Raw genomic sequence first — 72,089 nt, 5'->3', positions numbered from 1 at the left:
ATTATTTCTGACTCTGGCCGGCATTGATTAAGTTTGGAGTATTAATTTTGTTCAGTTTCACAATGGTATTGTTGAAACGATCCATATTCCGTGCTTGTGCATTTGGATTAATTAAATCCACAAAATAAAAGAGAAAACAAAACTGGCAATTGGTTTCAGAGAGTGTATATATATATATATATATATATATATATATATATATATATATATATATATATATATATATATATATAAGTGTTTGACATTATTAAAATTTTAATTTTACTGAATCGAATACTTTCATAGAATGGATACAGTAAAAGATCAAAGAATCATGCAGATTATGGAAGTAAACAAGACACGAAAACATTAGATCAAACGACAAACGAAAAAAAGAACTTGATCCATCTGGCGCAGTAACAACTTTTCATCTTTATTTGGTTCTAGGATATCATCTAGCAGATACACTATTTCAAGTGAATCTATGTCGGTTCGAGAGTGCATTTTGTCAAAGGGACGACTGGTGCAAATCAATGTAAAATGCGTCGTTTTCATCTGACCAAAAGCCAATATTAAACATTTAGTTTTATCAGATTTTATCAATATACTATGCAAATGAATAGGGCTCAATTTGCCAAAGTCGATGGAATCCTACATCAATAATGTTTTTCGTACCTCTTGATATTCATCCATTAATATTTTGATTTCCGCATAATTGCTGAAATAGTTGAATTTCAAGCAAATTTGGAACTATATTGATGCGGCATGAGGTTGATTCCAATCGTTCAAGAGAATCATTTACAGGAATTGTCCACCGAGTGACTGTCTTCCTAAATTTCTATGCTAGAATTATGCTTCTGAAACACGATTTAGCAGGACTGCATTCAAAGATCATATCTTTGTAAATGTGAATAGCAAGTATAGGAGAATTAATTTGGGTTTTCAGAAGCATACTTATACTAACATACGTTTAATTTAAATAAAACCTTATTATGAATTATTCGGTTAATACTAAAAATTGCATGAAACTTTTCTATTATTTCGACCTTGAATGACTTTGATTTTCAGCGTTCCATAAAGTTATTTGCAAGGGTTTGGCCCCCATATGAAAAAAGACGTATACTAAAGGCTGTTTTATTTTAGCTAAATTTAGATATATTGTTTTATATTGATGAGACCGTGGGTGAGTTTGGTTTACAATAGTCCACGCTTTTTATAGGAGTTATTGTCCTTGATTGTTTTTTCTCCTAAGTTTAGTTTATCAATATGCTGTTAACAATAATTTTTGGATTTCCAACAGATTTGGGGAAAAGATTTATATTAACGAAACTTTGAGTGGCTCGAATCTCATAGTTCTACACCGCCATTTGCAGAAATGTTGGTCGTGACAACTTATCTTGCTAAACAATGTTTCTTACACACACAAAAATAAACAAAAACATTTACACGGGATTGTAGGATATCAACCGGTTTCGTCTATGGCTATAAATTGACGAGATCTCTGATTAAGTTAATATGCATATGTATATTCGTTATATATAAATTGTAAGATGATATTATTATTCATGAATGAATGGTCACCTACTTTGTCCATTATTTGTGTACTACATTCATTCAAATTGTCGAGCAAATTTTATATGCAGCTATTTAACTCTTGTTTTAGTTTCATTGTTATCATTTTACATCACGGTTTCATAGAACTAAACCAGGTTATTCTTTTTTATGCCATCCCATCGTTTTTAAACAATTCCTCGGGTTAATGCCTTGTTGAATTAGTTCCTCAGATTAAGGCACTTTTTATTTAGTTCCTCGGTTTAAGGTACTGTTGGATTACTTCCTCAGTTTAAGGCACTTTTGGATTAGTTCCTCGGGTTAAGTCACTGTTGGATTAGTTCCTTGTGTTAATGCACTGTTGGATTATTTCTTCGGCTTAAGGCACTGTTGAATTAGTTCCTCGGGTTAAGGCACTGTTGGATTACTTCGTCGGGTTAAGACACTTGTTGGATCAGTTTCTCTGGTAACTGCACTGTTGGATTAGTTCCTCGGGTTAAGACACTGTTGAATTACTTCCTCGTGTTAAGTCACTGTTGGAATAGTTCGACGGGTTAAGGCACTTTTGGATTAGTTCCTCGGGTTAAGACACTTGTTGGATTAGTTTCTCTGGTAACGGCACTGTTGGATTAGTTCCTCGGGTTAAGACACTGTTGGATTAGTTCCTCGGGTTAAGACACTGTTGGATTAGTTCCTCGTGTCAAGGCTTTGCTGATTTAGTTCATCGGGTTAAGACCCTACCCATTACGTCCTTCAGTGTTATGCCCTGCCGATTAAGTCCTTAGGGTTAAGGCCCTGCCAATCAAGTCCCTCGGGTTAAGGCTCTGCCGATTAAGTCCCCCGGGTTAAGGCCCTGACGATTAAGTCCCTCGGGTTACGACACTGCCTATTAAGTCTCTCTGGTTAAGACCCTGCGAATTAAGTCCCTCTGATGAAAGCATTTTATGGATACGTTCCTCGGGTTAAGGTCCTGCTGAGCAAATCATAATCCGCAGGATTCCCTTTCATTCATTCATCACGTGCAGTTGACTTGTTTTCAAATATATCAGTCGTATCCGTATTTTCAGTACTGGTTGTTGAGTACAAAGAACGACATCCGTCGTGATTCACGATGTTGGTATTATGTAGGACGGTTAGCGGAAATAAAACTCTACAACTGTTATTGAAAACCTAGCCAGTCAGAATGGATCTGCAGGGATGTAAGTTTTTGAAAATAAGAGTTTCAAGGCTTGGTTTATTCTTCACTCTTCAATTTATACTTATGTTCACGGTTATGTATAAAAGAAAGAAAAGAAGCAATTTTTATTTAATCTTTCGTAAAGCATAAGCGCATTTCATATCTTGAGTTTTAAAAGAAATAACATAAAAAAGTGACAGCGACATATTTTCAATGCAAACATTAAATTGATCGATTTATATTGCGTAAGTCTCTCATTGACTCCAGACGCTAATGTATTCCATTTACGGCTTTCATAAGAGCGATGGAGACATAAGTTCATATATATATTTCAGAATGAAACGATATATCACTCAGACTCCAGAAGATGCCTTGAGCTAAGCCCAGATGCCAAAAACATCACATTGAACGAATGTTCAGGTCATGAGCGACAGAAATGGCTGTGGAACAGAGTCCCGGAAGAGGGACCTAGAAGATATGAACATCATGGAACACCTGTTTAAAGTATTAAATGAAATTGTTAATCCTTGTTTATAGCCATTGATGAATGATAAGCGAATTCCTTTACTAACTAAAGGAAGACATCCCAATCCAACGTCCAATCCTACAATTACTATCATTGAACACGATGTTCCTGTGTAAATCTTAATTTTTATTTAGTCTACCATACTAACCCTAATGAGTTGTAATTTAGGGAATATTTTGAAATTTCTCAACATCTTCACAAGTTAATAATCATTTTTTATAGTGTTTTATTAAAGAATTCAAGGCTACAAAAATAGTATAAATATAGTATTAACAGAACCTGATACCGGATATATTTCGTAATTTTTCATTATTTACCAAATTGTTCCAGAATCGAAATTTAGAAGATTAAGCTCACTCTTAGGTACAGCACTACCCCACTCATTTCTTCAATTCACATCAATTTTAACTAAATATACAAGACTTAAGAAATCCGTAGGATTGGGTTGACATAATATGTCACACCAAATTACATTTGTCTCATTTTGTAAAATATTTACCCTGTCTGAAAATAATTCAATTCCAATTCAGCAACGCATCGCAGCGGGTTTTCGTCGCTGTTCTCCGTAAATAAGGAAAAAAGAACTTCAATGATACTCTAACGGCGTCTGATAGATTTCATTATCAAACATTAATCTCCACCTCAGCAATGTTCTAGTTCACAAGGTACACTTTTTTCGATTGCAGGTAAAACCTTTCTAGGCACACTCAATCCAACGTCGCATGGCATAATAAGAAATCGTATATTATCACTGGTGAAAATATAAGGATATATTGTTCACACCTGAAATGTATAGGGATATATTTTTCATATGTGAAAATGTAGGAATGAAATAAGAAGAAAAATATTTCGCCAATAAGTCTCTCTCTCTCTCTCTCTCTCTCTCTCTCTCTCTGTAGATAGATAGATATGCAGTAAACTGACAACGAACAGTGCGAAACAAGTATCTAACTAGCTGAACGCTTTCGACTCTTTAATGAATCTTTTTCAAATGCAAATACTAAACATTGACAAGAAAAGAAAGAAAAAAACAGACAAACGGTTATGTTTACAAAACTTTACTTGGCAGTTTATACAAGAATTAAACCTTTGAACTTTTAGTATGTTTCAACTTGTTGCTTATACTGGAAAATATTTTAATATATACATATACTTATCTTAACCAATTTCTGAAAAACGTTATCCCTTGCTGGATCCAATGTACTTGAGAGGATTGTTATTGTCCATATAATTTGTATTTTGTATATCAAGACAAAACTGTAATTTGGAGCTCTATTATTATTTGCCATACCACTTGGTGATGCAAAGTATACATATATTTATGTTTCGCATGGCACGTCACAGAGCACATGTCTAATAATGAAACCTTGTGGTGTCGAACATATTTGGAACTCATATAAATGCCGTTTGTTTTGAGATATGTTTAGGTCAAAAAAAGGCATAAGTAATACCGCGGAAAGACATCTCTCAATCCATGGCATCAACATACATAAAGTTTATGCGGATGCAACATTTAGAGATTTTGTTATTTTTATAGTTAATCCATTTGGAATGTTGACTGAGACTAGGATAGGCAATCAATACTGAATATTAAGTATCACTAAGAAATACAGTATTTATTCAAAACATGCAAATTCCTATCCCGTAACTAAAATAATCCAGGGTAATTTATCTTGTAAGGAATACACCAAAAACGGTATCCGGATTAATAATACAAAACATTTTGAAACAGATTTCACAGCACCACATACATAAACTAAAATACTTTAAGCCTCTGTCAAAAATGAAAATAAGAAAGCTTTCAAAACGTACTTAATCTATCTATATAAACAAAAGCCAGCCTTTTATTCTTCTTTCATTCCCGGCAATAGAGAATGTAAACACTAGTTTCCGCTCGCGTCAGAGATTAAAAACAATATTTATCTTAGGAGTCAAAAGAGGGGAAGCAACAGCTACCCCTGGCGTCAGAGAATGCAAACAACAGCTATCCCTGGATTTAGAGAGTTCATCCACATATCCCTTTCGTCAGAGAGTGCAAACAACAGATGAAGTAGTGTATTGCCAACAAGTTCTCCCTGACGTTAGAGAGTGCAAAGTACAATTATCGCCGGCGTTCGAGAATGAAAACAACATTTATCCATGGCGTTATAGAGTGCAGACAACATCTATCTCTGGTATCGGAGAGTGCAAACAACAGCTATCCGTAGTGTTAAAGAGTGCAGACAACGGCAAGCTCTGGCGTTAAAGAGTGCATACAACAGCTATCCATGGTGTTATATAGTGCAGACAACGGCAAGCTCTGGCGCTAAAGAGTGCATACAACAGCTATCCATGGTGTTAGATAGTGCACACAATATATATTCATTGCGTTAGAAAGTGCAAACAATAGATATGCATGGCGTTGTAGAGTACAAACATTAGATGTATATGGAGTTATAGAGTGCATACAACAGCTATCTCTGCCTTTAGAGAGTGCCAATAACAGCTATCTCTACCGTTAGAGAGGGTGTTAGCGATTGCACACAACAGCAAGCCATTGCGCTAGAGAGTGCAAACAACAGATATCCCTGGTGTTAGAATGTGCAAACAACAGATATCCATGGTGCTAGAGAGTACAAACATGATATCCGACCTTGAATGTGGGATGGGCTTCATTTACCTCTAAGTATTTGGAACCACGAATCTACAAATGAAAGGGATAGGAACTATAAGAGTCAATGTCGGACAAATTACGAAAGTTCGCTTTTTTCCATGAAAATGCACCATGCCTTATGTTGTGGAAATTCATTACGATTGTTTTAAAATTAAATCGAAAAATACGTGCCATATGCATTCAAGGATGGGTTCTCCTGACAGCGTTACTTTGTTTCAGTGACGTCATCTGTTCTTATCAATTTACTGCAGGTGATATTTGACAATTATTATATTCGTTTACAATTCACTAAGAAGCCAGTAGTAAAAGTAGCATTTTTGTTCTCTTGTGTTCGTCATGATAACCTTGTGGTATGTATGTATGTATGTATGTTTGTTATGCATGTATGTATATGTATGTATGTATGTATGTATGTATGGATGGATGGATGGATGTAAATACGTATGTGTGTTTGAATGCTTGCATTCATGTACGAGAGATATTTGAAAATTATATTTTATTATAAAAAATGTGTTTAACCTCTCAGTAGGTGTTCGAATGAATGATGAAGAAAGGGAATCATTCTGTTCTCGTTGTCTGCTTACAAGTGCAGTACACTAGTAAACTGTAGCAATGTGAATGTGACGTCATATAGGTAAAATGGTAGGGATGTATAAAATGTTAATGGAGGTACATTGCAGATACTGATCAAAGTGCATACCCTAAAATTCGGCGATTTTATGGTTTTCTCTGACTGATATCAAAGCTGACATTGACAAAGCTTGCAACTGAAATTCGCTGGCATATCTTATAATTTTGAAGTGGATTCATCGTTTTAAAAACGATCGCAAAATCTATTGAAGGTGACCCACGTTCTGGAAGATCGTTGTGTGCCATTATTGAGCTTGGACGTGACTGCCGTTTACACGTCACTTGATGAAGATGCTTGATACACAGTAGAAAATATTAACATTACCACGGACAAACCTTATAACTGTTTGTAATGTATCGAATTATCATTTGAAGCCGAGAAAGGTTTCTATGTAATGCGTTTAACAGTAGTTGATGGCTAATCAAAAACAGACCTTCTTTAGGAAAGTTAGTAATCCAATCTCTTCTGTAGGAAATTTCTAATCATTGTATATGTTGATTGTTATGAATAGTCTAGCATGCTTTCATATTGAATGCGTAAGAAACATGCATGCTTGGTGTTAATGAGCATCTTTGCCATTCGTCGCGAGATGACTAGAGTGGTTGCATCTCTGAAAGTATTCTATTAAGATTAACAACTGAATTAATCTGATTATACATCATAATTAAATTCATTTTGTCTACGTCTTAAACAAACAAAAAATATTCTAAGATTTAAGATTTCTGTTGCGACATGAAGATGAAACCATTATACTTTCTCATCAAAACTTTTTCACGTGCATGCAAAAGTAGATCAGAACGATGATTTATTACTTTCCAGTTTAATTTCGGCGAGTAAATCATAAGGTTTCTTATAGTCATTTGGCTACGTATGCACATCTATTGATCTGAATTTGTACATGTTTCACATGACACGGAGACAATTACGTCTGAGGATTATATATATATATATATATATATATATATATATATATATATATATATAACTAAACAAGGTAACACGTAATAGGTATTAATATCAGTGGCGGATTATGTAAATAGGGATTGCTAATATCGGCGTATCCCCGCAGTCAGAGTTGACTTGGTAGTGATAGGTATAGGCGAGAGCTTTAGACCACACAACCATACTAGGCCACGGCAAGCCAATTGACAAGATACGAGTCTCTTGAGAAAGGAAACCCAAATTCAATGTATGGACAGCTCCATATGACGGCCACGACGCTTCCTCAAAACAAAAAGACATAGCTGCCTACTTTAACTTCAGATGTAAGTTCACAAATTAATATTAGTCAAATAATAATTATGCTTTTTCTTTTTCAGAACTTGTAACGCTAGCATGCAGTCATTTTAAAAATCTCATTCTAGACATTGCCTCTTATCAGCGCAAATCTTTAGCCCATTTTTTCTTTATAAAGAATATAATTAAGTTTTCTAAGATATAGTCTACACTATAATTAGTGTCATATGGATTTATCAAGCCATGATGTTTTGCTTGTTCATTTTGTTTGGGGGGGGGGAATGTTTTTTGTTAGATTTGTTTTCATTTGTTGTATGTTTTGTTTTTGTTTTATAGGGGGTTGGGGGTTCTCTTTGGGGGAAAATGTTTATCTAACTACTTTATAGCACTGGATAAATAATGTCCATAAGCATGGTTAACTAGGATGACATTAGTTCATAAAGAATACGAGTCTTAGTTTACAGACAAACCGGCTGCATAAATACATTTGATAATTTATTGCAGTCGATTGCTAAACTGTTTCTGAAGACTAAGAAATGATGCTGAAATGATATCAATAAATAAGACATATAATAACTCTGTCATGATTTCACATATCAACTAATTCGATAGATAGATAGATAGATGGATGGATGGATGGATGGATGGATGGAATGACTTCACGCTAATCGACGAATAAGACATATGATGACTACATCAATCCACCAAGCAACTAAGAAGATAGTTAATGGTTCCACCAATATATGTGGCATATGTGATATGCAGATTATGAAGGCGAAGATTCCACAAAAGGATCAACATAAAACAAAGCTACCACGAGAACAACCAGCACTAAATGTCTTTTTCGACATGTCCTGCTCTTTTGAGTGTAACTTAAGTTATAAATATTTTAAAACTGCCTTTAAATATTCTAAGTTAATTATCAACACTTGTGAAAAACAGTCCCAGATCAAAACGTAGGAATAGTACCCAATAAAGGAAGAAAACATATGTGGTTCAGTAAATGATTTTATAGTCGAGTAGAGTAGAAAAGACGGTTAAGTCGTTTTTGCGACAGAGAACAATGAAATTGTTTAGATTTATGTTGCTTTCTGGACCAATCTTTAGAAGAAATTACTACAAACCTAAACGATTATAACTTTACAGAAACATTTACAAGTTTTGAGGGAAATAGAGCTGGACCAATTAAGTCTTAATATTTTCGAGAAGGTATTTATTCCTGCGAACCCAAACATTCCTTGAAACGATTAAGTGACACAATATTAACACATATTAAATATGGTATTATAAGCTTGAGTGGATCACGAATTAGTGATTCAGATTACATGTGTGTTAAAGTAGATTAGGAATTATTAAAGAGGATTACCAGTATATTAAATTAGACCAGGAATTAGCGAAGAGGATTATTGGTATTTTATAGTGGCTTGGCTTGTAGTATGTTTTATCGTTGATACAAAAAGCATCAAATGGCTTTCAAGTGGATTTCTTTAAGCTAATCAATAATGCGGTCATCAGAAAACGAATAAAAATGAAGGAAAGAGAAAAAACGTAAACATTTGCATGAATATAAATGTTTGATATTTCAGCAACAAGTAGACTAATTGTTACGGTATTAGATTGTTCACTTCCCAAGATGGAACAAAACTAAGAATTCTTTGGCTAAAAATAAGCGAGCTACTTACGAATGGCTTATCGGCAACAACATAAAACCATTATGGCGATATAATGAATCTTTTAATTTTTAATAGATAATTGATATGTATTAATGTGCAAATAAATTCTTATTCAGCTTTAAAATACAACTAGCTATACAGGTATTAATTTTTGGCTGTTCCTGAGTACGTATAAAAGTTTTGTCTACTTTTTAAATATAGATCAATACAAATATTTTACCGACTTAAAGAGTAGCACAAAATCTGTAATCAGAGGAATCTAAAAACAGACATTTACAACAATTGTTAATTTAGCCAATTTGTGAATCACCAAGAGATTAATTTCGCTACATCATACCAACACGAGATGTGATTATTACGTTCGACAAGGTTGCTTGTTTACTATATGAAGATAAGAGATATTTATGGATAAACAAAAGTCCCTGACTTAAAGTAAAAACGTCAGGGAAACACAAGGGAATTGGCAAGCCACCAACAGATGATTGTCGACATCAAGAGCACTTGCGTTCATGACAATTGCAATGAGAGTAATCATAAATTACCATGCTTATCAGAAAAATAGTAAAATCCAAAAAGGTTCTCTAGAGTTCCCTAAAGCAACACGCAAATCAGTAGCAGATACAAGTGGAATAGCTTCATTAAAATTATTTAAATACTTAATAACAACACTTTTGTCTTTAAATCTTCATTTGTGAAATATATCGACTCTGTTTTCGTTGAATTCATTGGTTATTATTTCTTTCTCTCATTTATTTCTTATTTCGGCGTTTTTGATTCCATTACCTCTATCGTTTTAGTTTACCTTAGTGCTCATATGATGGTCTTGACTAAAGCAAAAAAAAAAAGAAGCTGGAATTATGATTTCATTCAAAGAGTTTTGAAGAATGCCATGTGATAAATCAAGACTGTTGGTACTACATCACATTCAATGCTATTGGTATATCAGCATATTCAGGAGTTCGAATTCATTCGAAATACTCTATTCTATTGATACATCTTTTATGATTATTTTAGATTTAATTCGTTATACTGTAAGTTCCTTTTAAATTGTCATTTCATAACTTAGAGAATTAAATTGTTACGTTTTACAAAACCTGTTGGTTTTGCTTATCTCTGTTGCTTAGTTTAAGACCTTTAGTCGTTACACTATATACTCTTAACTCAATATATATCGAGATATAATTTTTAATCAAGCTCCTGATTATATCTTAAATTTTAGTAATAGATGTTTGCTTTTTATTCAGTTTTGAATGTACCTTTGTCACTTTTTTCTCTGTTTCAACTAAGTCAATTTTTGCAGTAATGCTAAGTCATTGTATATATTTTAGTTTAATTGATTTTATTTTTGATTTCTTTTAATTTAAACTGTTTCAGTTTCTGTTCTTCATAGTTTAACCATATTTTCCAATTTGGCAACACCTTATGGTACAATAGTAATATTACTTGTTAGTTCTCTATCTGAATATTTATTTTCTTTCTGTTAGAGCACGGTCGGGTCTGTCTTTGCTATCTGTTAGTGCTTGGTCTTTTATGTCTTCGTAGCTACGCTTTATATTTATATCGTCTGTAACAGGATAGACCTGAATGGGTGCTTGGATTAAATGACAACACAACACAATGTGATGAAAGATTTAAGTCTATGAAATAAATTTTAAAAAAATATGTATATACTCAACAAATACAATGCGATTCTTTCGCGCTCTAAACATACGACTCATTCAATTACTTTTCACAAACATTCACAAATAGGAAAACAAAAATGATTAATATATTCTCATGTAATGAACGTAAGATTCATGTAATCTCACGTAATGAAAGTAAGATTCATATAAGCAAGTGTAATCTTATGTAATGAAAGCAAGATTCACATAATCTCAAATAATGAAAATGAGATTAAAAAATTCTCATGTAATGAAAGTAGATTCAAATTTCACGTAATCAAAGTTACTCAAATTGTGCTCAATTAAAACAACATAATCAATTAAAACAAACCTACGACTCGGAACTCAGTCATTTATACGTACAGCCCGTATGATTCACAACCACATATGACTCATTAATACATGTAAAAACGTGCTAATTGAAACATTTCGACCTGGTTTGCGTCTCCATTGTCAAACCACACAGTCCTCTTGAATTCTTGGGTTGGCGCACACTTGTATTGACCACGGACACCCTTCATGGATCGACCAGATCAGCGGTTCCGTTCTTGTATAGCCTTGATGGTCACATCTGCTTCCATCCCCATACTGGAATACAGACTGCCACACCAACAACCTGATATACCCGCAAACACATGAGCACAGACAGATACAATAAAAACAAACTGGTCATAATAACAGGCACGGAATAAATATATATAGATACATGCTACTAAATTAAATCCTTATAGCAGATTTTACAATTCAAAAGTTCACAAAGTTTTAAATCCGCGTAATGGTGAAGGCAACATTTCACGCTACAACCTTAATAACTGAATATGTTTCACATATCAAATAAAATAAGACTGTAACACTTACCCCTATGGCTGTAGAACGAAAATGAAGAACGTACCAATTTGACAGATACAAAACACCAGTGTGTTAGTTAGAAAAATAACGCCTTAAATCTCAGCAGAATGAGTATTAGCAAGGGTTAAATACCTACGCATACTGTGCTTTTAATGTCTCTCTCCGCAAGCGATCGACAACGAGATACATGCTCGATCAGTCGCTGAACTAGAAAAACAATTATCCACCCTAGGTAACGTTGTGCGAATGTACGACGAAAAATGATCAAATCGTTCTAAGGCGAAACCAAGTTATTTCCTGTTTTATTCTGTGGCAAATTCGCTTTCCATGTTTGCATTTTTTAACGTTGTTAATTCGTAATCTTTAATATTTTTTAAATTGTTGTTTAAGTCCAATATTGATAAATGGTTGGTCGTTTCCATTGATCTAAACCTTTTCATTCCCATTTAAGTCAAGTATTCAACAGTTGGTCGTTTTCACAGATCAGATCTGGTCTATTTATAAAAGCAACTGTCGAAAGAACAAGGTGTATCAATTGCTACCATGCATACAGTTAAAGGAGGAGGAGGAGGGTGTTTGCAGTGGTGCTTTTAGAAATAATGGTTGCAATTCTATTATTGATAAATGGTTCAGAAAAATATTAACTGTTTCTTTCAGGTACAAATAGCATCAGGTATATTGCCTCATATTACCGACAGTGTATTAAGTTGTCTTTGTTGCGTTAGCTGGAAAGGTAAATATTATATTAGCTGATAAAGTAGTGCTTTATTTGCTATTGCATTACTTAACCTGCTCGTTGCAATTAAAATAAAATGTGTTTGGTAGCAAAGTAAGAGTTCTGAGAAATGTAAAAGAATATAGTATAGAAACTATTCCGTTAGTACATATACAATTCAGTTGGTATATTAACTATTTTGCTTATCTACATTAATATGTAAATTACGCCTGATTCTATTACCCATTTACATTATAATGAATGCCTGTTTATTTGTTTCATGATCTGTATTATGTTCACTCAGAAGTTATAGTAGTTGTGGTTATACATGTTATACGTGTAGGTATTGTCGTAGTGATTACAGGTCTAAATGCTGCTACTTAGTTACTGTAGACGTAGTTTTAGATCATTCTACTGCAAATATAGGTACTGCCATAGTACTTGTGGGTCATATTATTGTGACTGATCGTATTTTCGTAGTAATTTTAGGTCGTATTGTTGTGATTGTAGGTACTGTCGAAGTAATTGTGAGTTTTGTTGTGACTTTGGGTACTCTTGTAGTCACTGTAGGACTTATTTTTGTGAATGTAGGTACTTCCTTGATAAATGCATGTCCCTGTTGCGAGTATAGCTACTTTCATAGTAATTATATGACTTATTGTTGGGACTTTGAGTACTATCGTAGTGATTGGAGGTCTTATTGTAGTGACTGTGTGTACTTTAGTGGTAATTGTATGTCTTATGGTTGTTACTCTAGGTACTGTCGTGGTAAATGTAGGTCTTATTGCTTTGACTTTATGTCCTGTTGAAGTGATTGTGAGTCCTATTGTTGTGACTATAGGTATTGTCGTGGTAATTGTAGGTATTTTGTTGTGACTGTGGTTACTTTTATACAAATTAAAGTTTTAATTGATGTGACTGTATGCAAGGTCATAGTAATTTTAGATCTTGTTATTGTGAGTGTAGGTACCTTATTGTTGGTGTGACTGTATGTACGTTTGTAGTAAACATATGTCTTATTATTGTCATTGTAGGTACTATAACAGTAATTGCAAGTCTTTTGTTGTGATTGTAGGTACTGTCATAGTAATTGTAGGTCTTAATGTTTTAACGGTATGTACTTTTGTAGTAATTAAATGTCGAATTGGCGTGACTATTGGCAGTGTCATAGTAATAGTAGATCTTATTGTCGTGACAGTAGGTACTGTCCTAGTGATTGTAGATCTTAGTGTTATGATTGTTAAGTATTATTGTTGTGATTATAGATACAACTGTCCTGATCCCAATAATTTCACCGTTTTCATCCGTATTAAACTAATTAATTATCGCTAACAGTATCTTCTTTTATACCAGTTACTTCTTAATCTAGGTCATGCCTAACAGTTGCAGAGTGATTATCGGTTAGTATGTACAGAGAGGGTATTTACGGCACTATATATACCTAAATTAAATATATCTGATGAATTGTGCCATTATAACTACAATACTACATACAAAAAGCTCCATATAAATGAATGAAAGAACCATCACCAGCAATTACATAGTTCAATCTCACTTTTGCATTTAAAATACTAACCTAAAACTTCATTTTAATGTTTTAAACTGAATCATAACCTTGTTAGGTTAAAATTAATTTTCAAATGACATATTAGCCGACTGTATGATATATGCTGTATTATGTACATTGGCACATAACATACATAGAATAAACAATATTGTACTATTTTTATAAATTTTATTCAGCAATTTTCTCTAGTATTTGCCTCTTCCAGCTCCGTAATTGTACTTACACATGCAAGCACTTAACGCATCAGCTTGTGTAGGTTCTCCAGTCCTTGAGGTACGGTGTTACGACAAGCAGGGCCATTATCATAATAGAAATCGTTGATATACAGTTTTTATGTTCTTCAGTGCCATTATCAATAATACGAAATCCTTGATATACAGATTTATGTCCTTCAAGACCATTATCGATAATCAAAATCTTTGAAAAACAGTTTTATGTCCTTCAGAGTCATTATCAGTAAACGAAATCCTTGATATACTATTTTTATGTCCTTCAGGATCATTATCAATAAACCAATTCCTTGAAATACAGTTTTATGTCCTTCAAGGTCATTATCAATAATCCAAATCCTTGAAATACAGTGTTATGTCCTTAAAGGTCATTATCAAAAATCCAACTCGTTGCAATACAGTTTTATGTCCTTCAAGGTCATTATCAATAACCCAAATCCGTGAAATACAGTTTTACATCATTCAGGGCCATTATCAATAATCAAAATCCTTGAAATACAGTTTGTATGTCCTTCAGGGTCATTATCAATAGTCCAAATCCTTGAAATACAATTTTATATCCTTCAAGGTCATTATCAAAAATCCAAATCCTTGAAATACAGTTTTGTGTCCTTCCAGTCCATTATCAATAATCCAAATCCTTGAGATACAGTTTATGCCTTTCAAGGCCATTATCAATAATCCAAATCCCTGAAATATAGTTTAAGCCTTTCAAAGCCATTATCAATAATCTAAATCCATGATATACAATGTTATGCCATTCAGAGTCATTATCAATAAGGTATTACTTTTGGGCAATATGATCTCTCCATTGATGTGGGCAAATATTAAAGGAATTACAAATAATGTCAAACAGCCTAATATCTAAGATGTTGTTTTCTGGATTTAAAGGTTGATGATCATGTAGTGCTACTAAGCATCAATTTAACAGTTTTCACATCTAACAGTTTTCTTATCTACATATATATGAAATCTCTCTCTCTCTCTCTCTCTCTCTCTCTCTCTCTATATATATATATATATATATATATATATATATATATATATATATATATATATATATATATATATATATAGTACTACCTCTGGTATACCTTTATGTGATAAATGCCAGAAAGATAACCCGTATGCTGCTGATGTCATCCATAATGCAGTCTCGTTCATTTTGCACGAAACTCACGTCAACGACCACTCTCCGGTTTTTAAGTGGTTAGAGCGCCCGCCTATGAAGTTAGTGTTAGGACTGGTGTCAGGATAATGTAACTGGTTGGGACATGATGCCACATGTCTTCAGCATGATGCTCCAGGGCTAGACATCACTATAAGCTGTCACACTGTATTCATCTTAGCGATATAACGCAACTTGTTAAAATTAGTTTAAAAATCTAAAAGCACACAAGCAACTTTATGTCACACTGTTTTCTATATCTATTGATTGAAACTTCACTATCAAATGTGAAAGTGTTATTTCTATTTTTTTTTTATTTTATGTCAAATATTTGTCATCTGTGTCCATATATTTTTTGTCTCGTTAAATTCATTACCTGTACGAGTTTCTCGAAATCACCAAAGACGACTTAATGTGGTGTTAGGCTGAGTTGCTGTATTAACTTCATTAAAGTGCCATAATGTGTTTAACTGAGTCCTTGTATTACCTTCATGAAGGTGCATATCTAATTTGATGTGTTCAACTAAGTTCCTGCATTAACTTCATGAATGTTCGATAGACAGTTTAATGTGATCAAAGATATTACTATATTGACCTCTTGATCTGTTTAACTGAGTTGCCATATTAACTTCACGACGTGCCTTAACCAATTTAAAGTTTTCAACTGAGTTGCTGCATTAACTTCATGAATGTTCGATAGACAGTTTAATGTGATCAAAGATATTACTGTATTGACCTCTTGAAAGTGCCGCAGCCAATTTGATCTGTTTAACTGAGTTGCCATATTAACTTCACGACGTGCCTTAACCAATTTAAAGTTTTCAATTGAGTTGCTGCATTCACGTCATGAATGCACCATAACCAGTTTAATTTGTTCAGCTGAGTTGCTGTATTAACCTCACCACGGTGAATGAGTCAGTTTAATATTTTCAGTTGAGTTGATACATTGACTTCAAGAAAGTGCTATAGCCAGTTTAACACGTTCGGTTGAGTTGTTTGACAAATGTTAGATTTTTTAAATTAAAAGATCTGAAATCAATTGTTTATTCATCTAAAATGTTTTATGTATAGTGATTATAGTGTTATCATGCTGACGTCAAAACAAGCTTTAATTCTATATCGTCCTATAGTTTTCATCTGAAATTACAGACCCTTTTGGATTAAATTGCTGGAAAACACGGGGGCATTTATTTTTCTGCCTCTATCACGAAGTTCTTCAAATAGATTGGAAAACACAGGGGAATTTATTTGTCTGCCTCTATCAAGAAGTTCTTCAGATAAACTGGAATCTCGTGTATTTATAGAGAAAATGATTAGTTTTTATAGTGGTAGGTTGTTAAAAGCCTGAAAGCCATATGGGTGGGTGGGATGAGATGCAATTGGGAGACTAGTTGTTCTCATTATAAACTTGGAGTGTTGAGTCTATGTTTATTAAAACTGTGGTCTGAAAACAGGTGGTCAAGGCATAGTTTAGCTCGGTGGATAAGTGGGTGGGTGGCCTATATATTGCCTCGTAAAATTTGAAGTGGAGCGGATAGAGAGCTGGTATTTAACAAAACTAAATTGGCTGGAATTTTTGCCATCGGCTTTTTACCATCAATGAAACAATCAAGGATAGATTCTTATGTAGTTTATTAAACGAATATTTCGATGAAGGGAGTGACGATGGCTATTGGTTTTGGAGGATTTGAGAGCCTGGAGTTGAGAGATGTCTTTTTAGCTTAGAAAAATTAACATTTTCTGAGGTATGCTGTATTATTATTGCTACTTTGTTGGGGTTTTGGAGATGTAGTAGTGGTGGAGGTAGCGGAGGTGTTATCTGTGTTTTGTTTTGGGGTTTTTCTTATTATCGTTGATTTTAAAATGATTAAACAAGGGTAGTTTGATGGTCGATGTACAATTTAGAGCTAAGGAAAAATCTTTCGCTAGTTAGATTCATGAATGTATGAGTACATGTATATTAATTGCCACGTGTGAAAATCTGTAGATGACATTGATTGAGATTTAATAACTGTCAAATGCATGAAAATCACTCTTTATACTAAAGCTTATGACAGACTTTTGAATAAAAAGTTTAGACAAATATTATTTAATATTAAAATGTGAAGAAATCTTCCCGATTTATTGATGTCGATACACGTATGTACTTCAAATTGATACATAACTAAGACACGTGTATGACTTTAAGAAACAAATTATCGCAATGGGAATTAAATATGAAAGTGAACTGATAATATTGCGAAATAAAGCACACATGTTTGTCGTGGTAATAAATAAATAAATAAATAAATACCACCAATTCCATAGTGCGGGACAGAAGTAGAATGTTTCTCGTTCTTAAACACATTTATTACTTAATGATTAATGTACAAGAAATAATTATGTGGAGTTTGAACACATGTCCGTTGTTTCTTTGGTTGTTTGGATTCTTTCGAGGGAGGGGAGAGTCTTTCTTCTCATTAATGACAAGCGTGTTATTCGTACGTGTGTTTATAGTCTGTATCTTTCCTTTTCCAAACCAAAGATGCCTCACAACACCATAAGCAAAATAAAAATGCATGACGGTTTCGTTGTCACTTATCGCTAATGTTCCAGGCCAAACATGCCTGATATTACTGTAAGCATAGAACCTGAAATTTTTCAAATAAGATTCCTAACAAAATCTAAAGGTGCCTGATTGCACCCTATAATGTACCAGGAATATTTCATATCATAGATGTCTGATACCACAGTATAGAGTACCAGGAATATTCCAGACCATATCTGTCCGATACGACTGCTTAGTGTACCAGGAATATCCTATACTATATATGCCTGATATCGGTGTATACTGTACCAGGAATATTCCAGACCATATCTGTCCGATACGACTGCTTAGTGTACCAGGAATATCCTATACTATATATGCCTGATACCGGTGTATACTGTACCAGGAATATCCTATACTATATATGCCTGATACCGGTGTATACTGTACCAGGAATATTCCAGACCATAGATGCCTGCATCACCGTATAGAGTACTTGAAATAATATGGACTATATAAGTCTGGTGCCACCATATAGAGTACTAGAAATATTCCAGACCATAGATGCCTGATAACAGACATATATAAAGTACCAGGAATATTGTAAACCATATAGTCTGGCTTCACTCTTAAAATAACTCTAGTAATCTACATCGTCGATACCGAAATAGGCAGAGGACATGGACATGCCAGACCATCGGCACTTCACATCTCGGTGAACATATTAAGGTAACATGAATTATTAAACGTCTTTTGTACCAGCTCACTGGAATAGTTCGTATCAGTTGCATATTTATTGACATGAATAATCGACAAGAAATATTCAACACCAAAGGTACCGGTCACCGAAAACAATACACCGTTAACATTTGATACCATAGAAACAGTGAAACTGTAACCTATAATATTTCAAACCACAGGAACCTCAAATCAGTGATTATTATAGTTTATTTGAAAATTCTTATATATTTAGAACAATATAGTAGGTATATTCCAGTTATAACTCATCATTTGATGTGTATTGTATGAATATATTAGCAGCAAGTGTGAATATACGCCAATATTATTGACAATATGACAAACAAACATTTCGCAATGAAATAATAATGCGAAGTTAAAAACTGCTATGTTATTAGCCATCTTATGTTTCCAGATGTACAATGCAATGTCCGACCTAGATCCGCTGAAATACTGCCATTTCTGAATCGGTTTATGTTAACCATCTGCAAACAGTTTCGTCCTAAAGCACAATGTTGGATTTAATATATGGTTTCTTTACATCTTTCATCTTCTTTGTACTATTATTACACTGTAACCTTCATTCTCCGGGTCACTATATACTTGTTTCATTTTTCTTTTTCTTCATATAATAAATCCAATAACAACTTGTGAACCAGTGCTGCTGTAAATTCCTAAAATGTTGTACATGCATACAGGTACATACATACATACATACATACATACACGCACGCACGCACGCATGCATGCATGCATGCATACATACATACATACATACATACATACATACATACATACATACATGCATGCATGCATACATACATACATACATACATGGTCAATAATGTCGAGTTTATATTTTTGGTATTTACTTTTACTCTCTATTATGCTCTCAACTAAAATTCTTAAATGCATCTTGGTTACCTCATTCGTTTCACATAATTGCTTGTGTCATTTGTCCATACGCCTACATTAAACATAACTTGCTAGGGAAAATAATTGTAATGTTCAAAAGATTGAAATTTGAATGATTTGTCTCAGGGAGAGCAAAATGACACATACAGTTTGTCTACACAACCCATTTAGATTTTGGGAAAAGTAATTCATATATAAGCGATAAGAACTTTAACTGAACTTGTGATTCAATGATTGATTGTTATTAATACGTCATGGAGGCTAATGTATACAATCTTATTAGGCAGAGATTTTACAAAGGCATATCTCTATATCCATGGTAAAATGACATATGCTTGGCATAAATCACTAGTAATAAAATCAGTAACGAATTATTCTTGCTTTTATTGAATTAGATAGCTTGATGTTGCATATCTGTGTTGTCGTGACGAAGTCAAATTCCTTGTCACTTTTACAGCATAGCAATATAGCAATTTAAATATAAAGTAAAATTTGTTACCGTCACCTTACTCGGACAAATTGGTCTTTGCGTACAATAAATAAAATACCCTTTCAGGTCACATTGTCCATCTATCGAGTCCGAAACAATAACAGTCAACGCAATAAGCTGTAGTTTGAACAGTAAGTCTCTCTCTCTCTCTCTCTCTCTCTCTCTCTCTCTCTCTCTCTCTCTCTCTTTAATATGTTCATACATATCGCTTTGAAACTACTACAACCACCATTAATTTAAGGTGGCGGTAAATTAATAATAGCTACAATAGCATTGTTGATGTTGATATGTTGCTGTTGATCGTATTGCTTTGTTGTTGGTGATCGTTATACTGTGTTGTTGTTGATCATAATGCTGCGTTGCTGTTAATCATATTACTCTGTTGCTGTGCTATATAGCTGTGTTCCTGTTGATTGTATTGCTGTGTTGCTGTTGATGTTTTTGCTGTGTTGTTGCTGATCATATTACTTTGTTGTTGTTGATCGTATTGTTGAATTGTTGTTGACCGTATTGCTGTGTTGCTATTAATCGTATTGCTGTTCTTGTTGTTGATCAAATTGATGTGTTGTTGTTGATCTTATTGTTATGTGGCTGTTGTTCGTAGTGATGTTCTTGTTGTCGAACGTATTGCTGTATTGTTATTAATTGTATTAATGTTATTGTTGTTGATCGTATTGCTGTGTTGCTATTGTTCGTAGTGCTGTTCTTGTTGTTGGTGGTATTGCTGTGTTGATGTTGATAGTATTGTTGTATTGTTGTTAATCGTATTGCTGTGTTGCTGTTGATCGTATTGCCATGGTCTTGTTGAGTGTATTGCCGTGTTGCTCTTGATCCTATTAATGTGTTGCTATTGATTGTATTGATGTGTTGTTGTTGGGCGTATTGCTGTGTTGCTGTTGATGCGTCTTGTTAATTTCATCCTTTATTTTATATACATTTTACAGTTTGTATTTTTTTCATGTTCTACTTCATGACTACATTTATTTTATCTACATTTAATAGTTTATATTTTATGCTCTACTTCATGATTACATTTATTTTATATACATTTTACAGTTTGTGTTTTTCATTCTCTACTATTGATTACCTTTATTTTATAGATATTTTACATTTTGTAATTTTTCATGTTCTCCTTGATGATTACATTTATTTCATATACATTTGACAGTTCGTATTTTTTCATTTTCTACTATTGATAACATTTATTTTATGTACATTTAAAAGTTTGTATTTTTTAATGTTCTGCTTCATGATTAAATTTAATTTATATACAGTTTACATTCTGTATTTTTTCATGTTCTACTTCACGATTACATATATTTTATATACGTTTCATAGTTTGTGTTTTTTCATGTCCATGAAGGTTACATATATTTTTCTACATCTTGTAGTTTGTATATTTTCATGTTCTACTTCATGATTACATTTATTTTGCATACATTTTCCAGTTTGTGTTTTTTCATTTTCTATCATTAATTACATATATTTTATATACATTTTACAGTTTGTATTTGTTCCTGTTATACTTCATGGTTACATCTTTTTATATACATTTTATAGTTTGTATTGTTTCATGTTCTACTTCATTATTATAGTTTTATATACATTTTACAGTTTGTGTTTTTCATGTTCTCCTTCATGAATACATTTATTTTATATACAGTTCACATTTTGTATTGTTTCATGTTTTACTTCATAATTGCTTTTATTTTATATACAGTTTAGATTTTGTATTGGTTCATGTTCTACTTCATGGTTATAGATATATTCTATATAAATTTTACAGTTTGTGTTTTTTCATTTTCTATCACTGATTACATATATTTTATATATATTTTACAGTTTGCGTTTTTCATTTTTTATTATTGATTGCATATATTTTATATACATTTTACATTTTGTATTTTTTCATGTTCTACTTGATAATGACATTTATTTCGAAATTATATTTTACCATTAAATATATCATCCAACTAATATCGATACCCCCTTCCCCCATCCAAACACGCACGCACACACACAGATGTGTGTAACGCACTCACAATGGGTGGGTGTGGGTGTGGGTGTGTATGTGGGTGTGGATGTGTGTGGATGTGGGTGTAATGCAAGACTATAAAGTATGCAATATGCAAAACCTAGGATTTGCACTGATTTCATGGCTTTTACCAATGCTAACGATGAGTCACTCTTGCACTCGGTAAGGGATGTAACATATGTTTTGCTTTGGTAAACTGTGAAACAGAGCTTCGCTACCTGTTCATGTCGAAATCATTTATGTACAAAAGGCATGCAAAGGGTAACATATGTATCCTCACGTTGTCATATTTTTGTTAGCTAAAGGGCATTATATATTTGCAAATAACACATGTGCATTCAATATATCTATTTCTGTAAATTTTTGCTGGTCGCTTTGGAACAGTTGGGTGTATATAAATGACAGGTAAAATTAGAAACCTAAACTGGAGTTTTAACGGCATATGTCACAGTTTATGGTAAGTATTTTATATAATCATTCCAAAATTTGTACGTGTAACTAAACCAAATTAATTTCATACAATGGAGAATTCCATGTTTAAATTGTAGAAACATATCTATATTTTCATTTGTTGTATTTCATTGCAGACTCTTTATTTTTCATAGCAATTTGAATATGATAATTTCTAAAAGTTCTTACATACGCTATATAGTTTGGGACTTTGGAAAGTTGGGAAGTTCGTCACTTTTGTGAAACTCTCTCCTCCAGCAGAGCTTTAACTGATATACTTCCTTTTATCCTTTGCAGCCACACACGTCTATGTCTATGAGATTGATGTGTTATTCATGTTGTTGCGGACATTGGAACTCGATTTTCTACATTTCAGTAAAAGTGAAGTCTGAGTTGAATTTTTATTGAAAGTACTTGCTGACGAATTTTGGAAAGTCGCGGATCTCTAAACATAAGTGAAACTTTAATATGACAAATCAAATATTTCTCAAATTAAATCTGCAACAGTTCTCTTTTTTACACACACACGAAATTATTGAATCTGATATGTGCGAAGACACGGTAAATGTATACTTCACAGATTTCTGATATTGCATACAGATTGAATAAAGTAAGTCACTGAGGTCAAGTATTTTAACAAAATAGCATTAAACTGCACAAAGGAACGGCCATATACTTTAGTCATTTCAACATGCTCTTGAACCCGCCCCACCCTATCGAAATATTTAATCTTAAATAGAGGGTAATTATCCATTGTAAATTCATATCCTACCCATTTCCCATACTCTTTGGTGGTGGTGGTGGTAGTGGAGGCAGGGGTTGGAGGTCAAGTATACTGCAGTTTTGAAGCCGAAGAAAGCAATAAACATTTTAAAAAGCTAATACTTGAAGCGAAGCAATTTCATTCGTGTGAATAGGTTCTTTAACTTTTTATATATCTGATAAAATCCCTCGTAGGGTTGGGGGTTGACGTTAACATTGATCCCTTTGAAAAACAGGAATGCTCCACTTACTAGTTTGCATGTTTGTTTCTTTCAAGACAGGGCTGATCGTTTTGAAAAGTTTTCTTTTGATTGAAATATGATTAATACAGATAGTATGAAAACTAAATGAAAAGGGAATGAAAAAAGATTCAATTTACAGAGTTGAATTTACGCATGTTATATAGAAAAGTCTTTTTCGGTCACCCTGTTTTTAAACGGTTCTCATCTCAACTTCAGTCGGCAGTTGAGATATAGCTATATTTTCATATAATAATTTGTTTGTTTTAATGTTCTGTTATATTCAGAACTGCAAAACGTAAATCTGCCAAATATAGTTGGGTATGTATATGTAAAATGTCATATATAAATTGACCCCTACAGTATAGTCATTGGTAAGATGTCATTTATACATTGACCCTTACATTATAGTTAATGGTAAAACGTCATATATATATCGACACCTACATTATAAGTAATGCTAAGACGTCATATATATATTGACCCCTACAGTGTAGGTAATGGTAAAACGTCATATATACATTAACCCCTACAGTATAGTCAACATTAAGATATCATATATACATTGACCCCTACAGTATAGTCAGTGGTAATACGTCATTTATACATTGATCCCTACAGTATAGTCAATGGTAATACGTCATATCCACATTGACTACTACGGTATAGTCAGTGGTAAGACGTCATATATACAATGACCCGTACAATAAAGTTAATGGTAAGCCGTCATATACACATTGACCCCAACAATACAGTCAATGATAAGCCGTCATATATACAGTGACCCCAACAATACAGTCAATGATAAGCCGTCATATATACATTGACCCCAACAATACAGTCAATGATAAGCCGTCATATATACATTGACCCCAACAATACAGTCAATGATAAGCCGTCATATATACATTGACCCCAACAATACAGTCAATGATAAGACGTCATATCTACAGTGAACCCTACAGTTTAGTCAATGGTATGACGTCATATATAACTTGACCCTTACAGTATGGTTAATGCTAAGACGTCATGACCCCTACAGTATAGTCATTGTTGAATATACTGTACAGGTCAATGTATATTAAAATATATGACTATACAATAATGGTAAGACGTCATATATACAATGACCCCTACAATATAGTCAATGGTAATATGTCATATATATATTGACCCCTACAATATAGTCAATAGTAAGACGTCATATCCACATTGAGCCCTACAGTTTAGTCAAAGGTAACACGTCATATATAAATTGCCCCTTAGAGTATAGTTAATGTTAAGACGTTATAAATACAATGACCCCTACAGTATAATTAGTGGTAACACGTCATATATGCATTGACCCCTACAGCATAGTCAATAGTAATACGTCATATATACATTGACCCATACAATACAATTAATGGCAAGACGTAATATATACATTGACCCCTACAGTATAGTAAATAGTAAGACGTCATATATACATTGACTCCTACATTATAGTCAACGGTATGACGACATATATATATATATATATATATATATATATATATATATATATATATACATATACACAACACATATATTAAAAGTAACATGGCATTTAAAGTGTTGGCATAAAACATTGATATGCCAATACTACTGGTATATCAAATTGTGATCCGCCCATGGCGCAACAATACGAATATATAAATATTCTTTCAACCGCAGGCTTATAGATCAATGATGGATTTCTACTCATTCATTAATCATAAATGACATATTAAAATAACGATAAAATGTGATAATGGTCCCTATTTTCTAAATGATATTAAAATGGTAAACAATTTCATTGTAACCCTTTCTTTTTTCCATTCCCCTCTCGTGCGTAAATGACAAACTAAGCACAAATCTGGAGTGAGATAGAAAAACATTGCGCTGGACGAAAACAATAAAACTAAACTTGTAGCAAGTAACCTACATTAATCTGGTTCGTCGTAATGGTATGTTTACGCTTTCCTTGGGATCTGATTACAGTGTTCATAATATGTATGATACATAGTTGCAATAGCCAGTGACACTAGGCCTATATGTTAAATTTGTCGTTTAGACGGTAGATATACTGTATTGTGTTTGAATCCTATGTTGCTGTTTCTTAAACCTATTACAATGTTCTAAAATAGGCTATTAATTATTAAATATAAAAATGTTAAAATAGTTGCTTCCATCCTCTCTCTCTCTCTCTCTCTCTCTCTCCATAATGGTAATGTTAGTCAAGCCATCCAAAGAAGAGAGAGAGAGAGAGAGAGAGAGAGAGAGAGAGAATTGTATAGTCTTTACAAATGTTAATTAAAGCAGAATAATGACTTAGATGAACTGTCAAGATCTTAAAATATTTTAATTACCATTTGTTGGTTCGTCATTTCACGTAGTTTTAATTTCACGCTAATTTCCATTCGTGAATGCCATACAGTATAGGTTCAGTGTACAAGCCGCTAACCGTGTTTACACTGCACTACTCTCTTCATAAAAAACAACAACATATTTCATGTTTAAATCATGAGTGTGTCTTATATTGATTTAATAAATGTAAATAAAAATAGAAACTGAAGAAAAAAAACAATGAACTTATCAATTTGCATATGTCATTGTGAACAAGAAGAAAAATCGTAGAACTAGTTCTACATTTTGTAGCTGACACACTCGCAGGGATGTGAGGAGTTCATTCACTCGGTCAGTACAGTCTCCAGGAGCATATCGTAACGCCATTTAAAGTGCAAATAAGTGTATTTATATGTGATATAAATAAAACATGCATAGTATGTACGCTGTATCAATGATATACCACTCGTTGTATAAATATTTCATTAAAAGGAAACTCGGGCAAGCCTCATTTTCTTTTAATGAAAATACAATATAGTTAATGGTAAGGTGTCCTACATACATACTTACACATTCTACATCGTAAAATCTAAAGAGTTATATATTTATTCATATATTTAAAGGCTTGTTTATGCTGCCTTACTGCTTGTTAAATAATTGGCTTACACGTATAGGTTTTAGTTACTGAATCATGTAAGGGTGAGGTAGATAGTATTGGTTATGGCAATTTGGTTTTATCGAAGCATTTGTATGAACTTTTAAGTTAATTCCTAGGTTTCAGTATTTCAGTCATAAAAAATGTACGTACAGAACATACTTTTATTTTCAGGTTAATAATACCTGCGGCCATTCTCACGTTTTCTACGGTCAATACCAAAACAATGGTTTCTAGGTCAACAAGAAGGATGTTATTTCGCATTGTATGGCTGGCTCCACTGGTGTGGTTTGCTTATGTACTTTTTTCTTCAGTCAATACACATCCCGATGAACATTACAATGAACCTAAAAGTTTCAGTGAAAATAATCAAAGACAATTGCCACTAGAACCACCAAATTCAAAGATTTTGGTTTTTCAAAAACACGAGGATGAGTTAGATATACCGGTAAAAGTTGTTCCAGTTGTAGCTGAGAAGAATGTTGTACCATTTCAAAAAGAAATTGACAATAAAATTGAAAAGGATGCAACGGAAAATGGAGAAAGGAAAGAGACGGCTCCAAGACATGGTGCAGACGAGAGAGACGACACGGATGTGAAAGCCGAAGAGAGGGAGAAGGCTGCACTTATGGCCCCTGTACACCCGGATAAACCTCTGATAGACCCCAATGCTCCAGGCAAGTCGTGTTAACTAGACACAATTATGTTGAAATTAATATTTTTTTAATATAATTCAATGCACGTACAGGTAATATCATTTGATATAATTAATTCAAATAAGGTCAAACATATATATATATATATATATATATATATATATATATATATATATATATATATATGCATGGTAGTCCCAGACTCAACAGATTCTTAAGCATGTGTATTGTACGTGTCATACATACATAATATAAAAAGTTAAATATAGCAATCGCAATCGATCTGGCTGGCTGGGGATATTTTAACTCACTCTTGTGCATCATGTATTCTATGTATCTGTGTGTACATATATTATATTGGCTCTGTATAAGCAGTATGTGTCAACAGTTAACCGTGTATTATAGAAGCATGTATAGGCGTTTGTGTGTGCACACAAAATCGTTTGTTAATTTTATTAAGCATTTCTATATACACAATAAGCCGTGTATTAGCTCTATATTGGCATTTGTGTCTATACAGTCATTAGTGTATTATCTCCATATCGTTATTTGCGTCTTCACACTAATTAGTGTATTATCTCCATATAGGCATTTGCGTCTGTACAGTAATTAGTGTATTATCTCGATTTAGCATTTGTTTCTACACAGTAATTAGTGTATTATATCCATATAGGCATTTGTGTATGCACGGTAATTAGTGTATATCTACACATAGGCAATTGCGTCTGCGCAGTAATTAGTGTATTATCTCCATATATTTATTACTGTGTACAGAGGAAACCAGGTATTTAGACATGTTCGGCTTTAACGCTTTGATTATCAAATCTTTCTACATCCTCTCCGCGTATATCTGTTTTGCTTTGGCACAATGCAGGTCTGAAAGTTGATTTTTGCCACTTGTCTTGGTTAATTCATGTGATTATTCAGATTTAAAAATAGCATAGAGAGATTGTGGTGTTCAAAAGTTGTTGCGTTACCATGAAACGTGTCTTTCGTGTGGTTCCCTGTGACAAAACATATTAAGAAAGATCTTTTGATGTAAAGGCAAATGATTTGGATAATTATTCAATCTGATAAACATATTGCGATTTCCTTAATCTATCCGTCCATCCATCTCTCAGACGGTCATGTGACCCCCTCATCTTTTTAGAAGTACATTTGGGAAACTAAGTACAATAACCTCCCGTGATGTAAAAGTGGGATGACTACTACTCCCCTCGTTCCGCCTCCTTGAGTGCCAAAAAGATTATAATGCCATAAAGTATAAACTTGCAGTTTATCCACACTATATCAATATGAAATTAATAGATGGAATAAACAGCCATGACTATGGAATAAACAGCCAATGGCTATGACTTTAGTAATTGAACATAAAAAGGAGAATTGACATGTGACAAAATCTCGTGGTCACCGCCCCACCACCATCACCACCCCTTCCAAGCTCGAATTCATCCCCTCTGACATAACATGGATGATACTTTGACTCCAATCTTGTAACAGTGTATACACTTATTATACATGCAAATACACCAAGGGGCCATGGATCCTTGATATACACCCATACGACTCATAATTATCAAGATCGAAATACTAAAACGATAAATACATTTGATGGACATAAAATGTCAATACACATGCACAGCTGGCACTAACATCTGGTGTTGATTCTTAATCTGCAAGTACTTTAAGAGACCAATTACTTGTTTTAAAGAAATCTGGAGCGTATTATTTTATGTAGGTCATAATATAGCTCAATGAAGTTACAAAGTCTTTATTATTGCACAACTGTAATTTGTACAATATTAAATATTTGGTCTACTGTTTCGGGCCATGAAAGAACCCAATGTTTGAATCGACTCTGGATGACTGTAATTGTTGATGCATGGGTATGATCATAGTAATCAAATTAATATAAACCTTATTCTTAATACAGAAGGAAAAATTAAATAGCTTTAGATTGTCAACAAGAGAGCCTAGCGCTTGCTGTTAAAGCGCGTTTGTCTGTGTGTGAGAGGGCCAATGCATATAAAATAACTCTAAATAAATTACTATAGTCCAATATGATAGTAAAATCATAGATTATACTCAATGCAAACTTTCATCTACAAGGGGAATAAAGCGAAAAGCTAGGGAAAAGGGCTGCAAATCGTGCAGTTTTTGATGTACTATCTGGTAATAGTAAATATTGAATGATGTAACATAAGTCGACTAATTACACTAAAATACGTTTTGAATTAGTAAAACATTCATCGCTTATCTTGATGAAATTTATTGCTATTTTAGTTCACAGGCTGTTGCTTAGAATGTAAATAGAAACACAAATCGATACACTAAGGTAATGGATAGGGTTCAAAATTTCCATTAGTAGTGGAATGAAAAGCTTTCATGTTTTCTCATTTGACGTGAACAATGATATACCCCGTTTTGTATATATCCTTATCACCCATTACAAACTAGACCCCATTACATGATTGATGTGTAAAGCGCGACTGGGGAGTCATCGTTGTAATACGACTGGTATTACGTTTTTATATGTATTACATTTCACTAAAACATGGTCATTTGTAGAGACTTTGATGGGTGAAAAGGTTGTCCTTAACCATTTAAATTTCATTTGATGGTGTTTGGAATTTTGATTGAGTGACCGAAATGACTGATAGTGTCATACTGATTTATTTTCCACGTCTAACGTTTACATGGCTTGACTCTTGTATCACAATCTGCAGTGTTATTATGCTACTAATGTATACTAGAGCAAATACTAAAAGAACAAAATGCAAAGGGAAAGTTCTTTTTATAAACAAAGACCAAAAAAAAACATATAATTATTTCATATGTATGGTTCAAATAAAGATCCTCCTAATTTTTTAAGAACAGCTTAGATGATCTAAATGACTATCTTGATAACTTGTTAGTTATCAAATTTTAATTTAGTCATGAATCAACAACATCGCACATATCATTTATGTCAATTATAAATCAACAACATCGCACATATATTTATGTCAGTTATGAATCAACAACATCACACATATAATTATCATTAAAGGGTGTGGGCTTCTTCATGTCTGAAGAGAACGTCATGGAGAAAAGAAAATAAACAAATGAGCAAGGATTCAATGTTTATTTTACTGATTTCTGAGAACTTGGGTACAGATATTGAAAAATGTAGATACTGAACCAGGATTTAGAAAAGAACGTTCTCTTTTAACATTAGTGTGTACAGCAGGGTATAACACTGTTCATTTATTTTATAACACTAGTGTAAAAACAGTGCACATTACTGACCAACCTCTCTAACTTTTGTGCACAAAGCAGGGTACAATACTGACTAATCTCTTTATACATTTGTGTACAAAACAGTGGACAATACTGATTCATTTCTTTACACATTTGTGTACAAGGCAGGGTACAATACTGACCAATCTCTCTACACATTTGTGTACAAAACAGTGTACAATACTGACCATCCTCTATCTAACATTAATGTGTAAAGTAGGGTATTGAACTGACTATTCTCTGTAAATATTAATGCGTAAAGCAGGAAGTTTCGAGATAGAAATTGAATTAGTTTTGAGGTTCAACAACTCACTAGTTATGCACAGGATATATATTGAAAATATAAAACAAATTACTAAAGATATTCAGTTACTATATTTATCTGATATTCATGTCAAAAACAATGTCGGTTATCTACCATCCATCACCTAGTTGTCTAATAGTCAACCTTCATGTATATACTATCTACCAACCCAACCACTAACTTACTTTCAACCCCCATATATCTACTATCTACCAACCCAACTTACTATCAAGCCCCAAATATCTACTATCTACCAACCCAACTTACCATCAACCCGCATATATCTACTATATACCAACCCAACGTACTATCAAATTCCATTTATCTACTATCCACCAACCGAACCAGTAACTTACTATCAACCCCCATATATCTACTATCTACCAACCCAACTTACTATCAACCCCCATATATCTACTATTTACCAACCCAACTTACTATCAACCCCCATATATCTAATATCTACCAACCCAACTTATTATCAACCCCCTATATATATATATATATATATATATATATATATATATATATATATATATATATATATATATATATATATATATATATATTTCTTTAATAGTGACAAGTTCCTATATAACCGTATTCAAAATTACATTACCAAGCATTCGCGTGCGTGACCTGGTGACCATGATATTCAGCGCCGTATGCCTATATTGCAAACAAGAGCAACATAACAATATTGACACACTAATTTCTTTTTCCGGTAATTTCGACTTAAAATGTATTGATCGACTTCTAGCTCCGAAATAAAATACAAAGATTATGGAAAATCTAGGCCATATGCAATCCTTTTTTAAAGAAAATTCAGCTAATTGTGTGTATTCCAAAATGAGTGCTCTGTATCATGTTGTATTGATGTTATGCAAATTTCCAGCTACAGTGACTATCTCGTAGCTTTGAATAGTGATGCCTTTAGCAGAATAGGATAAGGCACGCTGGACAATGTGTATATTTTGTTGTTGTTTATATTTATTACGTGATTCCTCATATCTTTGTCAACAGTCAGCAGTTATCACCACATGTTACAAAGTTATCATATTTAAGTGAAACTCCCTTCAATATGTTTTTCCTAGTGTAATTTTTTAGATTTGCTAGGCATTGGGCATATAGATCTTTGCTGAAGGATACACTATTGAATTACTGATGTGGATCATATAACCATTGTAACATTTTCGTTTCAGTCGTACTGGGCCCACTCTAAAATATTTTGTCTAGAGACAATTATTAGTTTTGTTAAGGAATCTGAGTTGTACCGATGGACACAACACAGTAGCCTACGTAATCAGACGCTTCCTAACACAAATCACACCAAACTACCGCGCCTCTCCATCATTACACTTGACATTAGACCTATCCACCAAAGCGTAACAATATAATGATATTCTCCACATTAGACACATCCACCAACCGGTAATTATATAACGCTATGTTCCACATCTGATATATACGCCAATCCGTAACTCTAGCTCTATGCTCTCCCTGACATATATATCAAACCGCAACTATATAATGCAACGCTTCCCTCGACATATCCACCAAACCGTAACTATAAAACGCTACGCATCTCTTACATTTCCACCAAACCGTAACTATACAACGCCACGCTCCTCTTGACATATCCAGCAAAGTGTAACTATATAACGCCACGCCCCCCTCGACATATCCACCCAACCGTATTCTATGTAGCTCTACCATCCAAATTTGACATATGAACCAAACTGTAACTATATAACGCCACGCTCCCCTCGACATATCCACCCAACCATGACTATATATCGCAACGCATGATCTAGTTTTATGCTACCTCAAGAGACACCATAACGAGACAATCGCATTCTTAATACGATCCACACAAGCAAACCAAGTCTTATTTTTGAAATTCAACTTACTACATAATAACTTAGTACGAACAGCTTTAGTGAATGATACAACACAGCTCATTCAAAATTGTATGATTACATTAGCATACCAATATAAATATGACTGATATCGCCATTGAAATATTACCCTTTTCAATGACGTAGCGAGTATCTCCATAATGTTTTACTATGAACACTAATATCTTTCATCTGGATATTCATTCAGTTTGAGAAATATTTTTACGAACAAAGAACCCCGTAAGCAAGCAAATAAAGAGCTATAGCCTCACATTTACAAATAGAGGCAAGATTACGAATAGTTAACACCCTTGAGTGTCACAGACATACACCTGGCGTAATGTGCTTTTATTGTTGAAAGTGGCTTGACGACTTAGGTGATCATCGAGATATAGCAACAAAAAACACGATTTAAAACATGCGAATGAGGCTGTCATAATTTATTTCTTATTATGTTTAGGCATTTTTGTTTCGTTTCAACCGCTGTGCATTCGCATATTAAATAATGAATTGATGACTGTTGTACAAATATAACGTATTTAATTACCTTTTTTTCCAGGAGAGATAGGGAAACCTGTAATTATCGATCGGAATAAATTATCACCGGAGGAACGCAAGAAATATGATGAGGGAATCATGAGAAATTCATTTAATCAGTACGCAAGCGACATGATATCGCTCCACAGAAGTTTACCTGATGTACGGGATCCAGAGTGAGTAAAAATGTATATACTTGTCAAAACAATCTATTTAATGTGTATGTACGTGTGCGTGTGTGTCTGACCTATATATATATATATAGTAAAAGTTTCGGGCATTTAAAGAAATTTTAATGAATCATGAATACATAAAATACCCGATTGAAGCTTTTCGATAGCAAAGCCTCATGAGCAGTTGTTTATCATTTGATACCATTACATTACTGCCGCTATATAGTAAGTGTTGTTACGACTCTTTGTCTTTATGTAAATGCGAAAGCTAAAGATTTATTAAAGACAATAAATAATTAATTTCTCTAAATGACAAGGTGACATTTTAAGAGAAATGTACAGATTGTAAATTAGATCTCAAAAAATGCTTAATGTCTTATTACACTTCCAGTATTATAGAATGTACTGAATGAATTCCAATATTTTTGAATTTCCTGATGAACAAACATGATGCAATCAAGAATGTCTTTCAGTGGATTCTCGATAATCATAAAGTAGTATTTAACTCCATAAAGTCAATGAACACTTTATAATTTCAATGAATAACTGAAATAAATAATTCTTCTCGAATTACATTTGAACATAACTGCAAATTCTAATAACAGATTACCAAACCCTTATATGAAACTGGAATGAATAATTGTTCACCATAACACTTTATATGCAAATACCCACTGGGCCTATGATGAAATAGGTTTTTCCGCACACAAAACATTTCCGATGGAAAATTTCGCAAACTCTTGAACACAAATTCCTGTAAGATCTTGTTTGCTACTTTAAATCAAGACACAAGTCAGGAAAACAAAATCCCCATTCACAATCCTCATTCACAAGCATGACAATAGTCAGATATGCAAAAACACTATCCACAAACCTCAGTTACGGACAAATATCAAGCAAAGAATATAAACTAAATATACATAACAGTTTAATGAGTTATTCAAAAGAAGTGTCTAAAGCAGACAATACTATCATTATCTTAGAGTCATATTTTCACACATGTAACCGCCATAGATGCAACATTACGAAGTTAAACGTAATAACCTGGGGTGCGGACGGGAATGTATCGTCTCGGGCTGGTTGGACAGTAATATAACAATAATTGGATATCATACGGGAATAAGCCATTTCAGTTATATAAGACAATGGATAAACTAATAAATCTGTATGTAATTTCGTTTAGTAATACAATTAATTCAAGAAGAAAGAAAGAATGAGATATTAACTGTAATGCTTTACGATTTCAAGAATTTATGACTCCTCTCTCTCTCTCTCTCTCTCTCTCTCTCTTACACCTCTGGCTACCTTCTAAAAAAAATGAAGAAAGGTGCTTTACTTTCTTAAAGATAAACGTTTATGACGTGTAACCAAATCAAGCAAGGATCCTAATGGTTGGGCCTGACAAAACTTTAAATCTTAATAGTATACTGTCTAAAGCCTTACACATGAAGTTACAACTTGAAGGAACATACATACATACACAGATACATACATTCATACATACATACATACATACATACAGACAGACAGACAGACATGCATACATACACACATACATACATACATTCATACGTGCGTGCGTGCGTACATGCATGAATGCATGCATGCATGCATGTATACATACATACATACATACATACATACATACATACATACATACATACATGCATACATACGTGTACTTTTATATGGAAAAAACAATAACTGAAACCATGTTAGTTGCATGATGCTACATTGACAATTTTAGACACATATTAGCAATTTCGATGGACATTGAGACAATATTTCTCAAGATGCACTGCTGACTGAGAAATACCTATATGCATGCACATGCGTATTTTTATCTTCCTTTTCCGGAACAAGTATATACCCACTATGTAGCTTTCACATTAAAATAAAACGGCTTGGATCCTGTTTAACGATGTGCTTTTTGATATTGTTTATAATTTTTAGGTGCATGCAGATAGAATACTTGAAAGATTTGCCGGACACGAGCGTCATCATTATTTTCCACAACGAAGCGTTGTCTGTACTACTTCGCACAGTACATAGTGTGCTGGACAGATCACCAACACATCTGTTAAAAGAAATAGTCCTAGTTGATGATTTTTCAGATTTTGGTATTCTTTCCATTCTCCTTCTTCTTCTTCTTCTTCTTCTTAGTAGTAGTAATAGTATTACTAGTAGTAGTCGTAGTAGTAGTAGTAGTACTTGTAGTAGTACGAAATGACTCACCCTATCCTTTAAAAAGGTGTATTTAATTTGCACTATCAACGTTTCATGATAAACAAAGAAAGTTTTAAGATTATGCGAACGTACATTTGCGTGTTTTAATGATTCATCCAAACTACTGTACATTTTTTCTGGTTTAATGGTTTATCGAAGCTAGTACGTATATGTATTTTCACCACTGATCCCAACTACCGTACGTATGTGTACTTTAATGATTCATGCAAACTGCCGTACATTTGTGTAAAGCAATTGTTAAATTTATCATACAGAAAAGGATAATTCAGATTGCAGATTAATTCTACATAGTTTATGGTATAAACCATGATGAACAAAAATGTCTAATTTAAATAATTACCGTGAATATTTGTTGGTTTCCAATTAACGGAAAGTAAAGCTCATTTTTATCATTTCTCAAGATAAAAAAAAAATGTTAATTAATGCTTTCATGGATGTATAGACTTTTTTCTAATAATAAAGTCTAAATAAATTTTCACACTTCAAAATTAAATGCGAAGATTAGGTTGATACCTTGGCTTATAAAACCCTGGATTTCCAAAGTAAGATGCTAATGTTAAAAAAAAAAATATTATTTCCCAAAATACAAACAAACGGAAAACTTAGAAACTTAAAAAGCTAACATTGCTACAATGGGCTGCTATTTACTTTTTGTTTTAAAATACAGATCACCTAAACCAGACTCTAGACGAGTATGTTGCGAGACTTCCAAAAGTGTCCCTTATCCGGCTAAAAGAGAGATCCGGATTGATTCGAGCTCGGATAGCAGGTTTTGATGCATCCACTGGACAAGTAGCCATTTTTCTTGACTCTCATTGTGAAGCAACCGAAGGTAAGTTGTCGTGTCACAATATAGCTGTTAATTTTAATTAAAAAATCCTTAATTCAAAAGTTGCTAATTATTAATATTTAGCATCTAAACATTGCTTAAGCTTATGCATCACAGAGGAGGAAATATTTCAGCTGCGTACGATGAGATGTAATTTTTTCTTTATTGTAAAACTATTTATAGATCATTATAGGCATCCAAGATAAAAAAAAAATAATGCTACTGTACTGAACACTAGCAACATATATATATATATATATATATATATATAGACAGATAGATGTGTGTGTGTTTTCTTTTTTTGTAATACCATTTGTTCTTTCTCAAATTTCATTAGTCCTTTCTATTTCTCCAATTTCATTTGTTCTTTCTCTTTCTCCAATTGCAACTGCAACTGCATTTGTTTTTCTTCTTTAACTTATTGAAGTTACAGCTTCGTCAACTCCAATTCCATCTTGTATTTTAATTATAATACCTTTACTTTTATGTCAGAGTCTGATGCAGACTAACTGATCCAAACCAAAGCAATTTTAAACCAAACATTCTTTTCTACCAAGTCCTGAACCACAATATTTTTTATTTCTTGCTTCGTTAAGGAAGCTTTTGCCTCAGAAAGATCATATTTTCTGGCAATCTGAATTAACTCATCTGTTTTTAAATGATCTAATTAGTCCTGGGTAGGACCTTTTGGAGAAAGCTTGCCGATTTCATTTTCGATTGCAAAAACAAGGGGAATTCAAGTTTCAAAAACAAAGGTTTCTGAAATATTTTGACCAAAATTCATAAAACCGAAAACGAGCACCCAATTATTTTGTTACTTGTTTATGGTCGATTAAACAGTAACAAAAGAAGGAATGAAAACAACAAGCATTGAAACATTCAACAAATAATTTATTTCCCTGTAAAAAACACTATAAAAAATGAACAAGTAAGAACTTACGGAGTTTAAGAATCAAATCCCCCCCCCCAAAAAAAATCCAAGAATAATCCACAAATTAAATTTTAGAAGTCCTAGTAATGAAATTATCTAATGAATAATAGTTCGAGTTCTGACAAAAAATCCAAAATAAAAGGCGATCTTGTATACTGTAGTCAGTATCAAGATCATAGGTACATTCCTTTGTGAACTACAGAAAACAATATTTCAGTGTTTGAATTCCGAATACAATTTAAATAAATGTCTTTGTCCAAGAATTCTGTATGAGCATTCAAATATTTCCAGGAAAAAGATTTAATCTTTTAGAATCCAAATAATTCGAATAAAAATTATAATATAGTTCCCAAATTTGTAACAAACACACACATTCCAGTGTAAATAAGCCCCAACTGACAAATATCTCTTTAAACAAGGGTTATACAGTAACTTGAAACGCATAACAGATTCCCGGATGAGGGTCAACTCTCCAGAATTTTAGAGAAATATTTACGTCAAAAGCACGTAGTCCCAGTATGACCTTGACAAAAGCCAATCATTTTACTCTAAGAATAAGATAAAATAAACAGTTGTTTACTATTCTCAATGATTGCCATATCAAGGTCGGGAACTAAGAAAGCTTTAGGTGTTTACAACTGAAGAGTCAAGGTCAAACTATGCTCTGAAAAATATAGAGTTCATTGTAAACAAAACTACATTTTTTTGACATGTAATGAAAATTAAAAATAAAAGGATTTTAAAACTTACAAACAATTAAAGTAAATCAAATATAAATTAAATCAAATATCCGAAACTCTGTGTGTGTGTGTGTGTGTGTGTGTGTGTCATTGTGCATTACAATACGAACGCTACTTCGTTGCACAAGAGCTTTTGGTATTATAGTATAGACACAAGTGAAACAAAAATAGAGCCATTTATTATGACTTTACATCACTGTAACATAACTACTGTCATCCATTACGAATGTAGCACTATGACCAAATAAGTCGCCCATTACTTATTCAGATCATATTAAAAGTATTTAACAAAAGGAATTATATTATCTAGTCTAAAAATATGATGAAATCTAAACATATCTCATATTTTAGTACAACATATAGGCATATAAATTACAAGCTCAAATAAATGTATTGCTGCTTTTGTTATCTCAGGACACACGCAGTTCTTTGGAAAATAGTTGTAATATATTATTTATATTTACATATAAACATTCTTCTGTGCTCAGTTAACCCCACTATACGGCGCTACCTGAAAATTTCCTCCTTGTTTTGCGTATTATTCCATTTATATTGCTTACTAATATGGAAATAGAGGATATCGGTTTAATTTCTATTGCGTGTAATTTGATGTAAACTTCCACAATTAACAATAGGATTATAATTAATGTTGCAGTTATCAGTAATAAAATTTCATATACTAAATTTTCTGAATGTCAAATTAGCTAAATCTTAATTTGATAAAGCTGCAGTGTGATATTTACGCAGAATTATAACTTATTCAACACAACATATTGAACAGAAATGGCGAGTACGCTGGAAAGCCCACTGGGTCTAAATATCTCCTCGTTATCTTGGAGATTATTTCCTTGTATCAATTCTGAGTTTCTCATGTAATAAATATGTAACGCTTCAAAACCAAAAATACAAAGTTAAATGTTTATTTCTTTATGTTGAAATTATTTTCAGACTGCAGCAGTTCATCATGCTTGATTGATGAATATAATTTATTAATTATTTCAGCATGTAATATCAAAATATTAAATAGTATGGAGAAAGAAACTTCGCCATAACGTGATCAAATAACACAGTTTTAATAATAATTTTTTTATTTTGCAATTAATAAAACAATTATAGCATTTTTTATCATCCTTAATTCTTACAGCAAAAAATAAAATAGACATTAAAGCTATCGGCGATTCCAACAATAATAATAATAATAATAATAATAATAATAATAATGATAATAATAATGATAATAATTAGTACATATTATATTTTGAAATTAGAATAATTACTTAACATATTTAATGCAATTTTATAATTTTTATTACTTTACGAACATGTTGGAAAGAACAAGAGATGAATCAAATTAGAATATCATTAGAATAACAGAAATAGTTACATAATTATATAAGTGAGTTAATGCGTAGAAACACATACATTCTGTTTCTATTTTTTTTTCTATCTTTCTTTTTAATGGTACATTATTGACTAATTGACTTTGGATTACGACGCTTTACAAGCGGGCTACCGCGGTTTATTTAAAATTCATGTCTTATTGGTAAAATATGGATTTTGAAATTCATGATTAAGGAACTTGAATAGTTCAAGTTTGATTGAATGATCCATGGTAGAGACAATAAGATTATATCGATAAAGAAAAGATAAGACTTCTATCTCGATTAGTTGGGTCGGATTTTCTGTTGCCGCTACCTATACAATTCAAGGGAAGTAAATGAGCTAGATCTTCAATTTTGTATAATTCTAGATACTCGGTAAGTTTAACAAAGCTTTTACTTCTTTATTTTTTTAAGTGGCGGTATGTTTCCGTCCTGTCTGGGTGTTCGGTAGAGGTCAGCCACTTGCAAACTGTTTAGAGCCTATAACTTTTCATCGTAACGAGTGTGTCGCGAGACATAGTTAAGGAAGTTTATAAATTTGTAATTACTTTGAAGTCATGACATAGGGACTGAGCATGCCATTACGTTTTCCAAATGGTCAGATTTTGGCTTTGAAATAGGAAAGTACGCAATCCATGATAATAAGATATTCCACGAAATTATATACAATCCTTGGCATACATGCTCGCCAACACAGACACGCACACACAGAAGTACACACACACACACACATATATATATATATATATATATATATATATATATATATATATATATATATATATATATATATATATATATATATAGTATGAGAAAGAGGGAAGTGAAACGCTAGCTGACATACACGACTGTATACACGCACGCAAACAAACACACATATATGCTCGCATGGAAACCTGCTGTGATGTAAATATAATTAAACGGGTTGATTCATTTAGAATTTGAATTGTTATACAGTTCCAGAAATAAAATTAAAAAAAAGAAAATGTAATGATTGTCTTCCTTTCTATTGGACTGCAATGATGGTGATTGAAAAGTTCTCTCACGCAGAGGATACGAAGTATATTGTGGGAATGATGTCACAGCAAATGTATGGCAACCATTAACGAGGGGTGGGACAAATTTGTATCAATACCGCTAATTATCAGTTTGAACTGTAATCATAGCCTCTTGTATATAGCCAACTACAACGAGATGAGGTTTGTTCTAGGTCTAACAAGCCATATGTTTTCAATAATCATGGATGTTCATCTATATTAGTACTTCATTTAGGCGGGCATTCTAGATTGGTCGCCCAGGCTTTCATTTCTCTAAATGACTCACTTCTTCGACAGTGCTGTCTCACTGTTACACATTAGAACCATGACTGTGGTGAGTTAGCTTAGAACGTACTCAAGTTTAGTTTCTGCTAGTAACTTATAAATAGCATCTACCTTCTGGAAGACTCCTCTATTTGTATGAGGGTTCTTTCAGCCGAACCTTATTTAGGCATGATAATGTTTCTTGATTGTATGTTATATTGCGATCTGTGTATCAGTAAGCAATTTGTAATTGTACAGTTCGTGTATAATTTGAGAGACTATTTGTTAGAATCTAATTTTATGCAAGACACGTTTCTAATCTGTCTTCCTTCCATAAAAACTCTTCCGAGAAAAGTGCTAGTCATTGTAATGTATCTTGCGTTAGAAACTAAAAGTTGCCACCTCAAAATTGCATACTAGAAGGGAACTAAAAGACCATTAAGACAAAGAAAATGAAACAATAACAATCACAATGAGCAGAAATAAACTTAAAATTGTATTACCTCTGAAACGCAAGATCATTTTTATTTTCGTGCATATAAAAGATAAGCAAATGATATGGCCTGATCAGCATTACCTTGCGATTGATTTCACAATTAACATCAATATCAATTCATAGCATGAGAACTATGGAAATGGTCACCCTAGACAGATGTTAGTAATTATGGTGTTCTGGATTAATACTTTGAGCTCTTGCATTAGTGTCCTCCATTCCTGTGAGAGCTGCCCACAAAACGCGTTTCCATAGCAAGTCATCTTGTCATCAACGCAAAACTGAGCCGTCAAATCTATCAATGTTGTTTCCATCATATGGGTGACAAGACGTATCATTTTGTCTGAATCATTTAGTACTTAACTCTTTATGACCTTCCATAGGATGGTTGGAGCCACTTCTCGATAGAATTGCCAGAAACAACACAACCGTGGTGGTTCCGGATATTAATACAATCGTTGAAGACACACTCGAGTTCGAAATGAGAGGCTGTAAATACAGTCAAGCGGGTGGATTTGATTGGAACCTCGTTTTCAACTGGCATGTTATTCCAGAGGCTGAAAGGAAGAGAAGGAGCTATAACGATTGTCTTCCCTTCAGGTGTGTAACCAAGTCACTTTGTAGGAAATTGCGAATACTCATTGGCTCAGTTAATGTATTCGTCCTAGTGTTTTATATCATTGTTACATTTGTCCGCTATCTCAGAAGCACAGTGGCTTACGGTAATGTGGTATACAGATACAAATACTTGTGTAATTTTTTTCTTTTCCTGATTGTATCCCAGTCGTCTAACCTTTGTGTCTTGACCAATAAGCTCTTCTCTGCCACTTTATTTATGCTTTTAATTGTTTCTTCATAAACCTTCTGACATTACTAGCCGTGGCGAAAACAACAAAATAGCGACAGTTTCAACGGTCTACAGTCCACACGCATGCGTTAAAGTTTTCATATGAATTCAAAAGCTACATAGCAGATATTGGTTTATTCAAAGGGAAACTGATCATGAACATAAAATGCTTTGAAAATAACAATGAAGAAATAAATCAATAGAAGAGTTATTCAACTTGGTGTCTGAGTACAAAACGGTTCCACTTGCTGTTTTGGTACAGCGGAATTCCACTTGCTGTTTAGGTACAGAGGAATTGCACTTGCTGTCTGGGTAGACAAGGATTCATCTTGCTGTTTAGGAACAGAGGAGTTAGAGTTGCTGTTTAGTTACAGAGGAATGCCACTTGATGTCTGGGTACAAAAGGATCCGATTGCTTTATAGGTACAAAGGGATTTCACTCACTATATAGGAACAAAGGAATTTCAATTACTTTGAGAACAAATTGAATCCATTTGTTTTCTGGATAGAAAAGGATTCCGCTTGCTGTCTAAGTACAAATGGATTCCATTTGCTGTTTATATACAAAGGGATTCTACCTGTTGTCTAGGTACCACGGGATTCCACTTGCTGTCTAGGTAATACGGATTCCACTTGCTCCGTTCTCATAGATGAATAAGTACGTAGTGAGCTAATAGTAGCCTTGAAATTCAACGTGTCGGACCGTCATTTATAGAACTTCTTGAGGTACACCAGTGATGTCAGAACATAGTTATAAATAATGGTTTAGAATAACTTCTTGGTCTATCGTTGCGTGTCTTCAATTATGTCATATTAAAACCTTCTGAATCAGTTTTCTAACATCATAATATATGCATTTATATTGCTTACAGTACATCCATGGTTCCATGAAATACTAATCACTTAACCGTAAGGTAGCGTTTCTTCCCTGAACCCGTCCATCTTTGGTTGTTTGTATATAACTGTGTGGGCATTTGACCTTAACATCATTGGTGTCTAATTCCATTTTTCATTAGTACTATTAACACTATAGATTCCAATAATTAGTAAAAAAGACACTATCGATTCCAATAATTAGCAATAATGACAATATGGATTCCTATCTACAGGAAGAGCACCATTTATTTATTTTCGTCATGTTTTATATGTTATATTGCACAATATTTTCAGTGTGAAATCTTGGATGCTTTGATTTGTACGTGTGGTTGTGTCCCTTTGTAAGGTCCAGTATATAATTATTAAATTGTGTTATCGTGTGTTATTGCTATTTTTGTAATTTGATCGGGCACCGCTCCGGTGGTCTAGTGGTTAGAGCGTCCGCTTAGGAATTGGGAGGTCGTGGGTTCGATCCCCGGCCAAGTCTTACAAAAATGATACTAACAGCTGCCTCGCTTGGCGCTCAGCATTAAGAGGTTAGTATTAGGACTGGTCAGCCTTATGTGAGGATAATGTGACTGGGTGGGACATCATGCTACATGTCTGCGGTATGATGCCCCAGTGCAAGACATCACTATAAACTGCCACATTGCAGACATCGTAGAGATATGACTGAACAATTGTTAGAGCTACGTTAAGTATCCAAATCACATCACAACACGTAATTCTCTCGTTTGCTGCTAGGAAGTCCTAAAAATGTTGAGGAGATATTAATATGTTTGTAATCTGTTTCATCCAAGTTAATTTAAACGTTATACACAATGCAAATATACCTGTAATATTATATGATGGAAGAACACGACACACACACTCAGATGGAGCAGAAGAGAACTTCTACATTAAATTTACAGATACATGATAAGATATCAAGTATGAGACCGACATCTACTAGAATTGATTAAATTACAATGTAATCGGATTAACTGTATGGAACATCTCTACATAGAACATCGATATTAATACAATTGATACAGAGGAACTAAATAGAATATATATAATAATACAGTGACGCAAACTATAGACATATAGTTTCCATTTTATTGTTAAACAAGTTGAACAACTCTTGTTATCTTTATATTGTAAAGAACTCAAAGGCAGACAGGCAGACTGCTTGATTTAAGCAGCGTGCTATTCTAAACGTTATAGACAGGCAGACTGTTTGATTTAAGCAGTGTACTATTCTAAAGGTTACAGACAGGCAGAATGTTTGATTTAAACAGAGTACAATTCTGAATTTAACTGAATGCATACTCTTAGTCCTGTGTCAGTCTTACATACGGAATCAAGCCCTAAAGATTGGACCAGATTTTTATGTTTATTTTCATTCCAACTTGGAAAACACATTTTAATCAATGAAATCGATATCTCAAACATATAATTATACAGAGAGAGAGAGAGATTCACACGTTCTCAAACGTTGAAGAACTGTGCAGCAAGAAAGCATATTGAAGATTGGTTTCCCCACGTTCAGACAAAAATTATCATCTTCTTCAAAGAACAATTATTACTATAAAACAGCACAATTTATTAACATTTTTTACATAGAAGCAAAACAGTCTAGTTAAAGAAAATGTCATAATTATATAAGAAATAGTTACATAACTTGGAAAGAAGCTATTATGTTCACAACAAGTCGTAATAATATTGATGCATGCTAAACCTACCTTTGCGTTTTGCTGCTGGTCGTGACCTGGTTAGCAACCTCATTGCAAGGTGATCAGATGTCTTAGCATGTCCTCGGTACCCGTGCATAATGTCTTGATTGTAAGTTCACATCGCGGATATAATATGTGCTTCGGGAAACAGAAGTGCGAATACATTTACATTACCATGGAAGTTGGACTAACGACGGAAAAAAAGCATAACAACAACCTGTTTGGGCTAACCAAGGGTAAAACTGTCTAAGATGACATTACAAAAGTTGACACAGAGAGGGCTAAAAGGGCACTTTTAATCAAGACTCTCTGCCAATTTTACTATGTGCTTGCATCTGCAGTTTTCAACATTTCTTTTTCGGGGCACATTTATTGTCAGTCCATCAAGGATTCAACTTAATTAGCAGCTTTTTACGTAGAATGACAGAGCGTCCGGCTGTATTAAAATGGTTAGCAAGATTTATACTAAAATTTCTTATGGATTTTGTGAGTATTTTTGGATTGTTTGCACCTATTACAAATGGAAATTTGACGGTTGGGATGTTAAGAAATACGTTTTTGATGTCTTTGTGTCTTCACGGGCCTCACAATTTTTTAGGTGTTGTAAGCGCGTCATTTGCGTTCGTGTCTCAGATATTGTCATCCCATTCAATCTACTCATGCTATCATCCAGACATACATTACAAAAAGATTAAGAACTCGTGAAAATAGCAGTCTCTGGCATTTGCTTTCAAATTAGAAAGCTTCTGTCTTTACATCTGTATCTCCTTACTTCTGTAGCGTGGCTTTAGTTGAACAGGACAAGCAAGAGGCAGACGTGATTGTGGTCGGTAAGTGACCATGTAGGATTCTTTCTAAATCTCTTTGAGATATACAGATTAGTCAGTAGTGTGCAAGTGCGCGCAGATACTTTTTCCTATGTTTTGGGTGTCTGGCTAGTATGTTGTCACAAACGGGATGCGATTGTTGTCAGTTTTAGCTTTGTGTCTGAGTAGTCTTTTACTGTTAATGGCCTAATATTTTAATTTAGCTATATATTCAATGTCGTTCTTGTCTCATCCTTTGTAAGTGGTCTTTGAGTTTTCTAAGCTACTTGCCGAGAACTTTCTCTTTTAAGCAGATACGTTCTTGCGAACACGTTTGCCGAATGTGAGGTTTCGGATTACGTGTTTAAGATGACTGATAGGTAAGAGATACTGACGGGAGTTGGTCAGTCTGGTATATAAGTCAGCAATTTGTGTGTCGCCCGTGCAATATTAATCAAGTATCTAATGACTGAAATGTGAAAATTTTGAGGGGATGGTGGAAATATTTAGCAAATTCAAAGGAATGGGGGTGTTGCCCCTGTGTTTCTATATATCGGCTAGCCACATCGTCAATAACTTAGGGCCTGGTGGAGTGATAATACAGGACTCAACATATATTCATCATTAAAGCTTGATAAGGTATTCTGGTCTGCGGGTTGATGGCAGAGATGGAAAGGTAGAGACGATCGTCCTAAACTTTCTGCAAGTCTTATACTTCGTCATATGGTATATTACTGTAACATTGGAAATTATATATGGCAACGAACGTGGATTTGGTATGCACATTGTTCATATGCCTTTTGTTGAAATAGTCTGTAGTAAAAAGGTATACTAAAGAGCTGTTTTTGTTCAAATAGGCGAAGTTGTAAGTCGATGACTTTTTTGTGTTCACTGTATTTAATCTATATAACGGTAGATTGCAAGAGATATTAGATCTATTCTGGATACTTTATTATATCTGGAATATAAGGCTAGAGGCGAAATATTACGCACCAATAACGATGTCTACAAACTTTAATCTGCCGAAGTATCTATATTTTTTACGAGACTAGATTATGTTGTAGCCATGTACTAATTTATAATGAACTTCTGTTGTTTTTGTTTTCATTTAGAGGAAACCTCCACATTATTTCAGATAGTGTTATTTCTTTATCGCAAAATGTCAATTCTTTTTATTTTAAACGTGTCACTCCATGTGTGCTTGTCTCTGTGTATGATAAGTGTGTGTATTTCCTTAAAAAAAGTGGAACGTATATTTACATACTGTTAATTTTTTGTGTATTCTTTGTTTATAAGATGTGTACTCGTTTCCAGCATATTTGCTCATTAAGGTGCGTATAGCACAGGAACACAATTGAAAACTTTAAAAATACTCGAAGACACTCTTGAAACTTTTTTCTGATAACTAACATGAAAACCGTAACTGTGCACCAAACTCTTTATCTACTCCTATGCATCACCATAGGTTGGTTAGTGCCGTTACTTGATCGGATTGCCAGGAATGAAACCACGGTGGTAGTACCAATCATTGATACCATAAGTGACACTGACCTTAGGATAAGTTTTCATTCAGCCAAATGGTACCATGCTGGAGGCTTTGATTGGAATCTTCTATTTGATTGGCACCCGGTTCCGGAAGCAGAGAGGAAGAGGCGGAACTACATAGACTATCTCCCATTCAGGTTGGTCTGTGGGCATTGGCTGTGACACGCTTTGAGCTTAAACATTAGGATCGCATTCTGCTGCTCAGATGAATAGGTATCTTGCTTTTCTTTGGTAGCAGGCTAGAAAGCATGTCAAACAGCAGGCTAGAAAGCATGTCAAAGAAAGCCTAGTAAGTGCTGAAGTGCTGACGTACTTGTTGTCCAGTTCATTTCTGAACATATAAATTCGTCCGTCATATAAAATATTACCTTGCATCGCAAATATAGTTGCGTATTGTAATGCCTTTTTTATTGACATGGTTATCTTTTACTTGTATCTTTTGCCACAAGCAAGATTAATTTCATTTTTGCATGGCTTATTTCAACATTTTAATAATAAGATTATTGCTTGCATATTTTCTGGATTTCACCAGCATAAGTAAAGTCTGGACCTAGACTTGTATATAATCCAGAGATTTGATATCCTGAAATTTAAGTTTGATTTAAAACTGAACAATCAAATTTTATAACTCTAGACTTAGCTATAACACTTCCTTGGGAGGGGGAGCTAACCTATTGATTGACATGTAATAATTAGTATAAAACAGACACCCTATCATGTGATGACTGTACAACTAAAGGGACGAAAATTATTGTTAGTCACTAACACTTTTATCATTTTGACGGTATTTACACGGATATTCCAGGATGTTGGTTGAGATAAAATACCAAACCTTTAAGCGATCCTTGGACGGGTCAAGAAGTCATGGTTTTAGGATGCATACAAAGACAAAGGGCAGGAAATGGAAAAATGTCCTAAAATAATTCAACGCCAATCTAACAAATGAAAATTGAGACAAACAAAAACCGCTTAATGACGTGATTTACAAAAGAAAAATGTCTACAACAACCGAAAATCTAAAAAGCAACGTTGCTTCTTAAAAAAGAGATCTAGTTCATTTTATCGAAAAAGAATAATTATTTTTATTTTCTAAAATAACAAGAAACTCGTTACACTTTCCTATTTTGAACCATGTGGTGTTTTACCTTATTTTCACTGACTCGATTTAAATACTCGATTATACAAACAAATTAAAGCTAAAAGAAATTAAGTTACGTTATTGGTATATGTGTTTCTACATGTAACTAATCTAAATTCTCTTTAAAAACTTCACTGTTAAACGTTTGGTAATCACAGAAAGAAAGCTATACTTTCTTAAAGCGATAAGATATTCCTTAGTACGCATATCTTGACTTCATTTGATCGACTGCTGCTAGTATTTTTAGATCACAAATTCTTTGCATGCCGTATTTGTATTGTATGAACTCTTGCACATTTTTGCAGCACGGTTTCGCTTTTATTAATAAGCACTGCAATCAAAGTTCGCTTGAATGACCTTAGTATGCATCTTCACGCTGTATATCTTTTTATATATCGAACTTTGACTTTGATTCTGATTTTCTTTTTTCAGTTTCTTAATATTCATGGTATTGTATTTGCCGTAGTATTAGGAGAGCAACATACAATTAGAGCTGTGGATTTTACTTTTTCCCTTTTCCCACACTTTCGTCATTAAATTTTCTTTTTCCAAAAGATTTTTTCAGAATATAAATCGAGGTGTTATGTTTTAAACTGTTATCTAGTTCATACTGATGTAAGCCTCACTCGACCAGGACTTGCGCTGACTGGGCTCTTTCGAGATTAAAAAAATTGAAGATAGCAGTCCGAGGAAACAACCAGCAAAAACTCCTCTCTCTTTTGAGAGTTGTTTACATTAAACGGATAAGTTTCTATCTCATTGTGAAAATGTTGACATAATCGATATTATGACACCATACTGTACAACTGGTAAACGCCAAACTATACAGCTTTTACATCACTCAGTTTGACTGACATAAAAAAATGAACACAACTCAATTAGTTTTAATTAACGCATATAGTAAATAGTAATGCTCTTCATTTTTAAATCACGGCAAAATGTTGAAATATGACATGTATTCTTGTTAATGTTAAGAAAATGATCAAGTTAAAAATCGATGACGAAGATTGCAAATTATTCTCAACCGTATTTCCCTCTAATACCATGGATGTGCTCAAAATTAACACTTGTAAAAATATCGATCTATAAAGATTAACTGCTTGCTGCAGATGGTACATACTTTGTTAGCATGATGGCATCTAACAGTATAGAGTGTAATGAATCATCGGTCTAATATATTTCGTTCATGTGTTTTCTTGTTATCCCTTAAATTTAGTTGTTTGCTAGGCAGCGTGAAATAAATATAGCCATTGAGTAGATCCCTATTACCACTAGAGAAGTAAATACGTTAAATATGTTTTTGCAAATGAGAGAGACTTTTGAGGTGTTATATATATATATATTATATATATATATATATATATATATATATATATATATATATATATATATATATATATATATATATATATATATATATATCTTTAATAAACTAGGACTCCGACAATGGCAGGTGGTTTATTTGCCATCAGCAGAAAATTCTTCGAAAAACTAGGAAAGTACGATCCTGGTTTCGATATCTGGGGAGGAGAGAATTTAGAACTCTCTTTCAAAACCTGGATGTGTGGGGGAACTTTGGAGACGGTTCCATGTTCACACGTCGGCCATATCTTCCGGAAGAGGAGCCCTTACAAATGGCGTGGCGACGTTGACGTCCTGAAACGGAACACCGTCAGACTGGCTGAAGTGTGGTTGGATGAATTTAAGGAATTTTACTACGACAGAATCAACCATAATCTGGTAAGAGGATAGAGCAAGGCATGATTCAATATGGAACATTTTGAAGAAGTTCCTCTTTTCTTTTTAGTCGAACTCTCTTTCCATACTCGTATATATATATATATTCCAATCTTTCCTTTTTTCTGAAATGATGGGGGCTGAAATCGGCCAGATTTTAGAAGTAGGATTATATTTTTAATCAACAATATATTCAAACGTACTCACGCATTGTTTAATCTGAGTCATTAAATGGGCGGTTCGGAAGAGGACCTACATGATGCAATTAAAGGAAAATTAGTACATGCTTATATGGCTACACGGTCACAATAGTGTGTTAAATTACTCCAAATACATGAACAAATAAAACCTGAAGCACATAAAATCACACAATCTTCTCTAAATCATACGTAGTAATAACTAAAATGTTACAATATCGAGAAAAAAAGTGTTTCTTATTGTTACGACTCTATGGTGTCAAATTACGTAACAGAAAAAGAACAACCAACAACTTATGATAAACAGCAAATAAATTAATTCTCTGGGTTATAAAATGAATTGAAGAGGAACTTACATTTTTATGAATTAAATCCAAGATACTAATGCAAAGTAATATTACAAGTTCAAAAGAGTGTTTAGAATCAATTTGGGTATTGTGCTGATGTACCACTAGCCTAGAATGTATTGAATTGCCAACAGTCATGGTCTATGCAAATGTAGTTGTCTATAACTCAGTTCAATTAATTCACAATAATCAAATAGCAGTGTTGAGCCACACAGTACAGTAATTCAAGCACTTTGCAATTCAATAAATGATTATAATCAATAACTCTTTTCAAGTTAAATCTAAATGTAAGCACAACATTACAAAATCTGTATTCTGCTATTGAAACAATAACAATTACTAGGAAATAGGAATTATAAATGAATTAATTATCTCTTTATGTACATCTCCACGACTTTGTTACAACTATCTGTCGCAATTCATCCACGTGATGTATTTAAGAATACCTACTTTATGTCGAACTCCATCCTACCTTAAATATGTTGCAGTACTGAACCATCTAATCAGAGAACTACACCAAAACTTGTCGACAGGTTCATTGTCTAAGCTGACTTTAAAACTAGTAAGGACCTATTTATAGCTCTATTTACAAACAAAATCTACAGTTATGAATCAAAAAGTCAAACACACATTGCAGATTTACATTACACATTTTAAAGCCAGACATACTCGTACTAAGAGAAGCAACAATATATATATATATATATATATATATATATATATATATATATATATATATATATATATATATATATATATATATATAACAGCGTCAGTGGAAAAGTCGAAATTAATTGCATGCTAATGCTATGGGAAATTATCCTTATTCCCGTGATGGTTAGACTGATTTCGCGTGATTGCTTCTTCAGTCAGCGTTGTATTATGCGAGAAATAGTCAGCACGATTTTAGCACATCAGAATTTCAGTCCCTTTAACAAGACCCAGGTGGGCATGAGATTGTTCATCTGATTGACATCTGCCTAATAACAACATGTAATGGCTGTTGGCCTAAAATATTGGCAAGTAAAATGCCTTCTGTATAAATTTCTTCCTATGCAGACAGTTGTATAACTCGTAAAAAGTGGTTTCAATGACTCAAAGTATTTCCTGATATTGCCGTTGTTTATTTTTATTTTTTTACTTAATTATTTTTATTTCATTATAGTATTATAATTTTGTAGTATGGGTTGGGGTGGGAAGTATAGTATCTTATGCTTATTTGATGGATCCTTACACTTGTTTATCCAACATTGAAACACCTCTATGGTTTTCTGTTTCTGACCGCGTGGGTCATTAGAAACGTTTCTGGATGAAGTAGCCTACACGATCCATCCTACACATACGCCATCCCATCGAATAATGTCTGGTTGTGTAACTCTACTAATTGAGTGTGAGATATAGGTGTTGCTAGCTGCAATAACGAGCTGCAAATTGAGTCTAATGGCTAGACAGATTGGTTGCGTTTGGGGAAATTATTATGAAAGTACCTGCATATCTGAGAAAATAAATGCTTACGTCCAAAGTAACATGTTCCTTGTCCCGCTTTACATCCACAGCAGTGACGATTTCAGTACAATTGTAGTATTTCCATTTTAATGAAGTGTCTTCACCATAACGGATGAGGCATGGAAACGTCACTCTAGGTTATATATATATATATATATATATATATATATATATATATATATATATATATATATATATATATATATATATAATAAATAAATAAATATATCGAATGTCGAATCTTTGCCATAAAAGGGAGGCAGAATGGCTACGCCAATTTAACCGAACTATGTCCCCAATGGAAGAGATGCGAAGATTACGTCATATGGGTCTGTATTAATTCAGAGGCTAATAAAGATATATCCTTAGGCCAGTGGCCGTTACAAGGGTATTTTGCGCCCTAGATAAGCAGTCCACGTTGCGCCCCTAAAAAGTTCGTTCATGGTAATACATGTTGAACTTGAAAATTTCATAATTTGGTTATTTATTCTACATATCTAATGATAATAATCGAAAGTTATCACAGTGTACTTTGATTTTGGCGTTATCCCCCTTCAAATCATGCCGCCATACTTCGCCTATTGTATTAAACCGGCCCTGCTTAGGCCCTCATATTTTCTAATCCCTCTTTAGGGTACTCCATCTTATATTCAAGTTCTGTTTGATGAATTTAATTTGAGTGGAATAAAATTTGTTTATTTGCATAGGTAACTAAATAAACATGACTGTAAATATTTTCTGGAAATATGCAGTGCATATTTAGGCCCTTGCCACCTATTACCTTAGAACCCTTATGACCTTAATCTGGCCACGATGTCATAGGTTACATTCTTCTCATTAGGGCGACTATGGCGATATAAGTGACAGGATTACTCTTCGCGAAAACTTACAGTGCAAGAGTTTCAGATGGTACCTCAACAACGTCTACCCGGAACTGTTTATACCATCGGACTCAAAAGCATCAGGGGAGGTAAATACGTTTCATCATTGGACTGAGTTTCCTACACTAGAAGCAAACAAATAAACAACATAAATATATAATAAGATGATGTCAGAAAGGAAACAATACAAACAATTAGGAAGGGAAATTTCATAAACTTGAGGATGATTAAAGAACATTATAGTACTATTAAATTATCGAGATTTGATCTGACAAATTGTAGGAAATTAAAATGTCTTCTTTATAACTACTGTTTCTTTCTTTACGTGCTGGCAAAGGTTAAAATGTCGCATATTATCATTTTTTATTAATCAAATGGATTGTTTAAACTTGACCACACCTTCTGTCACCAACGAAAAGCAGTTATTGCCTTATAATTTCATACTTCCAGTCTCCCGTTTCAGTCTTACATGTAAAGGAAAATATTAAATGTATTCTTCACAAATTCGTAAAGCTTAAGGGAATAGCATGGCATGTGCCATCATATACGTTCTGGTACAACTGCATGCATTATGATTGTCTAAATGTATGCATATATAGAAGAAACAAAACTAGATTGACATGGATAGACTTTAGAGTTTGTCAACGTTCTTTCTTTTCTAATGACAGATACGAAGCAAGGTAAAACCAATGTGTGCTGATGGAAATGTGGAAGCAAATCAGTTGAACAAACCTTTAATATCGTATCCCTGTCATGGTGATGGTGGTAATCAGGTAAGAAATTACTGGTGTAGACCTCTCTCTCTCTCTCTCTCTCTCTCGATTAAAGTATTCATGCTATTCAATGTCAACAATATATAGACCTAAACAATGATATGGGAACTTCTAGAACTTCCACATGAGAAGGCTTATATGCCAAGGCAAACGAACCATCACTTTATCTAAACGAACGTAACTTATTTTATTAACCCCGTAAAAGGTTGACCACTGGGTCGGTGAACCATCCCAAGGTCACCTTGCAATCAAACATTTCTGGTTATCATAGGACCTAGGAATAATAAATCTTATCTACAGAAAAAGAAAATACACACAGACACACACACATACACACACGCATGCATATACACATGCATATGGCACACAGTCTAGGTGACAATGACTTTGTGATATTACAGTATTTCTTTCCTGTTTACCATCCAGTCAAATACAAGTTACGTGTTCATTATTGAGGTCCATTTTTGAAGTAATTGGTCCTCTTTGTTATTTACCTTAGCAGTGTATTTTTCAATGTTTTTATGTATTGCAACTATTTGCTTAAAAGCAAAACTAAGAAGGATTTTTCATATTGAATCTGCAAGTATAGATATAATATTTTGCCAAAATAAGCAGGAAATTACACAAACTGTCCAGTTGTTCACTGCCTAAGAATGTTTCTTTTTTTGACAAATGTACAATGTTTGGGCAAAAATGTGCAAAACTTCAATGAAACGGTACCAAATCTGTGAAGTAATATTACAATCATAAAAGGGATGCTCAATACTTTCATTTTCACTCTTATAGAAAGTACATTTGTTTTCGTCTAATATATTAATTTTTTTCAAAAAATCACATTTGTTTTCATCTAATATATTAATTATTTTCAAAAAATCGTTAGTAGCGATTATTCTATGGATTAATGTATAGTTAAAACAGATCAACTTGGTATCCTTGGTTCAGCATTTTGCCCGGCTATAAATTTCAGACCACTCCTCACTACTTATATTTGTATTAAATACTTGCATCCAAGTTTCTTGCTTAGTAATGTGTTGCCTTTTAGCTTTTTTTTAAAACGATCTTTGTAAACAAACTTCAATGACTTTTGGTTTTGCAAGTTCATTATTCTATCCGCCTGCTTATCAAAATTATTATGTACTAAATGTTTTTTTTATGGCGTCTTTCCATGCTTTTGGAATTTTGAATATTAAGGAGATTTCAAGAAATCGTCACTTTTAGTTTCTTTTGTTTTATTATTCAAATGGTATTAAATTACCGTGATCATCTACTAGATAACTCGGAATTTCAAACCGCCTCTATCCAAGATGTGTATTCGTAGAACATTTGGAGGGGGGGGGGGGGAATTTAAAATGCTCATGGATAGATACTCGTTAGGACTTTGCGGTTATTCTTTCAATTTGATACTGCCAAAATCATATCTCTTCAAACATTATTTGCAATGAACTTACTAAATTCTACTAATTTCCATCACTCTAAATTCCAAATATCCTCTTTATTTCTGAGTATAGTAGTATTGACTAACTTCTGTCACGTTCCATTTTCCTTTTCCAGCCATATTTTTACCGATTTTAGCTTAATACACCTAATGAATGAAAATTTGTGTATCATATTTAGTCCTCCCTCGTTTTCGGGGGAAACTAGTATATCACGTTTTATTTTCTCTACATTTCACTCCATACAAACATAAATAATGTGCGATTTTGTTCTGCTTCAACTATCGCAGATGGGTTTGGAAATGCTGAAAAAAGATGTATGAATATGGGCAAAACAGAGGTGTTTACAGCAATTACATTACCAACTATTGACCGATGTCTTTGACTCTAACTTGCCAGTATTCGTTTTGCCTTTGTTAGTTTCTTCATATAATTTATTTCCACCGTTTGGTATAAATCTGGAGCAAACGCTATTCCAAGGAGTGTAGAGTTAGAAGAGGACCAAATTAGGCCCATTTCGGGACATATTCTTTCATTAGAAAATTTCCTGTTTCCAATCCAAATAGCTTTTGTTTATTTTATGTCTGTTTTCTTTCTAAATTTGGTCCATGATATCGTATAATAGCCTGGCATTTTCTCTAATTAATATACCCTTCTTATATCATTTTTAAGTAACACTGATTATTCATGGAAGAACATTTTTAATCCTAGCTGCAATGGCTCCAAAGCAGTCTGATAGTCAACATTTAAAAGTAATATTGATCTCCGGTTTTAAAATATCTTCTGTCTTTTTGTTTCTTTGGTAGATATGTGATGACGTCTTGAGTCTGAAAATCTGATAGTATATCCGTTATGTATTGATCTACATATAAATCATCCAAGAAACTTCCAAAAGAATTTATAGAACGCTACAGTGTATCCATCCGAGCCAGGATTTTTTTTCCATTTTCCATCCGTTTTAGAGACGTACCGAATTCGTTGATTGTAAGCAGTCCCTCACATGATTTTCTTTCCTCTTGACTAATTTTAATATTGTGATTCAAAAATTATTTCAAGTTTCATGAGTAGCCTCATCATCAAGCTGAGCAATTCTACTTTTGTACAATTCCATATAAAACTGTTTTGGGGTTTCTGAAATCTCTATTTTAGTCAGGTATATTTGTCCCATCATCTAAAATAATATCCTTTATTATCTTATTGTCATCGCTTTTTTTCAAGATTTAAAAAGTACTTTGTGCTTTTTTCCCCAAATTCATACCATCAAATCGTTAGATCTTAATAAACACCTTCTATGTATGTTTTCACAGATTCCTCTAATTCCGCTTGTTTTTCTCTAAATTTTCCAGAGTTTCCCCATCTCTGTTATTCGACAGTCCCCTGAATTTCTATTATTTCCTACTCAATTGTCTTTAATTTTACTCGTTTCTCGTTTGTTTTCCTAACAGAATAACATAAAGTTTCAGATCTTATTTTCATTTTTAAAATTTCAAAGAACATTTGATCATTACAGGAAAGAGAAACATGGAGACAGTCATCTTTATTTTCCCCTGCACAATCTTTATTTACAGTGTCAGTTATACACATTTGACCAAATCAGTATACTTAATGTCCCTCAACAGTTTGGCATTCAATTTCCAATATCCTTTTCCCCTTGGACACGTTGAAAAAGCCATGCTCAAAACAATAGCTAAATGATCAATCTTATACCCTGGTAAGAACCACGCATCAGCTGTATTCATATGAATGTCATCCGATACAAGAACGTAATCTAATATAATTAGTTTTGATGGAGACCTTTGCCTTCAGGTATACATCTTCATGTCTTGATTGGAATTTCACCAGGTCTCAATTAATTCCAATTAGTTTTTCCGGTCTTGAATCGCTGTTCTAGACTGTTGGTGTTTATCATGTAAAATATTATATGTATCCAAATCTACGTCTTGAACATTGTTCCAGTCTCCGCACATTATAATTGATGAGTTCTCAAATATTAAGATCTCCTCCTTTAACTTTCTAAAAAAGCTAGGATTATCATCATTATAACCAAACAAATTCACGAGGGTTATTATGTTGCCATTATTTGTAATATCAAAAACAATAAATCGCCCTTGACTATCACATCTTTCTCTATGAATTATACATTCCAAAGTATTTCTAAAACATCTTGCAACCCCAGCACTATTACATTTGTATCCCAATTCAGCTGTCCAATATATTTCATACTTCTTTGTACTATAAGTTTCTTGCAAGCATACTATAGATACATTATTTTGTTTTACCCAGTGGAAAATGTCCCTTCGTTTAAAGACTGTACCTTGCAGGCCTCTAACATTTAAAAACATAATTTGTATGTTATTATCTGCAGAAATGCAGAAATGTTACATATACATGTTCTTGCACAGGAATGTATGAAGTAATTATCACATATGCATGGCTTTCACACTCACACTCACACAGAATACAAACGTCCATTATAAAATCATCCATGGTGTTACAGTACATGATGTAGATTGGGCTGCAGTTAACATTGATACAGTATAAGATAGACAACAACTGAAGCAACTCCATTTGCTATAACTCTTATGCCCCTACGACGGACCTTTCCGGAGCTAAAACAGTTTTGTAAACCAATAGACACAGATTAATGAGAGTATAAATTGCAAAATAATGAATGAAAGAAGGGGTAAAAGGGAAGAAAAAGAAGGGATGGATGAGAGCATACATGGAAGTGGTGGGTGATTGAATGAATGAGCAAGAATGGGAGACTCAAAAATGGAACGTGGAAGAGTAGTGTTGACTAAGTTGAGTAAACGACTGAGTAAATTAATTTGTATGAGTGTATATGAGTGAAAGATGATTTATGAACTAGTAAGTAAATTGATTAGGGAGAGATGTGACATAATGGAAAAGCGAATACACAAATCTATTAAATAAGGACAAAACTGGTGAGGGAAAGAAGTTTCTTATTGAAAAATATTAAAACAAGTTAGAGTAGAAAATATAATATCAAAACGAAATTTAATTTCATAAGTTCATAGTTGCATATTACACTTATATTCTAATTTTCTCATTAATAGATGTAAAATTTTATCTTTTTTTCCATATTTGGTTTTACCATACACAGTTCCATTAAAGTGGACGTTTACGATGCAGACTCCAAAATTTCACAATCACTGGCCTTTGCTGTCCCTGTCGGCCTGGGATCCTATGCACAGCCACTATGCCCCTGTTGTCCAAATTAATCTTTGTAACTTCCTTCACCAATTTCGGAATTCTCTCACTCTCAGACTTTCATTTTCCTCCTCCTCCAGCCCTAAAACGTTAACATTCAGCTTCCTTGAATATTGTTCGATTTTGTTTGAAGCCGCACTTGCTTGCTTCGATCTTCCGTCAGAATCTTTCATGTCTCTCCTCATTTTATCATTTTCCTTCTTTGCCTCTTGTAATTATTCTCGCAATTGGTGGTTTTCGAATTCCAGTGAATCCATCATTTCCATCAACTCTCCTGTCCTCTCCTTTACTAATCTTTCACTTTCTACAACTATCTCCTTTCTCATAACTTCTTTAACATTCTCTAACAATTTCACAATGTGTGAGACAATTTCTGTTAGGTCATCTTTTTTCACCAAGTCAACAATAACAGATGTGAAATCTGCTTTTGAAATGCGCCCTTTGAGACTTTGTTTTATTTCATCTACGTCCAGTTGAATTGTATTCAAGCTTGATTCACTCATACTTGTGTCAAATGTCTCCTTTTAGGCTCCACTCTGTAATGTAGTTTTTATTTGTTGCTTGCCTTGATCATTCTTTCCACTCATGCTTGTATATAATCTTGTTTGGACTAAATTTTTCTCACTACTCAATTATGACACTGACATTTATTACTCATCATGTGCCAAACAATTCTTACAATTGAAGGTAACTGATGGACAGGTAACTACACTTAAATAAGTAAATGAGTCAAACAAATCAGGTAGGAAATGTCTCAAAACTTCACCAATAGACTTTCATCTCTATTTCGTCATAATCAAATTTTCAGTGTGAACAAAAATTGATTATGATCCACCAGTAATACTCTGTATTCATTGAATATTCACACATCATCCCAACAATTGGGAACCATTTCGCTGTATAAAAAATGACCACTTATAACCGCCAAAATCTACAGATCCCACTTTACTAGCTTCCAGCTTTAGCCGCCATTACTGCAATCCAACGAACGTAACTTTTGATCATACTACCAAACAATCTTTAAACCCATTTAATCTTGTATGTGATGAAGTCTTTAATCCCAAAATACTGTAAACGCAGGAAGAATACTATGTTCCACTTTTGGTATGTAAATTCGTCCTCACTTAGAAATGCATACATTTATGTTCAGAATATTTTTATTTTTTGTTCTAAAATCATCAGCATGGATACTAACTACACACTCCAAAACTCATATCACTAAATGTGACCACTTCAAATATCCTTCAACATATGTTCTTTTCAGAATACATTCAGTGAAATAAGAGCTACCTAACATAGTTGTATGTCCCTTTATACATACAATTCGAAAGCTTTAATCCACTGCGAGGAGAACAAACGCATGTCTTTATGAACACTCATGAACTGTTCATGAATGTGCATGAAATCTTGTTCAAATGATCATGATCATTCTTGAAATTCATGACATAATGATGGCCTTTTATGAACCATAATACTAACTTACAGGTTCATAAGATGAAACGAACAAGATTCATGAACAACTCGAGGACTTTAATTGGTTACAATGGTATTTATTGAGAATGTTGAAGACATTAATTACTATATCATTAAATTTATAAAAGGTTAATGAAAGTGCATTATACGGACTTAAAACATTTGGGAAATAAATAAATGAAATGGAATTTTTTTAAGAAAATATATGAATACAGTAGAAATGTTCATATAAATTTTTATTCTGATACTTGTGTTCTTAACCTGAGAAATTTAAGACTAAATTGGTTATATATTTCTTGTCAACATATACAAATACAATTGCTATGAAAGCTTTCAGAGACTTTCTTGTAACATCTACAGATACATTCTATACAGAATACAAAAAGTATAAAACAGAGTTCTTGGAAACAGAATTCTATCACATTTTTGGCATTCAAAGAGTTTTCATAGATTACTATCTTTAACTACAGCATGCTCTGTTGACGTTTTACCAGCACTTATTGCCTTCTTGCCGTACAAATCTAAACACGCAAACATCCATTATCATGACTGATCGCTAGTGAAAGAAGACGCGATGATTGGTTAATATATGCGCGTAATTTCTGCATATGAAACTCCTTTTCCCACAAACAAAAACAACGGATCCGCAGTGGAGTGAAAACCTCGAACAAACTATATCGATTCTCTTTGAATGGACAAATGATGATCCATTCAGTACCAATATTTTAAATCGTTATACTGCTGAGACGAGATTATGAAGAATGTAAAGATGTTAATTGAGTGTTGGCGAATTTCGAGGGAAAGCATACCCAGCCAGGATCATCAAAACGTCCGGTGAGTATATTTGGTCATTCGTGAGTTCAGTAGAATTAATGTGGATATTATATATTGATTGTATTGGTTACTCATGGAGAATGATTTTTTTCCCCAGTTTAGAGTTACTCTTAGAATGTTTGCAAATCACTAAACATTACTCGGCTTCCTAATAATTCTAAATCACATCTCATCATTCGATCTTAATGCAAGGCACTGTACTGCATATACTAGGAATTTATAGATTTCGGCTTGTTGCTTTTCGGTTTTAGCATCGATATTTCTATAATATGATGATTGGTTTCGTAAACTAAAGAACTAACTTTCTAATTAAGGTATCAAATTGTTCACAGTATTAAAGCCCCAATCTCAACCTGAATAAACTGGAAGCAATGCCCGTTACATGCGGAGTCAGAGTAGACGCATTAGTGACGCATTCATCAATCAAATATGACGAAAATTTGTGACAACACTACATATTCTTGTATGTACTATAAAATATGTGTTTAGATAAGGCTATTTTGTGTAACGGTGTTGTCAGAACGTTTCACCGTATTTTCTTGATGAAACATCAGACTCCTGTGACTATATTTAGGGATAATCGGCTATAGCTATAAATAAAAACACAGGGCAATGAAACCACTTACACAATTCTCCAAACTAATATAAATGCGAAGTAAACCAGGTATAGACTTTTTAAATTCTTATTTTTAATCAAAGGGATTCAATCATTCTGACATGGATCAAGGTCGCCCTCAGAAATACTTTGGTTAGTTTGGTGGGGGCAATCATATATGTATTGGTCAGCTATTACATTTTCAGGATTTATATCAAAACATGTTTTGAAGTGAAATGGGTAGGTGCCATCCTCCTTCTCCTCCCCCCCCCCCACCTCCTTTGTCTCTATGTGTAGGCGCAAATGTTTTGGATATTTGGTCTAGATAAATAAAGTTGGGTACAGTATTGTGCATAAAGCTGAAGACAATGTTGACCAGATGTTATACCACTAATAAAAGAAGTTTATCTTTTTTCAGATCAGATCGTAGAAAAGTAAAATAATTAGAGAATGAAGTTCGTTGGTTAAGGATGATAATTCGAATGGACGATTTAAGTGACCCAGATGGAAGAGACATTAAATAGTGACTGATGCAGAAACTTGAAGGATTAAAACAGCGATCAGATGGAACAGCTCATTTCACAGATGGAGAAATTCAGTATTAACACTGGGCCGGATTGGATTAAATTGATGGCTCTGAAGATCTTCTCAAACAAAGAGTTATCTATTACCAAAGGGATTTTTAGTGTGGGAAAAAATTATATTAAACATGTTTCGATGGGCAGGTGGGAACAGTATAGGAATACTAATATCAGGTTTGTAGCTAGCAATAACTTGGATGTGACAATATGGAAAACATCAAAATCTGGGATGGATGTGGAAGACGCAATTACAAATCTGGATAAATAGGTCAGCATCATGACAAATCTGGATAACTTGATCATATATAATGCTGCTTCAGTACATTTAGCTGTGTCATGGTATGTGGAGGTATGGGGCTATCCTTCATTTAGTAAGGGTTAGTTAAGCATATTTGGGATGTAAGGGAAGTGGGTTCTTATGTGATATTGTGTATATATATATATATTGAAAGATAAGAAGACGATCTTAAACAAAACACGATACAGTCATATAGAAAACGAAATAGATACAGAGATAGATACAAGATGGGGACTTCATAAAATAGAATACCTAATAGATATACTCGTGTGATATATATTAAAACAGTGGATAATTATATCATGAAACCGTGTAGTGTAGACCTTGGATAGGTGGACAGAACGTTAGGTGACAGAGGAACCAGCAATGTCAGACAAGACCTAACTGGTCAGATATCCAACAAGCCAGTCTCGGAAAAGAGATCTGTAAAGTCGGAAGAAATCACCAAGACAGCACCTTGATATGTCAGAATTAAATCTGCTTGAAAAGTTGGTTACACACATGTCCCAAGATCTTTAAAAATGTCACAGAAAAATTACAGAACATAAAATGTGTTGCAAAAGGAGTCAAAAAATGAATATGAACTGTCACTTTACTTGTATTTTTATTGTGTTACATCACAGAATTTTATCTGAAATTAAATAAGACAATTATCGGCAAACGAATTAGCGTTTAAAGAAACAATAGAGACAAAGGTGTAAAAAGGATTTAAATGTACTGCTCAAATCAGATATTGGTGTTCATGTCAATTTCGGAAATATTCGGTACATTTTCTAAACAGAAAGGACACAAGTTGTTTTCAAAGTTGTTATCTAACCTTTGATGACAAGGATGTGATATGTAACATGTTTAGATCATGAAACCTTTAACCTTATATAATTTAAACGAATAAACTGTTAAGAGCTAAAAGCGGTTATGCTATTGTTGTCAAATAGCCTAAGTCTGTTTTAAAATTCACACAGGGGATAGAACGACGCCTTGTTTATCCGTGCTAGTGTGTGATAATGCTAATACAGACATACTGTAGTAGGGTCTGCGGTTCGACCAAGCTTGTGTAGGCCTATAGTAACCGCCTTGTCCGTCTGCCAACATGTTTGGTTTCCGTAAAATAGTCGCAATAATTGGAATTTAGGGAAATTTGACATGCAGTTTTAAACTGATGAGATACTGAATGATTTTGATTTCTAGCGTTTAACAATAAAATTTACAGGAATTGATGATTCCTGATTGCCGATCTTCTTCACTTTCGTTATTCTGCAGACACTCGAATAAGGAGAATGCTAATAATTGTCGTAAATGTAAGCTGTAAATTAGAACTGATTCTGGTTTTGGCAGCATATCTTAAATAGCAATTTAGATTTGAACCAGCATAACTTTCTTATGGATTGTTGGATTTCATCCAACAAAGTTCATATGGATTTTAACCAGCATAATTGTCCTATGTGTTCTTGGATTTCAACCAACATAACGTTCCTATGGATTATAATCAGCATAGTTGTCTTATGTGTTCTTGGATTTCAACCAACATAACGTTCCACTGGATTGTTGGAATTCATCCAACGTAACGTTCCCATGGAGTTTAACCAGCATAATTTTCCTATGCATTGTTGGATTTCAACCACCATAACGTTCTTAGGGATTATTGGATTTCAACCAATATAACGTTCTTATGGATAATTGGATATAAACCAACATAAAGTTCCTATGGATTGTTGGATTTCAACCAACATAAAGTTCCTATGGATTGATGGATGTCAACCAACATACCGATCTAATGGATTGTTGGATTCCAACCAATATAACGTTCCTATGGATTAGTGGATTTCAACCACCATACCGATCTAATGGATTGTTGGATTTCAACCAATATAACGTTCCTATGCATTATTGAATAACAACCAACATAAAGTTCCTATGGATTGTTGGATTTCAACCAACATAAAGTTCCTATGGATTGTTGGATATCAACCAACATAAAATTCCAATGGATTGTTGAATTTCAACCAACATAAAGTTCCTATGGATTGTTGGATATCAACCAACATAAAGTTCCTATGGATTGTTGGATATCAACCAACATAATGTTCCTATGAATTGTTGGATTTCAACCACCATACCATTCTAATGGATTGTTGGATTTCAACCAACATAAAGTTCCTATGGATTGATGGATATCAACCAACATAAAGTTCCTATGGATTGTTGGATATCAACCAACATAAAGTTCCTATGGATTGTTGGATATCAACCAACATAACGTTCCTATGGATTGTTGGATTTCAACCACCATACCATTCAAATGGATTGTTGGATTTCAACCAACATATTGTTCCTATGGATTGTTGGATTTCAACCAACATAAAGTTCCTATGGATTGTTGGATATCAACCAACATAAATTTCCTATGGATTGTTGGATATCAACCAACATAATGTTCGTTCCTATGGATTGTTGGATTTCAACCACCATACTGTTCTAATGGATTGTTGTATTTCAGCCAACATAAAATTCCTATGGATTGTTGGATATCAACCAACATCAAGTTCCTATGGATTGTTGGATTTCAACCACCATACCGTTCTAATGGATTGTTGGATTTCATCCAACATAAAGTTCCTATGAATTGTAGGATTTCAGCCACCATAACGTTCCTATGAATTGTTGGATTTCAACCAACATAACGTTCCTATGGATTGGTGGATATCAACCAACATAATATTCTTATGGACTTTAACCAGCATAACTTTCCTATGGATGTTTCGATTTCAACCAACATAATGTTCCGATAGATTGATGGATTTTAACCAACATAACTTTTCTATTGATAATGGACTTCAAACAACGTAACTTTCCCATAGGCTGCCGGAGTTAAAATAACATAAAGTTTCTATTGATCAATGGATTTAAACCAACAAAACTTTTCTATGAATTGCTTGATTTCAAACACCGTAACTTTCCCATGGATTGTTGCAATTCATCTAGTGTACTGTTTCTGTGGATTAATGATGTTCATCCAACATAACTTTCCTATGGATCTTTGGATTTCAAACAATATAAGTTTTCTATGGATCTTTGGATTTCAACCAATCCAACTTTCCTATTGGCCATATTCAGACAGCCAAGTCCATTTGTCCCCACTTTTTTTGTGAGTCGAATCAAAAGATGATCACAAAAATGTTCATTGGTAACAAAATATTCCAGTAGGCGGGGTTAAAATGGTTTTCCTACGATCACAAAAAGTCACTAAAGAGAATACTGCACAATAATTTCATTGGTTTATCTGGACCAGTCAGAATCACATAAAATTATATGATCACATGTTATAATATCAAAAATATTAAAATCCAAACACTAAAGGAAAAGTGTACCGACTATGTGATATTATCATTTACACGACTTAATGCTCTTACAAGAGTTTGAGTTTCATAATTCCATAATATCATTTACATGACTTAAGGCCCTAACAAGAGGTTGATTTTCAACAAATGACTTAACGACCCTTAAAGAGTTTACTTTTTTGATGAGATATAGATAGATTACGTTTTTGTCTTCAAACGTTACATGCCATAATTTACAAAGGTTATGGTCTTTAATATTTGTTATTTTAAGCTTTTTCCGGCAGCATAATCTTATCTAATACTGTCGGATTTCAACCATTCTTTTATTTTTACCTTCATATTGACGAGACCTTCGATAAGCTTGCTTTTCAGACATCTACTTCCTGTATAATTAATTGTTACATTGCAATTTCATTAGTTAGTGGAGTGATCACCTTTTGTTTCCAGCTGAGCTTTTTGCAACAGAATCGTCCAACATTTCAAGAAATTGTTATGTCACTTTAAATTGTAGAAGTCTTGATTAAGATTGTCATCATTATAAATCATCGTTTCTGCAGAATTGCGATCCATTATCGTTGGACAACTCCCCAATAATGTCTACAAAAATCTCATATATTGCTGATCCTTATGAAAACCTCCTAGCAAGGACTTTTTGTGATAGACCTACCTCTTACAACTTTATTCATTTCATTCCTAAAGAATGATCAGTCATATTCCTATTTGCAGTACTGGTTGCTGAGTACAGAGAATGAAATTCGGCGAGACTCGGGGTGTTGGGATTATGTAAGAGGATCAGCGGAAATAAAGCTTTATGGTTGTCATGGACAACATGGCAACCAACAGTGGATATACAGAGATGTACGTATTTGCAAATGACACTCAAAGTCATACTTAAAGAAAATAACATGGACATTTTTGTAACATCCTATCAAGGGATATATGTATATATATATATATATATATATATATATATATATCTGGCATCCTGCAACAATGCTATTAAGTTCCACATCCAATTAACATTTACCTTCAAATATGAGTACATATGTTTTATTTAAATAATATATGAAAATATCCATAGTATTTATCCATTCATACGTCGAATATTTATTTTGCAAGTTCACTAAAATCGTACCATTTTAAAAGGCATGGAAAATCATACGTCCGCTATTTCAATCAGACCAATTCGAATTTCAAAATCCTATCTGAGATACTTGAATGCAAGTTTAGATACAAATATTTGTTTCAGGATGACACCATATACCACTCCGGTTCCAGAAGATGTGTTGAATTAAGCTGGGACGGCAAAAATATTACGATGAATGAATGCAACAATCATAAGCGACAGAAATGGCTATGGAAAAGAACCTCAGCAAAGGGACCTAGGAGATATGAATAAACTGCAATATTAAAAATATAATATATATAAACAGAAGTGCAAGACTGGTGTAAAACTAGTTCAAACTTTTGATATCTACCAATTCCTTTCATGGGGGCACACGTATACAAAGGACGATTTACACTATTACAGAGACAAAAAAAAAAAACAAGTCATTGCTTTACATAATGTTGATTGTGCTTGGCTGTATATATTTGCATGAACAATACAGTCATTGAAAAGGAATCTAAATAATGACATAAATAGAATAGCGGTGAAACATTTGCCTCATTTAAAGGGTTGTCCTCATATCTCCAGTTAATTGTTTTTCACAAATATAGTATGTTGTTATTAACATACATAATTATTGAATATCCTCATAAATAACAATTGCCAATGTTCCCATTCCGGATTTGCTTTGACTTGAGGTTTGGTAATTTCTTCCAACTCTTCACTAGTTTTCTCTCAAACTATTTATAAAAAGGTGTTGTTTTTTCTCTTTCATACAACTATTTTTTAGAATTTTACACAAAAATGTGATTTCTCTCCACTCACCTGATTCCAAAAATTGCAACTGACAACTGGCATACTTGTTGCCTCAAAAATACATAACACTACAATTGAGCGGCATTTCTAGTGAAGCCCCATTGTAATTTTATAGTTCATCAGGTCAAAACTGATCAAACAAGACTTGAAGGATGGGGATAATGAATGTTGCTCTGGTTTCTCTTATTTATTTGTTTATTAATTTATTTGTTATTTTTAATTATTGCCTAGGCTACGAATATATTTATCAAGATCTGATATGTGCTACTACAACACAGAATATAGGCAGGAAGCACATGGAAAGATAGAATTTTTAAATGCAAAATAAGAGTTCCTGGAAAAGACTGGTGCTCTTCTAGCTAAATATAATTTCCAGGAATCCAAAATAAGACCATTTGGGTAACTGCTGAGTGTTGAAACGTTATCTGAGATTCGTGAAAGATAATCTTTTAAGAGGCTTGTTTTTCTTTAGGACTCACTTGACAGCATAATACGTTTTTTAATGACAACCCTTGCTGTCATGACCATCCAACTTTAACAACTAGTGATTAGACGATTTTCAAACATCGTGCCATGGCAGCCATAATGGTGATCGATTCAGCATCATTTTCTCTTATTGTTTTTAGAAATCAGCATAAGTCTACAGGTGAATACCCGTTGCTGATCTGACTTTATATAGTAGAGATTTTCACCCTCTGTTTAAGGCAAACGAGACCCTGGTATGAGTTATAAGTCTACTTTTCAGGGCCGTCCTCCAACGAGTTTGTGCGAACTATCAGACATAACCGTGGACAACCGACCATCCCATAAGATTTTCTAGTGTATTAACCAATCCCAATAATGACGCGAGCTCATATTATTGAAAACAAATTCATCTGACCAGAAAACATAAATAAATATGTGCAAACACTTCAGGCAAATAAGTTGCAAACATTTACGTAAAACATATTTTGCCACGTAATCAAATCACAATATGCTTAATGAGGAAGTCCATTTGATAAATCAACGAATATTAGAGGCGTTAAGAACAAAAACAAAATCTTGTACAAGTAACAAAACCAACGTCTCTAAAAAATCAAGCACAAAGAATCTTCCACAAGTACGCATATCAAATGAAACTTTCACGAGTTTTCATATCAAATAGTGAATTTTCCATTAATTTTAATTTCAAAAGTAATTAATGAAAAGAGAAGAATAAATTATTTCTTGTGTGAGCCGAAAATGTGAATTATTAGAAGTCTTTCAAGTTTAATTTGTCCTTATATCAAATGTAAGATTTCTCCCGATCAAAGGACCAAACATTCTTTAGTGACAATACTCGTGCATTCCATCATATGTTTTGATCATTACCATTTGTCCTTGAATGATATTATTATGTCAATTAAGTCAAGCAATCTCGTTCAGATATTTTGTATGCAAATTAAAAATTGTATGATATGGCTATATTAACCCAAATAGTAAGTAATTATTTAATGAACAGATAATTATCCTCTTCGACAGAAATATTGAATGTCAATTTCTGTCTTCAAATTTGATTATATGTGTTCCAGCTAAAGAGTGGAAACATATAATGGACTTTTAAGGAATTTATCCCTTTGGTACAAGCACAAGCAAAATCATCACCTTTCCCAGTTGTAAAATCATAAAACTGACTTAATGCAACCATTTTATAACGTCCTTTCTGGAAAAACCCGACTCATCTTCAAAACAACGATTTGTCTTAGTTGACAATATTTGCAGATGTCCACATGTTTCAAAACTCCTAAGCAAGTCCTTTTAAGCCAAGAGAAGTTATTTAGTAAAATGTATAAACAATTCCAATTAAGATAATTCCAAATTTTCAAGTCACAATATACATTAGTTGGGAAAACACAGGTGAGTATCCGATACATGTGAAATTAAAAATATAGGCAGTATATAATGTCACACAGCACAATAGGTAAAGGGTTTCACAAGACTTTGAAGAGGAAAAGCCTGTCAATCATATTGTTCGCACTCAGTATGTATGACCTAGGTGTGTTACTTCAGAAAGCTGCTCCAGCTGCAATGTACAAGCAGTACTAGAGCTAGTTGCTCCTTTACCGTATATTTAAGCATTGTATAAAATATTACAAGAAAACATGTGTCAAACTTTGTATTTATGCAATGTGTGTAACTGAACTTTCTCAAATATTTTTTTAATTAACTTTTTTTGTTTCAACTTCCAAATATGTAAATAGTTTGTGTACAACTACTGCTGAATTTGACATTATGTTGATGACAATCATGAATGTTAAAATTACTATGAAGTGTTTTGTCTTACTGCAGTTTATTCCCACTTAGATATTTGTAACTTCAACTTATGAATATACATCTTGTGTGTCTGGCCGTCATTTAATGATGTGTAGAAATGAAAGCATCTAGTATGAACTGTAATTTGTCAATTTGCTCTATTTTGATTTTCATTCTATTTTTAATGAATCTGTTCACAATCCATCCAGTCATTTTGAACCTTACTAATTCTACTTTGACAGGCTGCAGTTTCAACGTAAGAAACCCATATGTAATATTTATTATGATGTCATAAATAGCAATATGATCTCACCACTTATGAAGAAGCACCTTCTTTGCAAAACGTGCCTTATTGCAACAAGTGCCCTCAAAAGAAAAACATTAACATTATTTATCTGCTCTTGTGCTTTCACATTATTCATGTATATGTTTTCAAGTACTTACACTGATGCAAAAGCACTAGAGTGAACAAAGAAATAAAAAAGTTTCTGATTTACTTTTTAGGTCACCAAAATTATGTTTCAAAAGGATTGATACACGGCTTTGTATTTTTCTTAGTATATGTGTGTGCATGTGTGTATACGCAACACACTGACCTGCTAACTATTCATTGTGTGTAAATTGTAAGACTGCATTAGCGCCACCAACTTAAGATCGATGGAACAATCACATGTATATCAATACTAACTCTGGTGCAAGGAAAACCAATAATAAATGACACATTCAGATTGCATTCCCCCAAGAGTCAACGTTTACATGCAATTTAATGTTCTCTCCAATCATCACAATGAAAATGTATGTTGAAAGAAAGGTAACATTCAGTATCACTTATAATGCGAACAAACTCTAAGTTATAAACGTGATAAGCCACAAAAGCTGTTGAATGCAGATGTTTTATAGACATATCGAAATATCACCTACACAGTTTTTACTTATATTTTAATTCAGTTTAGAACATGTTTCCTTCATAATTATATTTATTCAATGCAGTTAAGTTCTTAAAGTTTAAAAAGTAGTTAAAGTAATTGAGAGCATATTGAACCATCTAAAAATGTTCTATTAAAATGTTCAAATATACGGCTGTACGATCTATATTCCTACATGTGTATGACTTTCCTGATTGAAATTAAACATGTTTCTAATTTTGTTCAGTGCATCAGTATACATAGATAGTTCAGAAATAGGCCCAAACCTCAATACTTTCTCCTCTCAACAACTCTAAAATCATCAAGAAATCACCACTTTCACCATATGTATGAATTTAACAACTGAGCAAAATAAAATAAAACCACAAAACACTTGACCCCATCCATATACAAAATTAACCTGTTGTATTAATGCTATTGTAATCATGCAGTTGCATCCTTTATGGAGTCTTTTATTTACTATAGAGGTAATATATTGAAGCATACTTTTAGGAAAAGGCTTCAAATGTAACACTAGCAGGTGCCTTCCATATGGAAGTGTTTTCCAAGATAAATTTTAAAGGTAATTATTTATGATGGCACTTGCAAGATATGCCAGGCATTCTCTGATTGCTTGACATTATGTGAAATATCACGTACCTTACATTAGGATATAGAGATGAAAATGTACATGATTGGAAATATGTTTGTAACATGTCTAAATGTTATGTATTAAATGTGTATGTAATTAAATAAATATTTCGTACCCATACAACATAATTTTCTTTTTGGAGTCTGTACACATTCTGTGAGTCTTTCATTGAAATATATCTGTCTATTATGTGTCTTTCTATCTTCTGTGATTTGGAAGTTGACATCCCTTCGATTTAAAACCTACCAGAAAATAGAAAAGTTGCAAGAAAAGAAATAGACAGAAGATGTCATCAAGAGTGCTCGAGACGGTATTGTGCCGATAGGACACATACGTACTCCATAAAACCACGTTACTCTGCAAAAATGTCTCCTTGTCTCAGTCACTTCTACTTTGTTGTTGACCACGATGTCTACTAAGCCCGAGTAAACACCCGTGTTTCTTCAGTTGATCGTTTTAAATACTAAACTCCTGCTCTTACCACTATTGCTGCACCTACGAAGGTGATCTTTCATAATACCAAAGTATGAGACAGAGCAAGTTTATTAATTTTGAATTAATGTTTCTCTCTATTCACATATTTTTTCAAAATGTTGGTGCATGGCAGATTACATCCACATACCTTCTCAAAGTGAGAGGCATA

The 72,089-nt window shown here is 33.4% G+C and overlaps 1 protein-coding gene across 1 annotated transcript; it reads left to right on the top strand.

Annotated features, from left to right (window-relative positions):
• The first annotated feature begins 26,999 nt into the window (after positions 1-26,999).
• Positions 27,000-71,647, top strand: LOC149776760 (polypeptide N-acetylgalactosaminyltransferase 5-like). The gene is made up of 10 exons (XM_089941350.1): positions 27,000-27,450; positions 33,470-33,623; positions 35,574-35,740; positions 36,535-36,699; positions 41,927-42,143; positions 49,907-50,210; positions 53,099-53,227; positions 53,807-53,911; positions 66,421-66,552; positions 66,944-71,647. Exons 1-10 carry the CDS (start codon positions 27,000-27,002, stop codon positions 67,091-67,093), a joined length of 1,974 nt encoding a protein of 657 aa, XP_089797476.1. The 3' UTR covers positions 67,094-71,647.
• The last annotated feature ends 442 nt before the right edge of the window (positions 71,648-72,089 follow it).

This window comes from Sinohyriopsis cumingii, chromosome 18 (genome assembly GCF_028554795.1).
Source record: "Sinohyriopsis cumingii isolate HCF-2022 chromosome 18, ASM2855479v2, whole genome shotgun sequence".
Taxonomy (NCBI): domain Eukaryota; kingdom Metazoa; phylum Mollusca; class Bivalvia; order Unionida; family Unionidae; genus Sinohyriopsis; species Sinohyriopsis cumingii.
Note: the sequence above shows the minus strand (reverse complement) of the source record. Positions and strands in the feature narration are given on the sequence as shown.

What these genes read in the sequence shown, in the direction of transcription:
- LOC149776760 (XM_089941350.1), top strand. Translation starts at nt 27,000, where the DNA reads ATGGTTTCTAGGTCAACAAGAAGGATGTTATTTCGCATTGTATGGCTG. An exon ending in GATAGACCCCAATGCTCCAG is followed by an intron (nt 27,451 to 33,469) that starts GCAAGTCGTGTT and finishes CTTTTTTTCCAG; the next exon opens with GAGAGATAGGGAAACCTGTA. An exon ending in TGATGATTTTTCAGATTTTG is followed by an intron (nt 35,741 to 36,534) that starts GTATTCTTTCCA and finishes TTTAAAATACAG; the next exon opens with ATCACCTAAACCAGACTCTA.